General features: G+C 41.4%; 5 protein-coding genes across 17 annotated transcripts in view; 3 read left to right on the top strand and 2 right to left on the bottom strand.

The window, feature by feature from the left end:
• Window positions 1-8,202: 8,202 nt before the first annotated feature.
• Window positions 8,203-19,247, bottom strand: dnajc10 (DnaJ (Hsp40) homolog, subfamily C, member 10). Of its 2 annotated transcripts, none has more exons than XM_008437086.2 (25): window positions 19,170-19,247; window positions 16,869-17,111; window positions 16,614-16,776; window positions 16,446-16,496; window positions 16,231-16,313; window positions 14,968-15,099; window positions 14,005-14,098; window positions 13,589-13,666; window positions 13,412-13,455; window positions 12,670-12,735; window positions 12,522-12,587; window positions 12,335-12,424; window positions 12,147-12,254; window positions 11,964-12,078; window positions 11,737-11,864; window positions 10,877-10,993; window positions 10,699-10,800; window positions 10,532-10,592; window positions 10,261-10,355; window positions 9,937-10,070; window positions 9,797-9,850; window positions 9,067-9,214; window positions 8,743-8,865; window positions 8,539-8,646; window positions 8,203-8,451 (listed from the first exon to the last, which is right to left on the bottom strand). In XM_008437086.2, exons 1-25 carry the CDS (start codon window positions 19,176-19,178, stop codon window positions 8,440-8,442), a joined length of 2,424 nt encoding a protein of 807 aa, XP_008435308.1. In that variant the 5' UTR covers window positions 19,179-19,247; the 3' UTR covers window positions 8,203-8,439. The 2 variants fall into 2 exon arrangements, with proteins under 2 accessions (XP_008435308.1, XP_008435318.1); XM_008437096.2 differs by lacking the exon at window positions 19,170-19,247 and adding an exon at window positions 18,104-18,442.
• Window positions 19,248-19,390: 143 nt separating this feature from the next.
• nup35 (nucleoporin 35) lies at window positions 19,391-23,458 on the top strand. The gene is made up of 9 exons (XM_008437066.2): window positions 19,391-19,480; window positions 20,411-20,578; window positions 20,646-20,782; window positions 21,511-21,568; window positions 21,651-21,759; window positions 21,929-21,998; window positions 22,082-22,210; window positions 22,288-22,416; window positions 23,207-23,458. The coding sequence occupies exons 1-9, from the start codon at window positions 19,468-19,470 to the stop codon at window positions 23,282-23,284; spliced, it is 891 nt and encodes a 296-aa protein (XP_008435288.1). The 5' UTR covers window positions 19,391-19,467; the 3' UTR covers window positions 23,285-23,458.
• Window positions 23,459-28,184: 4,726 nt separating this feature from the next.
• Window positions 28,185-43,470, top strand: ddx3xa (DEAD-box helicase 3 X-linked a). Of its 11 annotated transcripts, none has more exons than XM_008437118.2 (21): window positions 28,185-28,518; window positions 30,197-30,245; window positions 31,189-31,236; window positions 31,864-31,920; window positions 32,746-32,838; window positions 32,955-33,026; window positions 34,610-34,783; window positions 35,118-35,253; window positions 35,968-36,075; window positions 36,154-36,253; window positions 36,327-36,462; window positions 36,617-36,714; window positions 36,792-36,890; window positions 36,981-37,141; window positions 37,243-37,387; window positions 37,479-37,623; window positions 38,583-38,764; window positions 38,928-39,045; window positions 39,129-39,282; window positions 39,676-39,803; window positions 40,390-43,470. In XM_008437118.2, exons 1-21 carry the CDS (start codon window positions 28,474-28,476, stop codon window positions 40,470-40,472), a joined length of 2,331 nt encoding a protein of 776 aa, XP_008435340.1. In that variant the 5' UTR covers window positions 28,185-28,473; the 3' UTR covers window positions 40,473-43,470. The 11 variants fall into 11 exon arrangements, with proteins under 11 accessions (XP_008435340.1, XP_008435358.1, XP_008435348.1 ...); XM_008437136.2 differs by having other exon boundaries at window positions 31,861-31,920; window positions 34,610-34,717; XM_008437126.2 differs by having other exon boundaries at window positions 31,861-31,920; window positions 39,679-39,803.
• A 2,221-nt stretch (window positions 43,471-45,691) lies between these two features.
• Window positions 45,692-52,175, top strand: nyx (nyctalopin). 2 transcript variants are annotated; one of them, XM_008437183.2, is made up of 5 exons: window positions 45,692-45,811; window positions 45,928-45,992; window positions 47,621-47,907; window positions 49,472-49,776; window positions 50,285-52,175. In XM_008437183.2, exons 2-5 carry the CDS (start codon window positions 45,971-45,973, stop codon window positions 51,111-51,113), a joined length of 1,443 nt encoding a protein of 480 aa, XP_008435405.1. In that variant the 5' UTR covers window positions 45,692-45,811; window positions 45,928-45,970; the 3' UTR covers window positions 51,114-52,175. The 2 variants fall into 2 exon arrangements, with proteins under 2 accessions (XP_008435405.1, XP_008435411.1); XM_008437189.2 differs by having other exon boundaries at window positions 45,901-45,992.
• Window positions 52,176-57,372: 5,197 nt separating this feature from the next.
• The window catches only part of caska (calcium/calmodulin-dependent serine protein kinase a), a 145,991-nt gene continuing 137,363 nt past the window's right edge, over window positions 57,373-66,000 (bottom strand). The window contains exons 23-28 of the mRNA XM_017309183.1: window positions 65,953-66,000; window positions 62,265-62,330; window positions 62,113-62,193; window positions 61,827-62,029; window positions 60,843-60,926; window positions 57,373-58,582 (exon numbers count right to left, since the gene is read on the bottom strand). The exon at window positions 65,953-66,000 is cut by the window's right edge and continues 68 nt beyond it. Of these exons, the coding sequence (XP_017164672.1) occupies window positions 58,406-58,582; window positions 60,843-60,926; window positions 61,827-62,029; window positions 62,113-62,193; window positions 62,265-62,330; window positions 65,953-66,000 (659 nt within the window). The 3' untranslated portion in view covers window positions 57,373-58,405. The remainder of the gene's footprint in view (window positions 58,583-60,842; window positions 60,927-61,826; window positions 62,030-62,112; window positions 62,194-62,264; window positions 62,331-65,952) is intronic.

The raw sequence follows: 66,000 nt of genomic DNA, 5'->3' as shown, positions 1-66,000 counted from the left end.
GTGTGTGTGTGTGTGTGTGTGTGTGTGTGTGTGTGTGTGTGTGTGTGTGTGTGTGTGTGTGTGTGTGTGTAGGCGAGCTTCCAGTGTTTTCTGCCTACTAATTCGCAGCAGTGTTTTCTCAGCTGCAGTTTCCATGAGAGAGAAGAGAAAATGTTTTCACAGATTTTCTGCTCTTACGCCTCCTCATCCTCCTCCAGCTGACTGGAAACACACCTGGCGCTGGGATAAGGTGAACTCTGTGTCTGGAGGCTGAGTGGGGCTATTCATGTTTCGGAGTGTTGACCACGGCGAGCCGGTCTCTCTGGCTGAGCACTTTCACACCGATCGGCCTCTCGGCGAGCCACTAGGGCTGCTTTAGATGACTTTCACCGATTCAGAGGCAAAAAGTCGACAAGAATGGTGGATGAGCTTACAGTGCTACCATTTGTAGCATTATTGAAGCCCAAAAATCTGGGCTTTATGACTTAGAAGGACATGAAGCCCAGAAGGACGGAAAGGTCTTAATCGTTACGTTACAAATCTGACAGTTGGCTCAKGAATAAGCCAATAGGACGTACAAAGGTTCTCTGGTCAGGGGAGTCCAGATGCTTTTACACCTGAGATTAATCTCTGAATTCTTCTGAGTTTCAAAAGTAGAACATTTTGTAATTTTGAAACTCAAATGTTTTAAAAATAAAATAGAAACATTTCTGAAATTAATCCAAAAAGTTTCTAGCAAATTTTCTACTTTTCAAGCTCAATCGTTTCTTTGTGTCCCCTTGAAAATTGTAGAAAATTCCTGAGAAATGTTTGAGCTCAATCTAAACATTTCTGAATTTCAAAAGTCAAATAAAAAATTTTGACATTTGAGATTCAGAAAAATTTCCTAAAGGCAAAGAATTTAAACTTTTGAAACTCATCCAAAAAAAAAAAGAAAAAAAAAACTAAGGGTGCATTCACAAACTTGAACATTTCTGAATTTCGGAAATCAAAAATTTTCTGCACTTTTGAATCTCAGAAATGTCCATGTTTTTCTACAAAGTTTCTGAGATTGATCTCCAAACGTCTACGTTTCTTCTTGCAAATTTTAGACTTTTTAAGCTCAGACATTTCCAAGTTGTTTTCTACAAAAGTTCTGAATTTAATCTCAAAATCTCTGAGTTTACTCCTGCAGGTTTTGGTCCAGAACCAAGCCAAGTCTACAGCGCCATCAGGTTAAACACCTTAACACCTCACATTACTACCCACAGTGATACCTGGAGGTGGAAGCATCATGCTGTGGGGATTCCTTTTTTCACCAGGGACAAGATCTAGGTTCAATCCAGAACAACCTCTAACATGTGTTGGGCTGTCTAGTGAAAAAGTTGATAAAACGAGAAAAAGTAAAGGGGTGTGAATATTTTCTTTATGGAAAAAGAACAATATTAGTCTAAATGTGACACATTAATGACATTGATTTTCTAGCAAAGAGAAATATACTTAAGACATAGTAATATATATATATAATTTTTTTTAATTTAATGTAGACAATTCATTAACCAGCCTCCACTTACAGATGATCACACAGAAATCGGTAAACGTTCAGTTTATTTTTATTGTAATGACCAACAGTTGACAGAAAACAGAGAAGAAAGTGTTCCTCCAGCAGCTGGAGCTGGCCGTCGCTCTCCCTCCCATCTGTGTGAAAACACCCAATCAGCTATAACTTAATAATTGACTTTATAACCTTTCTACCGGGTTCAACTTTTATTTATTTATGGATTTTTTTTTCCATTTGTTAAAGATTCTGCATACAAAACATTCCCCTCGCCGAGCTTGGACGTCAGCAGATGTCTGGGTTCTGTTTCGTGCATAAACAGCGTTTAAATGTAATGGCCGCATAATTAGGAGAAAGTGTGGTTTATTTTTGAAACGTTGCATTTTCTCTCCAAAAATAAGAGGCTGTCAAACTCACATTTGTGGATATTGAATCTCTGTGAAACCCAAAACATCTTACAACACAACTATGGACAAATGAAACCAATAGATCAGTGTTTTAAAGAAAACAGCACTCTGCGGTGTTTGTAGAAAACTGAACCCAGCAAATCAGTAAAAATACATCAAACCAACTGTAAGGCAGTGGTTCAAGGGGGACGAGGGGGGTGATTTGGGCTCGTTTTGGATTTATGGAAAATGGATCTGAATTGGTGTCAAAAGTCGCAAATTTCACCCACTGGTGGGCCACAACATTCTTTAAAGGGGCAGTGCGATGTGTTTTTCAGGCACATATAGAGCCATTTTATTGCACAATCAAATAACTATGTTACCTTCAATTGTTGTAAAAACACTGTGCACAGCTGAATGGTTGCCATGGGAGATTAAAGGATTTCTCAAACATGCATGAATCAAGGCAACACTGCAGGTATGTTTTTGATGAGCGAATAACATGATGGAAAACTACATTAAAAATGCAAAAATGTAAATATTGTAATTTTTTTTTTTACTTTATCTCCTCAACAATAAACAAAATTTTACTAAATCTGTAATTCATTAAATAGCTAAAACATAAAAAGGACTTTGTACTGCTGCTTTTTAAAAAGAACAACAGACATTTCCAAAATGTTGAGGTCAGTTGGTTTTTTTACCATTCTTAACTTGTGGTTAGAAGCCAAACAAAATCCTTGTGAGGGCCACAAATGGCCCCCGCGGCCACACTTTGCTCAGGACACTGTGATGAGAACAGTTGCTTCGCTCAAAGTTGGTCTTGCAACAACGAGGAAGTGTTGTGAAAAGGAACCTRGATGTAGATTTCCCTGAATGTCACTGCTGAACCATGCMAACAGATCATGCTAACAGGTCATGCTAACAGATCATGCTAACAGGTCATGCTAACAGATCATGCTAACAGGTCATGCTAACAGATCATGTTGCCTGTTTTCTGTTCTCAAAGTTTGGCTCATCTATGAATAATGACATGATAAAACTTGTTGGGTTTTTCCACACTTCCCTTCCTGTTGGGTTGTTATTGTAAATAAGAATTTGTTCCTAGTAACTCATCATTTTAAATAAAAGTCAAATAAAAGAATGGATTGAAATTATTTTTGAAGCAGATCTTTCTTATTATGTCCTGATACGGAAACTTCTGGATTCTTTCTTTTAACCAAAGTTTAGATGGGGACCTAAACTGGCAGACTAATAAAATGGACAAAAGGTGAATCTGAAATAAAAACACAACTTGAATTGTTACATTTTTGATAAAACATTAGAGATTCAATAGAATTTCCCTGAACAGTTTCTGCTTTGCCACACTGACACCCCCTGGCCAGTTGGAGTATTACAGCAACTTGTTGCTAAGACACCACAGGATAAACCTCGGTTTTATCGAGAAGTCACATTCAATAGATAATAATATGTCCTCCGACAAGGATTAAAAGCACAATTTGAAAATAATATTTAAGCAGGTATTAAACACGCTGCTCATTAAGCCCACATTTCTGCTTTTATAAATAGTTTCTGTTGCTCTGATGCATGTTTGCTTTCAATATATGCAGAAAATCATCATAATTAACAGAAATAAAAGCTTTTGATAAAGAATCTGAAGAGTAATTGAACTTTTCAATCAATAGTACTGAAATTTATGGAATGTATTCTGTATATTTGGTTATATCCATATCATGTCTTCTGTAATAAAATCCCATCAAGGAAAATGATTCTATTAAATATGTTTTTAATTTAAAAAAATTGTGTCTACATAAGTCCAGTTATTGAAGGTAATCTAGTCAGTGTGAATGTGATGTCATTGTAGGTTTATTAATTTTGTGGTAAATTTTGTTTTATTTGCTAATAATTTCCACACATCTTACATAAGGCCAGATAATATTTCAAACATGTCTACACAACAGTAATAAAAAAACCTTTATTTTATACTTTAACACCATTATAGAACATTGTCTATAAGAAAAGAAATAAAAAAAATACAAATAGAAATAGTTTATTGAGGGAATTCATTCCATCTGACATCTTACGCATTTATCATAAATAGATAGAGACGTTTCCTTCTGTTGTTTATAATTGCTTTACTTCTTTTTGCATTATCATTCCACCAGGAAAATAAGAATTGCATAGATTTATGAAAAACGTGACTATCAATGAGACCACAATGACCAGCTCGAAAGTTGTACTTCTAATAATCATAACAATCTATTCTTCCGATTGCTATCATTAACGTTCCACCTACATACTTACTTTCTAGAATGGGAGCACACAAAAATGGCTCGTTATTAACATTTTTCCTCATTCACTGCCATAAATTACGGCAATGAATGAGGAAAATCTTGTGTGTAGAAATATAGACAACGATTATGTTTCAGTTATGTAACCAAACAAACAAACAAAAAAGCTTATTCTCTCCCTGGAAAGACCAGCACTTACAATGTTCTCTTATTCTGCAATTAACTAAACAACCTAAGGTACTTTCCCACTTGGGAATTGTTTGACCAGGGCTTTTCCCTTTGCTTGGGAGGTCAGCATTGACGCAGCCCTGCTCCATAAACCACTGGAACCACTTACTGTGTGAGTCTTTCTATTGTTTCACGATGTGAAATGGAGCTGCAAGTTGGACCAGCGCTGTGGGAACCAACCTGTTAGTCCTGCAAATGTTTGGAGGATGATGTCAGGAAAGAAAAAATAAAATAAAATAAAGCACTTTTCATGTTGAACGGTTGGAGATTTGGCTCGTTGAATGCAAGTTGGAGAGGAGTGATTGTTCTGGCCGCACCTTTGGTGGTAACATTTACACTGCTGACATGAATAATAATGACATATAAAAAGCCTTTATTTCCAGAACTGAAGAATAACAAAAGAGGTGTTTTCTTGTCAACGTAGCAACTTACGGCAAACTGGTGGCAAGCGCTGTAACTTTAGGAGCTAGAATGCCAGGCTTGTACTGGCCAGCAATGGAGAAAACATAGTAAAACCAGAGTATAAGAACTAAACACTAAACCAGAGGCTAACAAAGGGTGGCTGGAGCTCAGCGGGAAGAGTTGTCCAGGGTTTCCCACAGTATAAGCCTGGTGGCCCGCCAGGCTTTATTTGCCTTCTCCCTGCTGGGTTGAGCCACCTTTGTTTATTTCTTCTACACAGCTTATTTATACACTAGCTGTGTTTCCATTAACCATAGAATTGAACAAATTTAAATTGCACAAAAAATAAAAATAAAAATACGGAAAATTAGAAAAAAAAAAGTTTAGTTTTTTTTATATTGTTGCGCTTGAGTGAGATAGTTCCTCGGTTGTAAATAAATACGCATGTATTTTGCAAAACTGCAATGGAAACACTTTTTTTTTTTTAACATYACACCAGCCATGTGACCAATAGCTGGAGGTTGTCACAGGCGCAAACCACAAAGAAGACAGGAAGAAGGTGGAAGGAGAATGGTGGTTTGGCCAACAGAGCTCTCACAGCATGGCACAGTCTTGTGTCATTCAAAAGTGTTGACTCCATAACTAATCTGTAAAATTTCCCCAAAACGCAGCATACATAGCCGCTTCCATGAGTCTTTTTGCTCTACAGCCTGAATACGACTCCCGCATCTCCTCTGATAGCTCTGATGAGCTGTTTACATCAGTCACTTCCGTGATTTTTAATGATTTATCGCGTGAACAAGCTTACTCGTGTGACGTTAATTTCATTTCTTATTCAATGGAAACATCGCAATTGCGCTATTGTGTGTTGCCTACATTACCAGAATATTGACAACAATTTGCGAACATATAATGGAAACACAGCTAGTGATAGCAAAGACTGGACAAGCTATGTTTATAGTTGATGCTTTGAGATGGGCACGAGGGCATGCGCCGCGTGCTCACTGATTGCCAGGGCTGGCCAGATTTCCTGAAACTCGGACTCAAACCGGACGTCGACTGGGAGTGGCTTCATACGAACCCTGCATGAGAGCTACTGCACCAAGGTACGGGTCAAGCATAAAAGCCTTTTGTCAATTAACAAAAACTATCAGCTCATAATTTTCGCCTCCTTGGGCTCTATTTTATCTTTTTAATTGCAGAAACAAAGGGACGTTCTAACTTAAAGCTCACACTTAAAAACGAGTCCGTTTGTATTTGTTAACCATAGAACTTTTGCAATAACTATGGCCGCTTTGCACCCGAATTTCTTCTCTGTGGGAAAATAGTCTGTTTCTATCTTATTGTTTTGTTTTGCTTGTTTATATATATAAAATCCCCTTCTCACCCTGTGGATGGTCTCTCTCTCTCTCTTTCTTTCATCCTCTGAGCTCGGKTCCTCTACCAGAGGCCTGGGAGCTTGAGGGTTCTGCGCAGTATCTTGGCTGTGCCTAGAACTGCACATTTCTGGACTGAGATGTCTGATGTTGTTCCTGGGATCTGTTTGAGCCACTGCTCCAGTTTGGGGGTGACTGCCCCCAGGGCCCCGATGACCACAGGCACCACTGTGGTCTTCACCTTCCAGGYCTTTTCCAGTTCCTCCCTGAGGCCCTGGTATTTCTCCAATTTCTCATGCTCCTTTTTCCTGATGTTGTAATCACTTGGTATTGCTACATCCACCACAACGGCTTTCCTCTGTTCTTTATCCACCACCACAATGTCCAGTTGGTTCGCCATTACCATCTTGTCTGTCYGGATCTRGAAGTCCCACAGGATCTTAGCTYGGTCATTCTCCACCACCTTTGGGGGTGTTCCCCACKTTGATCTCGGGGCTTCCAGTCCATATTCTGCACAGATGTTCCTGTACACTATGCCCGCCACTTGGTTATGTCGTTCCATGTACGCTTTCCCTGCCAGCATCTTGCACCCTGCTATTATGTGCTGGACTGTCTCAGGGGCCTCCTTGCACAACCGACACCTTGGGTCTTGTCTGGTGTGGTAAGATCTGAACCTCTATTGCTCTGATGTTTTTTATATATATATTCTTTCAACATTAATTTGCAGAAAACTCCAGTCTGCAAAGGCTGGATGTTCGTGGTAACGTCCACAAATGTCCCTGGTTGGCATCGTCAGTGGTCACTAATGTGGCAGATTTTAGGGTGACATATGTTTACACCATGCATCATCTCCAACTGCTTGAAATTACATTTGAAAAAATAACTCAATTTAAACATGTCTAATTTTATAAACCCATTTTATAAACCCATATTTATTAATCACAAGGTCCTCCACAATGCAAAGAGTGACACCTGCTGGCCAAATTGAGCATTGGCCAAAAAACAATAATTGAAAAGTATCTAAATCGTTTACTTTTTTTTCAAAGAAAAATCCACACATGGTCAATAATAACTGCAGTTATTAAACGGATAATTTCTACTGGTGTCTGCAGATATTATTCAGAGTTTTACAGACAGGAATTTAAAGTTATCTGATGAAAAATCAATGCTTGATGGCTTCAGCCCTAAACAAAAGCAGCTTTTTATTTTTTAACATCATGTTAAATGATAGTTATATGCATAATAAACCACAGCACTACAGGAAGTAATATGACAGTTTAAAACCATAGGTTTAATAAGACCCCTGGTGATTTTTGATACCAGCCAAATATGGGTGGTTTTTCCTAGGGTGGCATTAGAGCGTGGAGAGAGGAACCACACAATCATCAAATGAAAACGTTACATTTTTCTGTCAATTGCACCGTGAACAGGTTTCCTACTGCTGGAAGTTCAGTGAGTTGTGAGAAACTTCAAGACTCACTGAGGTTGAGGTTATAATGTTAAAAGTTTAAGCGGTGTACATACTTTTGCAAGTCAATGTAAAAAAGTAAATAAAAAACTAGACAATTTGTGTAACATTGAAAAAAGAATGTTTTATTTGTTTCAATTAGTATTATTTATATATATAAATGTATCATTATCATAAGTGTAATTGTCAATTTGTCTTTTTTTAACAAGTTGGCTTCCAGAACTTTTATTCCCTATCAAAACAACAGAGCCAGTAGAGTCAAGATCAAATAAAATGACACATAAAACAGCAACGGTTCACATTTAGGCCTGGCTTATCTATGCAAAAAAAAAAAAATATATATATATATATATATATATATATATATATATATATATATTTGTTTAAACCAAACAGAATAAACCACAGATAGAAACAAAATTTTTGCAGCTCTAACAAAGTTGTTTCTGAAAATGCTCCTTCAGGAACACTTAAGTACAGTAGTGTGTCCTCGTTTGGTTGTGTGTGCAGCTGTATCAGTAACATGTACAATATTCCATACTGTCTCACAGGTTTACTTCATAGAGTAAATACAAACATTGGAGACAAAATAAAAGCGAATAAAATTAAGGCTAGAGAGTTCAGATGATTGAAAGACAGGAGCATCAGTCGGTGACCTGACCGTCTCATCTGTTGTCTACTCCAGGAGTGCTGACTCACCGAACCAATCAAACCCAAATACATTCCTCTCTCTGACCAATCAGGTTGTTGGTCTTCTATGGCACCTCTTTGTCTGTCAGAGCTCGTCCTACAAAGCAAGCAGGGCCAGAAAAATAGTCTGATTCGACCTTAGGAGACACTTTAAACTCTGAGTTGTAACTGAAAAGATGGCTACCTTTGGTGTGTTGTGTAACCGTGGTGACAGCTTCTCCAGCCGATGTCTGATGATGTCAGCGATTGTGTTTGCGTCCCGGCTGTTAATGTGCTCCCCGCTGTGTTCATACTGTAGTAACATGCAGAGATTATTATTGTTTTAGTTGTTGTAAAGTAGAACGGTTGAAACACAGGCGCCCTCTGCTGGGTGTGTCTGTGTCCTCACCCTCCGTGTTCCCAGGTTTGGGTAAAATCGGACCGTTGGGTAGGCGGTGATTCCAGCTGACTGACACGTCTGGTGATGTGCCTGACAGTCCACCTTCCCAGCCCGGACCTCCCCTTTAACCATCTGAGAACACAGAGAACCTTTAAAATCTCAACAACATTTATGAGTCATGTCACCACACACATTTGTTTTATTTTACTGACATGTTTCTCCAGACTGAATGCAATATCTGGTTTCCTATCAGAAACAAACTACTCATTTTCAATATAAATCTTCTCGGGGTAAGAATAATTTTTGGATGAACTTTTGACAAATGTGTCTCACCCGAGCCAGGACCTCAAACTCTGGGGCGAAGTGTTGGCAAGGTCCACACCAGGGGGCGTAAAAATCCAGAACCCAGTGATCCCGACCCGAAAGAACCTGGGATCTGAACGTCTCTGGAGTCAGATCCACCGATACTCTGGGCAAAGAACTACACACAACACCTAACTCCATTAACCCGTTAGCAGACCAAACATTGACTGTGGATTACTCATGAAGACTCAAATGAGGCCGAGAAGAAGAAATGTATTTAAACTAGTAAGTTTGTTAGTAAGTATTTAAGTACATACATGATATGTACATACTTAAATACTTAAGAAAGTACGTGCGTATTTAAGTAAGTAAATATGTAAATAAGTATTAAACCCTTGTGTGGTCTTAGTGCAACGCTTGGGAGAAGAGCGGCAAATGTCACGGTCGGAAAAAAAAAAAAAACTTGGGAAAATGCACATGGATTCAGTCCAAATGACCCCATCTCTAAAGATTGTGGGAGGGTTAAGCATGTAAGTATTTAAGTAAGTTAGTAAATAATTAAGTAAGTATTTGAGAAAGAAAGAACTAAAAAAGAAAGTAGGAAAGAAGGAAAATAGGAAGGATAATATGAAAGATAAGCAGGAGGAGAAGAAAGTAGTAGAAGAAAATATGGGAATACAGGAATATGCCTAAAAGAGAACAGAAGGTGGGAAAAAAAGCATGTTGTTAAGAAGGAAGTCACGCCGGATAAAGATGCTACCTGAGAACCCATGCTCTGAGAGAATGTGCGTCTCTGTGCCAGCCGTTGTAACTCCTGCAGAGAGAAACCGATCACTGTTCTACTGTCTCTTCTCTTCAGAAGAAGAATCTGAGGCTGATTCTTCCACAGTGATCACTTACGTGAAGCGGTCTGGCTGCCTGGTGTTCCCAGAGTACAGGCGGACTTCAGGGTACGCCCTCACTCCCTGACTCTGGCAGAAGGTCTGGAAGCGCTGACAGTCCACTGAACCCACCAGGATCTGACCTGAGACCATCTGCAAGACAGAGACAGAGTGAGGAGAGAGAGACAGGTTTCACTGCACTTCCTCTCCTCTCTCATTCCTCTGATGGGAAACGCACATCCATCAGAGGCTGTTTTAACTAATCATTAAGCTCAAAGAAGCCAATTTTACTTAATACTGATCCCTTTAGCCTGCTTTTGAATTTGTGCATTTGCCGTCATACCCGAGCCATGCGTCTCCACTCAGGCATCATGGCCTGACAGGGACCACACCAAGGAGCGTAGAAGTCCACCGCCCAGGTCTGCCCTGCAGCTCTGCCTGCAACATCACCACCCAACCTGGTTAAAGCTTACACTGAACTGACACCAATGTATTTCTACCAGAGCATGCTGAAGGAGTTTTAAGAAGATCTGAAAATGTTAAAGACATATTATTTTTGCACCTCTTGTCCATATGATTGAACAACTTTCCTTACATTAATTTAAAGTTTGTACCTTTAACTTTCTCTGTGAAGCTGGAGGGATCAAGGACCAGCACAGATGGGCTGACCAGATCCTGGAGAAGCAAAAATAAAAGAAGAAAAGAAATCACCTTTCTGATTACTGGTTGCCTTCATAAAAGTAAAAAACTACACAGAACCCAGTGGAAAGTTAAATATGACCTGTATAAACTCCAGGATGCCGTCAGCTGAGTGATGTCCTTCGTATTCGTGCATGGAGGAGCCGTTAAAGATGACCGTGGTGGGATAAGCCTGGATGTTATACTGAAACACAAAGAGGGTGATGGATGACCAACACATTTATCCCTCAGCACAAAACACCCAGAGGGTCTGAGCCTACCGTGGAGCACAAGCCATGGTGGATGGTGCAGTCCAAGGTGCCAAACTTCATCTGTCCAGCCAACTGGATGGAAGCTTTTCTCAGTTCAGGAAGTAAGGCTCGACATGGAGGACACCACTGCAACCAAGATGAGAATTTGTAACCCAGCAAACTGTGTAGAAAGTGAGCTGTTTTTGGGTCAGATATAAGTTGGATTAATATAGTGATATTTCTTGACTGTTTATCAGCATTAACGTTACTAAAGAGTATAAATCACATATATATAACACAAATACTTGCACTTCCAGTTAACGAGTATTTGTGAGTGTTTGTGTTCTGGGTGTAGAACTCGAGCCCGTCCATCATGCAAACAAGAGTTTTGGTGGATCTTTACACAGAAAATTGCAAACTACCAAACATGCCAAGGGTTTGGTCATGTTTACAGCTAATGTCGTGGTTCTTTTCAGCCTTGTGACTTGGTTTCTTCCTGTGGATTTATAAAGCCACAGGAAATCTACAATCCTCCACGTCACTAGCTAACTAAAAATAGCAACAGCATCCATTATCAAACAGTTTTAAAAATCTACTAGGATATATCAAAATCTAGAAGTACATTATAACACAAATGATCAATCTGTTTTCCCAACCAGGTCTACTGAAAATAATAAATATTAATATTACACTTCCTTAGTATTTGGAAGAATTGCCCTTTAAATGTTAGACTTAGGTCTTACATTTAAGACCCAAGTTCTGGCCCATTCCTCTATCACCCCTTTAATTAACTTTAATAAACTCCCTAAAAGTATTCCCTATCTCATTATATTTTAGCATTTAACAAACAGGAATGATTTCAGTCTACACTTCCAGAAGCTTTTACAAACCGGAGCAAAGAAGTCAACGAGCCAGGGCTCCTTCCTGTTGGAGGGAAAGTTGTCTGGCCTTAGCGTTGTCACATGAGCGTGAACGCTATCCCTCGCAAAACCCACGATGTTGTACAACACATCTTTACCTGTGTACGGACACAGGACACCACGGACATTCAGACACTCTGAAACAATCTGACTGCATTTGCAGTACTAGGATTAAATAAAAGAGGTGCGGTACTGACCGTGGTGGATCTCAAAGTCGTGGATTCCCAGTCCTTTAAAAACGGCCAAGCAGGGTTTGTGGATGTACAGAGTCCGACACAGCTCAGAGTCTGTGACGCAGTCCACTCTGCCGACCTGGACAGACAAACAGCCGGTTGAGACTGTCAGGCTGAGACTTGAAGCGAAGCAGAAAGGCCGCTTACCTGTATGTGATCGTTTCGAAGAAACGCCTGAAGCTTCTTGTACTCGCTGGAGACCGATCGGCTGCCGAACATGAAACTGATCAACCAACGATGATGGGCCAGTTTCTTCTGCAAATGGTTAGATTTCAACATTTACTGTACGGTACATAAAATCTGACTAAGCAGCTGCTCTTGTGTTGTGTTTCTACCTTAAAACTGACACTCGTCAGAAGTTCCAGGTCAGGCAGATAATCGATGACCTGATTGTAGATCTCCCTGCTGTCCAAAGTCTTCAGCCACTAAAGTACATGAACATGAACCGAATCTTCACATGAACTTATTACTTGCTGTACTTCCAACAATATGTCAGTCAGATGCTAGCTTGTTCTATCATACCAGTACGCTGCCTTGCTTATCCAGAGAACTTCCAGGAGGGAACAAAGCAGTGGCTCCACTTGTCACCTAAAACAGAAGAATTTTAAAAAAATCAACTACACGTACCTTAAAAAAACAACATTTACTTCATGTCAGCGGTATGTCTTACTTGAAAACTGTCGCAGAGCTGTTGCTGTGTGGTGCAGTCCATCCATCCCACCTTAACAAGACTGTCCTAAACGCAAACAGTCACTCAGAACAGAGATCTCTGCAAAGATTTTCGTGGGGTACCACAAGGTTCAATCCTCGGACCGCTCCTATTTAATATCTAGATGCTCCTGCAAGCTCTGGTTATAGCAAGATGTGTGTTAACTTCCTCCAGCTGAACAGAAACAAAAATGAAGTTATTATCTTTGAACTTGAAGAAAATGATCTTGAGTCGGCACATGGCTTCAGTTATTAGTGGGTGATTAGTGTAGAAGGAATATAGAAAATATTCCAACACCACAAAAAATGATGAATTTGGTGGTGAAATTGGTGGGGAGGGAACTTTATAGAGCTGAAATATCATAGAACACCTCCTTAAATGAAACAACTTTATGCACACTTATTGGAATACTGTCAAATAATGCAAAAGGATACACATCTGTGGTTGTACTAGGAAGAGAGCTTGCTTGCTTGGTGAATTTAGATAAAACGACATTTTTTAAATCATTTCAAAAAGATGGTTTACGTCCGACTGATGCACACTGTTAGGACTGCTTATCAAGGTAACCTAATATTACTTGTCTACAGGTTTAAAACAATGACCAATCCAAGCATCTGGATAAACTCCAGACTGACTGTTCTGTTGTGTCTCATTTTTTTCAGCTGATGACGTTAAACTCCAGCAAATTCAGCTTTTTTCTCACCAACATTCCGGCCAGCTTCTGTCGTGTCCTCGGCTCCAAACAATCTGAGAAAGACAGACACGTGTCAGCATGTGGAGCAGAAATCTACAAAGTTATTAATTATATTTCTGATGACAGGAGTGTATATGTGTGTGTGTTATCAGCCCAATGTTTTGCGCTGACAGCTGTGTTTGTTACCTCCAGTATCAGAGCAGAAGGTGATAAGCCAGCCGAGTCCTGACGAGAACGCGTCCTCTATCTCAGTGAACACATTGCCTGGAGAGGAAGAGGAAATAAGAGGCTGAACAGAAAGAAACTCCTTCCAAGGTGTGTACAGAAGTGGTTTGAAATTAAAGAAACAAACTGAATTAAGAGAGACGGGTTAACGCTGACAACAGCCGGTCAAAACGTTTCAAAAGCCAGAGATTCAAAGCCACAAAATTCTGACCAGTTCATCTTAAAATAACAAAACAGAAAACCTGTGTGCAATTTACTAAACGAAAGCAGTGTAGATCTTACAATAAAGACGCACATTGTGTTATTAATAGATGGTTGACGGAAAAGTTGACAGATTTGAAAAGTTTGGTCTGAAAATGGATKAAGGATGAGCTCACCCTGCCACAGCTCAGTGACCTTTGTAGTGATGAACTGCATGGAGAAGCGAACCAGGTCGTCTCTGTTCCTCTCCCCTGTGAATTTCTCCGGCCTCTGCAGAAACACACAGATGGATCAGAGGCTGTTGCTCATAGGGTGAACTCTGCTTGTGCTGCAAGTCGTTGAGAAACAACTCTGATCTGGAGATTCACAAATCAGCAATGTGGCATCTTCCCACAGGCTGCCGGAAAGCTGGTGATTTTATTGAGACTATAACCAGCTGCTTTAAAACAATAAAAATGAACATTACTTGAACTATACTTGAATGGCATGTTCTGACTTTTTCTGTTTTGACTGAGAAGTGGTTAAAAGAAATGTGCCTCTATAGTCGCGCTTCCATTGACCATATAAATGAGCAACTAAATTAGTTCAATGGACACACGTGAATTTCGAAAAGAAAAAAAACTTTCATCGTTTGATAGCATTTTGAATTGAATTAATATGAGTTACAGTGACATTTAAATTCACTTTGAGATCAATAAAGTGTTTTTTTTTAATTGAACTTTGAACTGAATTGAAAAAGTTTTGGTTAAAAACAGATTTTTTTTTTTTTCGCAAAACTGATGGAAACAGTATTTTCGGATGTTACTACTAGCGGAAAAGACAAGAAAGCTGACCAGCTGAAGCATCATGGCACGACATGTTTTTTCACGTGAACAAAATCACGTGTGATTTTAACTGCGCTGGAAACACCACAAACGTGAAATTGTGTTTCTTCGACATTAATGGAATATTGACAAAGTTTTAATTTGCAATGGAAACGCAGCTTGTGTTGCATCGTATTCACACTCCTTGGAAAAAGGGAAGTGGTGGATGACTGATAGAGATTTACAAGACACTGACATCAACTTCAAAGGAGTTGATTAAAATAATTTACAATACTGAGTGTGGCAGCAGTATAAATAAGCATATATAGAGCAGACCTGTCCTGCTCTGTAGATGTACAGGCTGGGATAGCTGTTGATGCCTTTCCTCCTGCACAGATGGTTGTTGTCTCCACAGTTCACCGCTCCAATCCGGAAGACTCCATCCATCTCCTTGGCAAACTCCCTCCACTGCATACAGAAAACAAAGTTAGAGTTTGACAAAAGGAAGGTTTGCTTAATTATTAAGTTTACAAACACAACACATCTGCCTTGTGTTTCATTAGAGATCCAGCTGTAGCATACGAAGCCTGAACTTGAGTCAAGTCAGCCACCACCGATATTTGGAGATTCATCAAAGGCTTATTACATACACACTCACGGTGCATTCCCTGTTTAGTCTGCTTTAACAGAACTCTAGTCCATTTGACTAGAAAGTCCGGTTTGTTTGGGGAGGTGTGAGCGTGCAATCGAAGTCTGATGTGGACCAAAAAGCCGAACTCTGGCCCGTCTACAAACCTAGGTCTCGGTTCGGTTTACGTGAACTCTACTGCATTTTGAAAGCATATGTAAACACCGGAGACCGCTCTGAAGATATGCAGCAGGCTCTAGCGTAGGGCATTCTGGGTAAATACAACCAAAACAAACATAAGAGTTTAACACTAGCTGGAGAAACAACTTGTGGTCTTTGACTGAAGACAAAAGAGAAATCCTACAACCTCTAAAAAATACACTACTACATTTTTGTTTACATTTCATGAAGAAGGAAGTTGTGTAGTGTCTTCTTCTGATGTTTTTGCGTCATTTCCTTCAGTGGTTCTTGGTGTAGTGCCACCACAGGAGAGGAGGGGAACAGGTTTATAGGCTGTATGCTAAACTATGGAGACACTCCATCTGCTCTTGTGAAGGTACGCTCTCTGATTAATTCGGCTAATAATTGCTTCACCATATAGGGGCGGAGCTTTCATCCCCAGATTGTCTGTTGATGGATATGTACAGAAAATAAATAAAACAAGACTGTGATGTTAAAGCGAAGGTAACAATAAAAAAGATTATAATAAAGAAGTTATAATCTTCTTTATAACAATGTCAATTCTACTTTGGTAGAGGTGGTAAACTTGAAGCAGCATAAAAATGTGGCAAGTAAACAGATTTTCAATTTCAAAGTCAGCATTTTCTTGTTTGTTTGTTTGTTTCTTTTTTTTAACAAGAGTCAGCAGCTAGAAATTCAAGTGTGTTCAGAACCAGCAGGCAACACACCTGAATTTCCCCAAGACTCCAGAGGCGTGTTTAGTGTGTCTATTTATTTTGGTGTTTTATTACCGTCGGAGCCAGCTGGTGGCAGTGCGAGCATCGTGGGAAGTAGAAGTTGACAAACCAGATTTCTCCAGAGTTCACTGCTGCTTCTAGAACACAAACGCATAGAAGTTTACCCACTATTTTTAACCCACATGCTGGCAGTTCTCGTCACTTTACTTGCAACAGTTTACTTCTTCATTTGCTGCTTTTTGCTGTTGCTTTTTTTGTTTAAACCTTACCAAAGTCTCCACTGTCCAAAGTGATAATCTCCAGATCATCATCGTAGATACCTGTAACAGACAGATTGATACATTAGTCACAATGCGATACAAACATCATGATAGGAGGAGTTGGTGGTTTAGAACAAAAACTATATAAAGTGCTTGTAGAAGTAGATGGAGCCTTACCAAAGTCGTAGCGGTAGAAGTTCCAGCTCTCGTAGCGCCCTCCCTGCTGCTCATCCAATCCCTTTTCTCCATATTTATCATATTTCTTTCTCAAGTCTTCATCTTTCAGCACTTCATACGCCCGATTCACCTTCAGGAACTTCTCGTGAGCCGAGGAGTCACCCTAAGCAATCATTGGTCAGCATTAACGACTACAAGCATACTTTAATCTACCAAAATGTTGGAAATTTTTGGCTTTTCCTGTCGGTGACTCACAGGGTTTTTGTCAGGATGCATAGTGAGCGCCAGCTTCTTGAACGCCTGTCGGATCTCTCTTGTCGTTGCTTCCCTGCTGACCCCCAGCAGTTCGTAGTAGTCCGACTCCTTAGCACAAACCGTCGCCAGCAAGATGGCAAAGACGAAAACCAGCGACAGTGTGAGGGTAACAGGCCTTAGGAGCCTGTGAACGACCCTGGGCCCCATCACCGTTCCTTCTTCTGTAACCCCTAGAACCTGAAACTGAAGGAGAATATCCTCAAAATATCATCATTCTACCACCACTACATGACTATATGATATTCTTCTATAATGTATAAACCCTCCAAGCAGATCCACTTTTGTATCACTAGTCCAAAGAATACTTTTCAAAGTGTCTTGAAAATTATCAAGATATTTTTTGCCAAATGGATTTAACTGGTAGTGGATATCATTAAAACTGGTCTTCAACAAAGGACTGCCGCCACGGCCATGTTAATATTAATATCTGACTTGAGTTTTTGGCCGAACAACATGAGTGGCGAAAAAAAGATAAAAGTTGGTTTCTCGAGAATAATGTGAAATTAGACAAGATATATAATCTACCTCGCCTTCCGTGAGTTTGTGAGTGACATCACATATATTTAGTGTTTTCAGAAAATTTCATTTACTTTCTGCAACCATTCTTTACAGTAGTAGTTTGCGAACATGACTTTGTTGGCTACCAAGAGTATCTCTTGCGCACCGAGAAACTGTACGCCCCATTTTAAAGACAAACTTTACAACTTTCAGCTTCCTAAGTGAAGAAAGTACACCGAATTCTACATCACAAAAGGCAAGCAACGTTTCTTTTAATCATAAACATCACTCACAACTAAGCAGTCTCTACATGGAAACTATAAATCTCCACCTAATAAAATTACTTGCACAAGAGTAAAACATTCCAGTACATTCGTTACTTGACCATTAACAAGTTATAGAAATAAAATGCAGTTATAACGACAATTAATTTCTACCCAGGCTAAATTCAAACTTTTGTTAAGGACAATAAATGTATCAACATTCTGAAAAGCGTAATTTTCGCAGTATAAAAAGCCTTGTTTAATAGCCTAAGCTAAGCTAATTGGAACAAGAACTACTTATTAGCCTGTTAACCGCTACATACGGGTACAGACAGTGCGGAATTGTGGTTAAAGCGAATATTTCCTGTAATGTCTACAAACGCTTTTGCGTGAATAAAACCAGAGCTTTGTTACCTTCGAGGAGATTCAACACCTTTCAGCCTGCAGATGAAGATCCGCATCAGCATCCGGCTCATGCCGGTATCAAGTTGTACACAAAAACTGGGGCAACTTCCGTCTCTTTTCATTCAAAATAAAGTCTTGTGGATAACCGAAACGTTAAAACCAAAGTGGTGACTGCGTCGTTCAGTTCATGCTTCTATGTTTCCCATCTAAGAGCCAGTAAAAGAAAGTGCGGGAGCGTTTCCAAATACGCACGGCTGAATTTGAACTTTTATTTTGACACGAGAAGCTTTAAACTCACGGAACCTAGCTCCAATATTTATGGGACCTTGATGAAATTTGACGCTCCGCAACCACATGAAGATGACGTAAAGTATGGTGCGTTCGAAAATTGTGCCGTTTATAATTTCATATTTCGAAAACATTTTACCTTAAATTCTGATTTGTCTGATACCCAGTAAATCCATTAGATAAATAATTATTTGTCTAAATTAGAAATTAAAGACATACTTTTAAAAATGTACACACAATATCTGAAATTGTATATGTTGCATACATCATCATTAAGGTAACTGAAAAGGGAGAGAATTTTAAGTGTTAGTTTTGAATAGTTTTACAATAAATTATTTTTTTATTGTCTTTCAAACCAATGGCCAGAAAACGATTTATTTTGTTGTTCCAACATCTTGTCTAGTTTTACTCCAAACGAGGAAGATGAGAGGTAAGCGTTATTTGTCATGTTTGCCAGGTGGTCTAAATACCATGGGCAACTAACATACTCGCAACTTTTCAACCGCAAATGGACTTTAAAAGTCTTCAAGATTTATTTATGCTTTTAGCTTAAAAGCCAACATATTCAAACAGGTAGAAAACATATTATATGAGAGAGTACTTTGGTTTTTATTATTATTATTATTATTATTATTATTATTATTATTATTATTATTATTATTATTACATATGGTTAATTCGGAAAGAATTACGATATCTTAGTGTGCCCGGAAACACATTTTTAACATTTCTGAATATTTAAAATGTACGGGTACGTGTAAAAAAGCGACACACTTGAACATCTCACCGATGCCATCAGTTACATGCGCCGGAAGTTTCTGCAGGCGAAACATCAGCTCACTCCAGCAGTAATTTCAGCTCTCCGGGAACAAGCTGTGGTTCGCTCAAAAAGCGGGCATTAACCCGCTCAACTTCTCCACATTAGACCATTTAATAAAAAGAACCCATCGGAGGTTTGTGTGACAACAGGAAGTTACAGTTAGTGAAGAGCTAGCTCTGCCGGCTGAGTTTGTTAGCCACTGGCCTCTTTTCTCCCTTTCGTCACTTCCTACTTTTGAAACTCGCGGCTGTGGAAAAAGAAGAAAATGGAGTTACAAGGTACTGTAACTTTTATACAATCTTCATTTCGCTCTGCTAGTGTTAAAGGGATTTTTCACTTAATGTTGTGTGCTCAAGAACACCGAAAGCAGCTTTATATCTTGCTTTGAAACACGGTTAACCATTACTCATTCCGTTGGGATATTTTTGCTCTCTACAATAATTGTGATCATTCCGCGCAATACATTTAGCTTTAAAATAACTGGTACTGACTTCCTTAAGTGAGGTGAGTATATATTATCGTCCCCTTTACATCAGTACTTTACTCTGTGAAACCATCATTAGCTGAAGTCACAGCAGCTTCAAGTGTTTGGTTCTACCGTCTATCAGTGAGTCTGATTTGTTTCCTACATTTGCTTTCAAAACCACTCATGTCCAGACATGAGTCAAGTAGAGCAAGTGATGAAATTATCAATCATTTAATATTTAAAAATTACTTCATCAGAGAGACCAAAATATGAAGTTGAGTGGAAATTTTGGTATTTTAAGTACGAAGATGAAAATAATCCATACAAGTAACGAAGAAAAAATAAAATCAGGCAAGAGAAAATGTTTCCAAGTCAGTTTTTTTCATTAAGAACTTATACAACTTTAACAAAAATTGTGTGAATTTTTGTTTTTCATTCAGTTGGTAGAGAATGCAGAAATTTTACTCGAGTCAGAGTGGCGATACTCAAGTAAAAAGTACAGGGTAGTAAAAATACTCCTAAAAGTAGATTTATTTATTTGTTTTATTTTTTATTTTTTCAAAACAAAAAGTTACTGAATTACTAAACATAGAGTAAATGTAAATAGTTATTACCCATCTCTGTTTCCTACCAAGTTAAACCTCAACGCAATACATTGAAGTTTAAGATTGCATTATTACAAAACATGAAGGATTTCTGTAGAATATAACTTGATAATTGTCCTGCTGTCGCTGTCTTCCAGTGGGCTCTGAACCGATGACTCTAGGTTCTCCCACCTCGCCAAAGCCGACTTCCGGAGCTCAGTTTCTCCCCGGTTTCCTCATGGGTGACCTGCCGGCACCGGCCAGCCCACAGCCCCGTCCTTTCAGCCTGACCTCGCCCCTCGCAGAGAGCCTGAGTGCAAGTCGAGGTTAGCAGAACAAAGCTGGATGTTGTCGTTGTGGGCAGTGTGTGTGTTAATCTGGAGTTTGTTTCAGGAAGCGCCAGTAGCGGAGGAGGTTCGGCCCCGCAGCCCGTCGTCCCCACGCCAAAAGATAAGAGCGGAGCGCCACCTGTTCGCAGCATCTATGACGACCTGGTCACCATGGGAACGCCACTCAGAGCACTCAAGCAGGTTGGTAGGACGACGAGACAGCCAGGTGAACCGGAACAAAGCAGTTAGCAAAAAAAGGCTTTAATTTGGCTAATCTAAGATCAACTGCGTTTCCATTAACCATAGGAATGCACAAATTGAAATTTGCTTCATGGAAACACACTAATTTAGAAAAAACTTCAAGTTTTTCAATTTAAAACAAAGGATCTACATGAGGTGGTTTTTTGAAACAGAACTGCAATGGGGTTCTGCTGCGGTGGCGCAGAGGTTAAGCACAACCCACGTAAGGAGGCCTTATTCCGTCGCGGCTCGATTCTTGGCCTGGTGACCTTCGCCGCATGTCTTCTCCCTCTCTTTACCTACTTAGCACTTTCAAATAAAGGCCACTAAAGCCATAAAAAAAAGAAAAACTGCAATGGAAAGACTTTTTCTGCTTCACACCAGTCACATGATCAACAGTCGGATGTTACTACTGGTGAAAACCACAAAAAAGACAACAGAAAGTGGTTGTCTTTGTAGTTTTTTGTACAATGTTTACATACGTCGCTGCCATGAGTTTTAATGACTCATTGCATGAACAGGCGTCTTCAAGAGTGATTTTAATATCTTTTTTATTTTATTACAAAATTGTGTTTTTTCAACATTAGCAGAATATCAACAGAGATTTGCACAAATTCGTAATGCAAACATACCTGGTGTCTGATCTCTTGAGACATAAATGCCAACATGGGGTCTCTGTTTTGTTTCAGTCTTTTCCAGTAATGCAGTCTCCCCTCTCGGCACGCCAGGCCTCCACTCCAGGAGCAGGTGCGTACCGATAAACCCCTCACTGACTCAGTTATCATAAAGTGAACCCCGGCTTGACCCCGTCTTCCTGTGTGGCGTCCAGTGTTCCAGCAGGGGTGCCTTTCTCCGGCGCAGGTGGATCCTTTCTACAGTCAGGGGGAGTCTCTGTCATCAGATGACCAGCTGGACCAGACCTGGGTCACCGTCTTTGGGTATTCATACTCGACCACGCTCTAGCCTGTTAGCTTTACAGTCGTTTGCAGAAATCACTGGAAAATATTTAAATATATTTAGTTTTTGGTCATGTTACGATCATAAAGAAAAACGGTATGAAAGCTCTTTGGCTGCAGCAGTATGGTAAGTCACTGATGTGTGTTTCAGTTTTCCTCCAGCCTCGGCGTCCTACATCCTGCTGCAGTTCGCTCAGTATGGAAACATTCTCAAACACACGGTGAGAGCAGCTAATTACTGATTTTAGTGCTTTATCTCACTTACAATCTGACTGACACACACACACTGGTGATGTGTTGGCAGATGGCATCTCCTGGGAACTGGATGCACCTCCAGTACCAGTCCAGACTGCAGGCCAGGAAAGCCCTGTCCAAAGACGGGAAGGTGTTTGGAGACTCCATCATGGTGGGAGTGAAGCCCTGCATAGACAAGGTGCGTTCCTGCTGTTACCCAGCATGCCGTCTGTTTCTGTTTCACTTCTAGTTTTGACCCTTCATCGTTTCTCCCAGAGTGTGATGGGGAGCAGTGAAGCCGTCTCTCCGCCCCTCTCCGTCTCCTCCTCTGCTCTCCCCTCCACCCCTCGGTCCGCCTTACGGCCCCTCAGCGCCTCCTACAGGAGCTCTGGCAGCGACTACCAGGTGACTTCACATCTCCATCTCACTCTATCTGCGTTTCCATTCACCTTAAAATTGCGCCAGTTGGAATTACAAAAATGAATTTACTTAGTGAAAATGTTTTTGGTGGCTTTTCTACGTCGGTGTATTAGGGTCATTGTACATAGAAAAAAAAGGATGAGTACATTTAAGCCAAAAACATCTCAGAAATTTTCTACAAAAAACAAAAAAAATCTCTGAATTTGAAAAGTTGAAAATTTGCTAGAAACAACTCATAAATGTATAGATTAATCTCAGAAATTTTCTAGAAAAAAAAACTTGGACATTTCTGAGTTTGAAAACATTTTCTAGACAAAAAATAAGAAACGTAGTTTTCTTTCTAGAATACTCAAAATCTCTCAACATTTCTGAATATATTTTTGGAAATGTACTACAATCTGCATCTATTTATGTATTTATTTTTGTCTACTACGGCGTCATATTTTTGCGCCATATCAAAATTATTGTATTTTCCAAAGCTGCAATGGAAACACTTTTGTCACATCACACGAGTCATATGATCAACACTTGGATCAGCAAAGGATGATGGTCCAGTTTTAACGATCTGTTGCGTGAACAAACATATTCACGTGTGATTTTAATTTCATTTCTTATTTAACGGAAACACCGCGACTGCGAAACTGTGTTTTTCGACATTAGCAAAACATCAAAGTTTTCCGCACATTTGTAGTGGAAACGCAGCTTCTGTCTCTGCATGCAGACTCGCTCTCAGTCGCTTCAGCTTGAACATCTGTGTACATCTGTCCATGCTCAGGTGGTGACAGACAGACAGACGCCCAGGAAGGATGACAGCTTTGTTTCCAAAGCAATGGAGTACATGTTTGGCTGGTGATGAGAGAGGAATATATTATATGCAGATAGAGAAAATGATTCACTACAGTGTGTGTTTGTGCGTGTGTGTGTGTGTGAGTGAGAGAGAGAGACGGTTGGAGAATCTCTCTGTCTGCTTAATTTTATCATGAATTTTTTATGTCTTTTTCTCAATAAAGTTTGTCTTTTTCCTTAATCTAGTTGAGTCATTTCATTTTAATTGGGCACCAGGTGGGAATGCAGTCAAAGTTACCGCTGGAGACAGACACCAGCCCCCACATGACCAAACGAAGGGATGGACAGACAGATGGATACATGGATGTAAATAAGATGGAAAGATTAGAGTTTAAAAACAAAAAAAATCAGTCTTTTGTGGTGATGATGATGATGCAGGGTTTTATCAGGTAAGGAGAGATTCTAACTGCTGAGGAAAACCATGTCTGTTGCCGGGAGTAACCAGGCACGTGTCGGGACAGGGTGTCCACACATATTTCAGAATAACTCAGGTTAACTGACATATTTTTGCCTACTTTAGGTAGCGCACAAGCCACTTTTTGTAATTAAACAACATAAAACGTCTATATTTAGACAATTTCATTTTGTGTGCTAAGTAATGATTAGCTTCAGGAATGGGGTTTCACTGAACATGAAATGTTTCGTGTTGACATATGGCTCTTTGACCAAAACAACCAATCAGATCTAAGAGGCGGGTCTTAGCGCTACCAATCAATCTCACATGCTCAATGTTTAGAAACAACTTACCATTACAGGAAAACTTTATTCACCACCATTGGTGGGACTGCTAACTCGCGTTAGCATTCACGGTCGGCTCCTCCTGGCTCTGATTGGTTGTTTCTGACTGAGCTGTATATTTTTGCAGTTTGCACTGGGGGAAGGCAAAAACTACCTTTCACATATTATACGACACATTTTATCTACATTCTTTTTTATTATTTTAACTACATTCTTTTCTAATTCAGTTAGTCAATTATTTCCTTCTCGTTTTTTACTCGTTTTTAATCGATTTGTAATCTCTTACTCTTGATTTTTCTGTAAAGCACATTGAATAGTCTTGTACACCAAATGTGTTACACAAATAAATTTCCCTTGCTTATACTGTCACGACATAATCACACTTATGTATTTTATTTATTTTAATTAGTTACAAACCTGCTACTTATCCTCTAGATGTTTGAGGATAATTTTGTCAACTCAGCCTCAGAGTTTGGGACCTAAAAATTCTAGATATTGGTACATAAAGAACTAAAGTGGTGCTGCAGTGATTATGTGTTTTTAGCCAGAGGTGCAATTCAACACAGGAGAACAATAAATCGCTCAGAACATCTCTGAAAAAAAGTCCCTGCAAAGAAAAGCGGGTGTAGCAGATTCTCCTTTTAATTAGAAAGAGTGATGTGTCCAGTAGATGGAGCTATAAACTTTATGACACATCCTCCAGGCAGTTTAGAAAACCAGAGAGCTACATATAAGAAGACATCATCGGAGACGAACTTAGGAAAATATTTTCACACGGGATAAATGAGGTTCTTGGAAAAATAGCTGAAAATAAATATTTAAATTTAAGAAAAAAAACCTAAAGATTATAATGCAAACGAGCTGGCATCACACCCTCTGTTGGCCTTCATAGCGAGTTGAGCAACATTTTTCTCACAGGGAGGTGCTCCTTTGTGCTCCAGCTGTTTATACAGACGCATATTGTGTTAGGTTGAATGATTAACAGAAGGTGAGTCGCAGCTCACTGATGAATCTGCTCACAGCGTGGAAGTGGTTTAATCTCGTGTCTTTACGTCTTAAAACGTTACGTGTGAGTAATGGATCTCTACAGCTCCTCCAGAGTTGCCACAAGACTCTTGTCCTCTTCTCTGATTAATGATGTCCTCATCAGGCATGTCTGTTTGAGCGGATGGATATATTTTTTGATCGTTTTGCGGTTGTGACGCCTTTTCGGAGCCGTAACCACAGCGGGCTAAAACGAAGCATTGAACTCAACGCAGTTTTTCAAGGTAAACCAGTGTCTAAAGCAGGAACATTACAATCCAAGTAATAGAAAGAAACCAAACCAAATAATTTCAGAAATGAAGTTACGTGTAATAATGTGAAATGACACAAGGAAAGAGTATTGAACACTCGCAAAAAAAAAAAGAAAAAAAGAAAGGGGAGTCAGCTAAGACACCAGTTGAGATCTATTGGTGATTAGAAAACCATCCAGATGATTCGGTCCAAACGGATAGATGGATGGGTACTTTGACTAGGAGCTGCAGCTTTGTGCTCAGCCATCTGGAATGTTTCGAGATCAGTCCACAACCTCAGGTTTCACCGTATCTATTACGGCTCATTCGAAAATAAACTGGAGCAGAGGTATGAAGGTCGATGAGTCTGAAGTTCCTGTCGTAGCGTAGAGACGACAAAGGTGGGTTCCAGGATGGATAGTAAAGCTTTGGATTCAATACAGGCTTCTTGTCTTTGTATACACACACACACACACACACACACGCACGCGCGCACACTCCACACTAAGATCATCAGATGCTAATGTCTGACAAAGTGAATACAAAAAGCAGTTTTCAAATTACAGTTTTATGTATGACGGAATAAAAGCTGCCCAAACCAACCTGGCCCTGTGTGAAAAGGTGATGACTCTTTGCAGACTGGGTGTCTGGGTGGCAGCACTGACTGAACCCCAATGATAACCTGCAATGAGCCTTTCACATCTCTGCGGAGAAACGTTGACCGACCAAGCCTCCATTTTGTTCAAGACGGTGGTAAATATTCTGTCACTCCGAGGTAACGAAGCCCAGTGTTTTCTGGGAAATGTGAGATGGGTCTTTGGCTGTTTTTTTTTTTTTTTTTTTGGTCAGCACATGTTTTGGCCTCAGAACATTGCCTCTCTGCCCAGCCTGTCTTTCTTCTTCCCCACTGTTTCATGTTATATCCTTTAGTAGGCAGCGGTTCACACTTTGGTCCACAGGAATCCCGTAGCTTTAGATAGGACTTTGTAAAAATTTTCAAACTGACGGATTTTAGAGACTTTGTTTCTTGTCTTGGATTTTTTTTAAAGCTGCAGTATGTAAATGTTTTACCAAAAACATTTTGTTTTTTTTACATAGTTTTTAAAATTGTCACCATGTTGCGACAATATGGTATGAGACAGATAATCTGTAAAAAGATAAATCTCCTCCAGCTTCTCCCTGAGCTACTACTGCTATCTAAAGAAATGCACCGCTCCCGACCAAAAGCAACCAATCAGAGCCAGGAGGAGGGGCTCAGCGCTGTCAATAATCCTCATGTACTTGCTGCTAAATGTGCTAATGGTGGTGAAAGAACTCATTCTTTCTGGAAAACTGTTTATGCCCCATCATCAGTGGCCATGCTAACTAGCTTTAGCACTCTTTGCTAGATGCAGGATAGCAGACAGTGGTCAGTAGCGCCACACGGAGGTTGATTGACACCACTAAGACCCTCCTCCTGGCTTGGATTGGTTGTTTCTAGATAGCAAGGCAGAGGAGCTCGATTATTTTTTTCACAGATTATCTGTCTCATACCGTACTGTCACAACACAGTGACAGTTTCAACAAATATGTAAAAAAAATATTTTTTTAATAAAAGTTACATATATTACATTTCTACGTCGGTGTATTACATTTCCACATAGGATGAGGTTGGTTTGGAAAGCTTGTATCTAAATGTTACCATCTTATGGCCAGTATATTTCTTGAACGTATCTTTGACTCATATTAAACATTTTGACAATGAGCTGAAGAAACACAACAGGAAAGGGAGGAAAAAAATCTGGAAGCGGGCAAAGACAATATTAAAGGTGGTACATATCTTCAACATCACACCCTGTCTGAATGTGTCACCCGGCCGACCTGCAGCCCTGAAACTAATTACAGATGGTGTGTCTTATCCCAAACAACATATGGCCTCCTTTTGGTCTCTGCGGCAACGAGTGTGGGTCAAACGATTAGAGCAGGCCGCTCAACCTGTAACTGCTCTGGACTCGGAGCAGAGAGGAAGCTGGCACAGAAACAACAGACGGGGGCGGGGGGTTGTTGGACCTCGCCTCGCCTGACAAAAACAGGCAGACGACAGGGAAACCAACCTGAATGGCCTACTTTCAACCCAACCAGAGCAGGTTGAGTTGAAAGTAGGTCCTATATGTTAAAGTACACTTACTCTGCGAGTCAAGCTTCTGTTTAACTAAATCTAGGTAAAACACAACCAAGGACAATCCAGAATGCTAAACACTTATCTAGAAACAATTTGGTTTTCTCAGAACAAACCACATGGCATGCTGCAGGTGCACACGTTTTGATGCATAGGTCAGTACACAAGAGTTTTATTTAAAAAAAAAAAAAAAAAAAAAACTGACTGAAAATTAACACTGTGGATTGTTCATAATGAAATCAGAACATTTTAGTCTGGCCAGATCCTCTTCATGACTGATATTGGCAAGTTTTCCTGCAATCTAAGCGTTGTCATGTCATCACATGCAGCCTTCAGTGTTTTTGCTGGATAACGAATAAAAGTGAAAGAAAAATTTCCAGGAATATTGATACAAAATTAGCTAACAAACAGAAAAACCTAGCATAATATGGTCTTCTCTTAATTGACAAACTATATCTGAAGTGAGTTTTATTCATTCTACCGAAAGGTCTGGTCAATAGATTGATATTAAATAAAATTGTGGCATATTAAAAATCATAGAATATGTGTACTGGATCTAAAGTTTTAAAACTCCGCTGTCTATGTATCATAAACTATATCAGATGTGTCGGTCAAAGCCACGAAAAACCTGTTTTATGTTTTGCCTCTTTTTTTCTCCTGGACATGCAGAAAGCATCGCGATATTTAGTCATCAGACCACAGGCCTGAGGTTACAGAGGTGATATCTCGCGCTACCTGAACAGTCGGAGTCTCATTCCGCCACGGTCCAGCCTGCCGGGAGGGGGTTTCTGCTGAACAGCTCTACATTAGTCTTTTCATTTGGAAATAGAACTGAAAGTTTATATTTGTAACGATCAACTTTTTTTATTTATTTAAAGTAAATCAACAGGTCTACGTTATTTTACATTTATTCGTCGTAATTTGTAGAGGAAAAAAACAGCTAATTTTGCCGTTTGAGATCAGCCGGTAGTGCTAACAAAGAAATTGTTTCTCTTCAGTAATAATCCCCCACTATTCTCTTTAGTTATGAGTCATGTGGTCGTTGATAATCCACACGGTCTAGATCAGCAGGTGAGTAATTTCAACTTGTTCTTATTTCTTTCGGGAAGTTTGAGAATTTTTGTCCTGTTAACCTTAGTTTCGACTGAGAAAAGAGGGGAGCTAGTCAAGCTAAGCTAACGCAGCCTGCTAAAATGGAGGCTGTAGTCACAGTGGAGAGGATTGTGATGGCGGAACATGATGTTCCGATGTGCTAGCGAACTGGCCGACAGAAGTCTTCCTTGAAATTATGTGACGACGCTTTTTTAAAATGTAATTTCTTCAACTTTAATATATAAACGTATTCGAATGCCGTTTTGTTTGACCGACTACTGCTTTAAAAACCAATGAAAGCCAGTGGAAAAGTACTAGGTTAGCTGACATTTTAGACCCGGCCGGCATTCTTCTACTACACAGAGCGGCGCAGCTAATGAGGCCTGCTCAGCCTGAAACGTGGCGCAGGAAAAAATGTTGGCGTCGGGGTTTAAACATCCACGAACGACCTATTTCTTCTCCATGACGTGTATTTACACATTTTCCCCAAATAAATATGGTTACACCCATTTGGTAAAGTTATTATTTGTGTAACATTTTATTTAAATATTTTCGACATTTTTATCCGATTATTTAACACCGCAAATCGCACTTTGACGCTCAATGGGCGCTTTGTAGCGCTCGTTCCCTTGACCTAAATGCGTATATCTTGTTGAGTTCCTTTTAACGGTGAAGTTACAGCGACAAAACTACTAATTTCCTAAAAACGAAGTGTTGACTGACAGAAGTAGTAAACACGGCAAACGGAAGCCGTTTTGGTTACTAAACTCATAAACGGGTGTCTAACATCTCTTGAAAGATTTGTTTCTTCATCTCGAGGGAGACCAAAAAAAATGCGTAGTCAGCTCCAAAGTTCAAAAGCTCAGCTCGGCTACATTTCTGTTTTGATGCCGACTTATTTTAACTGGGTCAGTTTGAATTTGTTTAGTAAAACTAAGTTGCACAACATGTAATGTTTGGATTATTTTATTGTGGGCTTTAGTGCTTAGTTCTTACCTTTCTTAAAATGAAAGCCAGTATGCCAGTCAGCTTCATCATCATACACACTGTTGACAGCCTGAGATTTAAAATATTCCACTATAATATGCTCTGCTTCCTTAGTGAGGCCATATTAGTAAGAGGTTGCCATTTTGGTTTCCATCAAAGATGATGATCTTTCCAGTTAGTTTGCCATCCTTCTTTTTCATCTCATTACAGTAAAAGGAAATGTGACTTGCTAAACATTTAGAATACAAAAATGAGTTTGATTTGAGCGTTTTCATAACCATACTCGGATGTTTTCACCACCAACACGCTGATAATCTGCCACTATTTTAACTTTTCCATTATTTTTGTTACTGTTACAGTATTTTAATTGTTACACAAGAGTTTTCCTAGCAGTCAGTATTTCCATGAATTTTATGGTTGGTCATAAAAATGTTTATATTGTGCATGTGATTTCATTTACTTGAAAACTTTGAACTGTACTCGGTTAATGTGAAACATGGCATTAAAAGGAACCAAACTCATAATTCAGGTCAATGGATTTTTAAATTTGTTTGTTTTATAGTGACAAAGCACATTAATGACAGGGATTAAATGTTGTATTATCAACGGCTTCCTCCTGTACTTATGAGAAACAATCACATTCTTAATTGGTTTTATTTTTCACTTGTAGCTTGCTGCCCTAGACTTGAACCCTGACGGTCAAGGCGGAGGAACTGGCAGTAAGTAACAACTTCAACTGTTTATTTTTTATGAATATCACTTTTTACGAAGTACTTTTTTCAGCTTTTAAATTGAAGGAAAAATGTTTGCAAAACGAGTACCGATGCATTTTCTGCTATGGGATGTTCATAGTAGAAAATGATGCAAACATAGCAGTTTCCAACACAAGGACAAGAAAAAAGTACCAATTGCTGATACTTTTAGTATCCGTCTTTAGTGGAAATTCAATGTAGAGAAATTAAACTCCTAAAAAACTGCAATTGTTGCACCTATATTTAAAAGAAAAGAAAAATTTGTTCAGCCTGTTTTTAACTCCAGGAAGCCACAGGTTGCAGTGGCCTGGACCAGAGCAACACATCTGAATCAGATGAACGGCTCAACACTGAGGAAATGTATTAAATTAATTCGAGTGTGCTGAAGCAGGACGAACAAAGGGTCCAGTGTGGTAGCTCAGGAGGACTGAATGTAGGGTTAATAATCTAATTTTTAAAATCTTTTTCACACTTCCGTAGATCCCCATGTATTCACTAATTTTTCTGTGGAACATAACCTGAAATTCTTCATTGAAAAGTCTGATTTTTTTCAGAGCATATCTGAAATATTTTAATGAAAATGCAGCTTGGGAAGCTGATTTTCCCTCAGTGCAGTGCTAGTTGACATGCTATTGGCTGGTGTTTCGCAAAGCAGCCAATCCAGGAGCACTTTTTAATTCCCCTTGGTGTAGATTGGCTGATAAGGAAGGCTGTAGGTGTTGGCTTCTGCAGTAGCTCCAAGACGGCGTGCACTGTGCGCATTACTGCATTTAAAGGCATAGTTGGTGTTTGAAGTATTAAAATAGGCAGAGGTTTCAAAATATATCAAATGGGATTCTTTTTAAAACAAAAGTAGGGATTTTGTTTTTTAAAGTGTCCCAGTGCTCACCAGTGTGTTCTCTCTACCCAGGACGCTACATTCCACCTCACTTGAGGAACAAAGATGCTGCAAAAAACGGTGAGTTTGTCGAACGTTGTGCCCGGCCCCCGAGAAAAATCGTAACAAGTTTGATGTGTAAGTTCTGTTAATAAGAAAAGCCCATCAGAGCATGGTAAAAGCAAGCACAATTGAGAACAGATCAGAGGCGTTCAGCAGTACGTTTTAGTAACGTATTGATCTTTACCTGTCAAGCCAAAGACACCAGTTGTCTTTTGTCAGGTTTAAAATGTACTGAGGAACCTTTCCATCGCACAGAACGAACAGAGGACGCTGTGCGGAGTGCGTTTTCTTTCTGTGCTGGACGGGTTTTCGGTGCTCACAAAGTAGGTCAAGTGGTATCGTATGTCAGCCTGAGCCTTCAGGTTTCACCCCAGACTGCTCCTACACGTGAGGATGGGGCCAATTCACTTTCATTTAGCTCAGCTATTGAACAGAAACATTTTGTCCCTCGAACTTCAAGCTCTGGCTCATTCAGTCTCATGTGAAAGACGGTGCTAGCTGCAGGCAGCTCTGATAAAGGCTGAAATTGGGACTGTCATATTTTGAGATTAAAGCAAGCTAAAAGTCATGGTACTGTGTGGTTGCACACTTGACCCTTTTCCCCCTTTTTTTTGTTTTGTTTTTTACTCTCTTATTCCACAGCAGGAAATTCTTATTCCGCTGGTAAACAGTGCGGTTATTCAGTGGCACCAGTAAATTTCTGTAAGTCCCTTCTGTCTGCTTTTGCTGAGGGCAAATGGCATTTAGAGATGCATGAAATAACAATTTCACACACCAATAAAGTGAGTTTGATGGGAGGAAGGTTTAAAAACTATTAATTTATTATTAGAGATGCACCAATCCAGTACTGATATCAATCCTGATGAGGAAGAAAAAAAATTATCTATGACGATGCGCCTTTTCCGTAAGGGCAGATCTACTCAGCCTAACTCTATGCTTTGTGCTCTGAGTGGCATCACGCTTCATGTATTCAACACTATATTAAGAATTCCTCTGTTGAACCATTTGAAAGGTTTGTTGCACTTGATCACATGTATGACCAAGGTAGTCAGTTTCTTTACTATTTTCCATTTTCTGTTCTCTTAATTGCAGTGAGTGAACAAATTAAAAGTTTTTTTTCACTCGCTTGTTTGACCAAGCAAGTTGGTGTGTTCAAGTGTTGCTGTACTGGTGTAGTTATTTAAAAAAAAGTAATTTGGTACATTTAAGTAAAATAAATAAATAAAATTGCTTTAAGTCGGCACTTTTTTCTGTACCAGCCAATACTAATCCTCAAATATCGATATAAAAAGGGGGAAAAAACAGTGGATCGGTGCATCCCTTTAACTTGACTTAATTGTTGTGCTTCTCTTTGCTGAAATGCTTGCAGTTGAAGCTATTTCTAAGGCAAGATATTTGTCATTTAATTATTGGCTACCTTTTCCTTAGTCCTGGTTTTTTTTCCCTTATGGACAATATGGATTCCCCTCCCCCTCTTCATGCATATAAATATTGATGTCGTTTATCTCACCTTCAATGGTCTTCAAGATGCCCCTAAGCAGTGCCCCCAACCATGGCAGGCTGACTGCCAGCCAGCACAGGGAGCTAGCTGTCCTACAGGATGGGATGACTGTACCATGGGTAACTACTGTGCAAAGTCAAAGCCAACACTTAAAAACCTGCATGAGCCAGTACTCCCTGAGGGTGGGGGCGGGGAGTGGCAGATCTTAAAGCCTGCTTCCCTACTTTTTACTCAGGTTACCCAAGACTGGCCTCTCAAGAGCTTGCCTTTTACCATGCCTACAGTGGCGGCTGGCGAAACCGATGCGGTACACTTTGACCTCCGCTTGCATGCTGTCCCATCTACCCGTTGGCACACTTTGACAGTGTGTGCAGCTAGCATAGTTAGCATAGTTGCTAATGAGCGTGATGATGCTGCATGTCAGCGATGCATTGGGTTACCCCACATCACCTGACAGTTTACTGACAGTTTACTCTGTAGGCAGTGAAAGGGATGCAGAGCTGGTTTTAGTAGAATCTGGTTGAATCTGCTGCCATCAACCTGTGGAGTTGGACCCATTTTATTTAGCAAAACTACACCAGAATCCTGGATTCAGCTCTGCTTCGACACATCCGGGTTAAACGGATGGTTCAGGATTTTGTATAACTTTTCAACAGGAGGCAATCAAGTTGTTTGTTGGAGCAGGAAAGCATCCAGAAGTTACTATACAGAGGGAGCAGACCGGAGAGGCAGACCCCTGCTCCAGTAATGCATCCCCACCACCTTCTTCAAACTCAACAAAAAATGGTGTTCAGTTAATTTGAACACCAATTTCTGCTGGTTTACGCAGCAAGAACTTTTCATTTGTGCCGCTCTCATATTAATGTTCCATTTTTCCAGTGGTCATCAAGGGTCAGCAAGATGCTACAAAATCAAATAAAATGTGTCTCTCAACTATGCTAATGTGTGCAGCAAAATTATTTGTTTGTGCCATTATAATTTGTAAGCTTAAAAAAGAAAAAAAAAAGTTTGCAGAGATCAACCTTGTGATGGTTTGTGCAGCAAAATTATTCTGTAGCACAGCTGGTTGGTCACAGATTGGCTTGATTTTGTGAATGTTGACCTGTAACCTCTGGAAACATTCATTAATATCCTTCCAATTATTATTTTTTTAAATCCACTTCAAAAATCTGAACTTGAAAAATATCCAATAACAAATCCTAGGTGGCTAATTTATTTTGACACATTTTAGTTACTGATTGTTTCTGATTATTCCCATGAACTCTTAAAACTTTAAATCAACATGATCGCTAATAGCTGCCTAATGTTTCAAACATTTTATTAATTTCTCAACCTGAACTTTCAGTCAGCTTTGCCTTGAACACAGACTTCTTTGGCTCATCAGTGTCTGACCGGGCATTGTGATCGCTTGTGTTGGCCATCTCTGTTGTGGGCTTACTAAAAGGCTTGTCGTGTGCTTACTAATGGTTTCCACAATGGAGGATTTTGTTGACTCCCGGGTCTAAAAGTCTTTTATCTTCAACAAAAGACCTTGGAAGTCTGCCAAGATCCGTGTGGCTATTCTGCTTTTGATATTTGGGCTGAGGACGTTTCGGCAGAACGCTCAGACTAACGGTCGTCGTTCCTCATTTACCTGCTTCAGACCTGAAGTGTGGCCACCAGCGGGAGCAATGGCTGCTGAAATTGGTGCTGCACAGTAATATTTACTCTGTTGTTAAACAATAGTGTCAAAGGGGCCTGTTTCTACCTGCCTGCTTTGGTATGTTGTCTGCAGTTCAGTTGTGATGGACCTAATTAAACCTACTGTGTGTATTTGAAGTGTTAGCAACTGGATATAAAACCATTTCTAAACCTAGTTTTTTTTTTTTTTTTTTTCCTTTTAATGTGAAGATTCACCTGGATGGGACGGAGGACGCACCAACGGATTTGTGAATGGTTTCCATGACAACCGTACAAATGGGGGTTTCGGAGGGCGCGGACCCCCTCGCAATGACAGAGGTGGGCGTGGCGCTTACCGTGGTAACAGGGGCGGAGGCTCGTTTAATCAACCATTGCAAAATGCAGGTGGGGAATTCCTGTTCTCTTAAATATCTAACTGTAGCCGAAGGTGTAGCGTAGCGTTAGCCGTAAGCCCTCCCCCCACCCTTTTTTTTTTTAAAGTGTCTGTTTACATTCTCTTGATAGTAAGCATGCATTTTTAAACTTGCATCCCAGTCTATTAGCTGTGAGGATAGGTCAGGAGTGACATAAATTGACGGTTTAACAGGACTTTTGCTTTAAGGAAAACACACAGCTCCAGCCTTGGTAAGCAGCAGACATCACTGGATGTCTGACAGCTGATTGTGCCAGAACAGTTTCAGAGTTCGTCAGTGACGGCGTTTCGTTTCCCTCGTCGCAGGGTTTGGAGGCTACGAAAACAAAGACGGAGGCTGGGGAGGAGCCCCTAGAGACGCCGCCTACAACAGCTTTGGAGGACGCAACGATCGGTCCAAGTCTGCGTTCTTCAACGACCGTGGGTCTGGCTCCAGAGGAAGGTGTGTGTGAGACACTTCTGAAAGTCTTACAGCAACCCTGAAATACGTGAAGCATTCAGACCATCAGAGATTTTATCTTCAGTTTTACATCTAGGTGTCATTTGTGCAGAAAAACCGTTCCAAACAAGTCACTGATGCTAAATTTCATTATAGCTTGGGGCTGAAACAAGTAATCAAGATGAATCAATTATTGAAATGTAGTAATTGCTAGCTGGCGTGTACGGACTCTCAAATACAGCATTCGTTGAAAGAACAGGGCAGTAATTAAGCCGACACTGAACAAAAATTTATATATTTTGGATTTAAGATGGAAAAACCTTGTCTGTAAATATGACCTTCAGGTGACAGTTTTAGCTTCATTTGGTTAAAATTCTGCCATTAAACGAAACTTAAGAACCTTTTCCATCCCATTATTAACTGGTTAATCAATCAATCAGGATTATCTGCATCTACTTCTCTGCCTTAGCTGCAGATGCTTTTACAATTGATCAAGCATATGCTAAAGGAAAAGTTGACACATTTTAGGCACTAAACTTTTTTTAAAAGTAATTTTACAACTTTTATGTATTTTTACAGTTTTAAATTTAAGTGGTTAAATGGTTTGTTTTAGCCGATTGTCAGTATAATCTATAAAATACTCACTTTCTAAAACAATAGTTTGCTGCAGCAGCATTATATTGCCACATTTAAACGGAACATTTGCATCTGTTCCAGATACGAGCGTGGGGGGTTCGGTGGCGGTGGGAACAGCCGCTGGGTGGAGGACTCCAGAGGAGAAGATGACTGGTCCAAGCCTACTGCACCCAATGAGCGTCTGGAAAAGTAAGCGACATTAAGCTCATGGTTGGGAATAATCTGTATGTTACAATCAGACTAATCCTGACTGTATCCTGTTTGCAGCGAGCTTTTCTCTGGAAGCAACACAGGGATAAACTTTGAGAAATATGACGATATTCCCGTGGAGGCGACTGGAACCAGCTGCCCACCACACATCGAGAGTGTAAGTGTCCCTCATCGTCTCTGTTCCTGTTTTTAGACAGAGCCTGGTGACTAATGACTGTTTCATTGTGCAGTTTCATGATGTGGACATGGGGGAGATCATCATGGGGAACATCACCCTGACCCGCTACACCCGGCCCACTCCGGTCCAGAAGCACGCCATCCCCATCATTAAGATTAAGAGAGACCTGATGGCCTGCGCCCAGACGGGTTAGTGTCCCTGATCCCGAACGGGTTAGCGTTTAGTGTGACTGGTTAGCGTCTCTGGTGTTCCTTACAGACAGTTGAAGTAAAAGTTTGTCGTCTTAAGATGGTTGGTGGTTTTTGTTTGATCTTTATTTAATGGAGCCCATGTGTGTTTCAGGTTCTGGTAAAACTGCTGCTTTCCTGTTGCCGGTTCTGAGTCAGATCTACACAGAAGGGCCAGGAGATGCTCTGCAAGCCTCAAAGAACAGTGGACAGGTAAAAACAATAATCCATGAAGTTGTAATCATTCCACACGGTGTTGGGTTGGTCCTGAGTTTTCCTCCAACCTCCAGGAGAATGGACGGTACGGCCGTCGTAAGCAGTATCCCATCTCCCTCGTTCTGGCTCCAACCAGAGAACTGGCTCTGCAGATCTACGATGAGGCCAGGAAGGTGAGTTTGGAGCTAACAAATCGTTCTTCAGTTCTTATTTTTCACTGCCATGTGAAATCACAAGACCTCCTGTTGGTTCCTGGTGTCCAGTTCGCCTACCGCTCCCACGTGCGTCCCTGTGTGGTGTACGGCGGCGCCGACATCGGGCAACAGATCCGGGACCTGGAAAGAGGCTGCCATCTACTGGTGGCCACACCAGGACGTCTGGTGGACATGATGGAGAGAGGCAAGATCGGTCTGGATCATTGCAAGTTAGTATCCAACTCGCTGGGATGTCGAAAGATCAAACGTTTGAATTCAAAGGTTTGACCCCGGGATCTATCGGTGACTAAATGTTGAATCGTGTCTGCAGCTACCTGGTTCTGGACGAGGCTGACCGCATGTTGGACATGGGCTTTGAGCCGCAGATCAGACGCATTGTGGAGCAGGACACGATGCCGCCCAAGGGCATCCGCCAGACCATGATGTTCAGCGCCACCTTCCCCAAAGAGATTCAGGTGTGTTTTCATGACAGCAGCATTACAGTGTCGCTTTGGCGGTGCGTTCAATGAGTCTGGTCATCTCATTGTTGGCTGCTGTTGATCTCAGATCCTTGCTCGTGACTTCCTGGAGGACTACATCTTCCTGGCAGTGGGGCGCGTCGGTTCCACATCAGAGAACATCACGCAGAAGGTTGTCTGGGTAGAAGAGAACGACAAGAGGTCTTTCCTTCTGGATCTGCTCAATGCCACAGGTAAAAAAAAAAAGTTTTCTTCAGTCATCAAATGAAAACGGTTGCATCTCATTCTGTTCAAGTCTGCAATGCTAAGCTAATGTCGGACTCTGGCTGCAAGGTCTAAAGATATTTCCGCCAGAAAGCTAAGCCTGGTGGTTGGGGCGCTAAGTCGGTCTCATTAAGTTCCTGTCATGTTTTTGAGTTAAAAAATGTTTAAAGTCAACAGGAAATTTGAAAATATCACTTGATAATTATGTATTATTGAAAGATTAGTGCTTGAATATCGGCTATAAAGTCTTACAAAATGCAAACAAAACCTAAAATAAATAGCGGTGCTTAGACTGGTGGGTGCCCGAGTAAAGCCTGGTGGCCCGCCAGGCTTATAATACATTGGGGGAAACCCTGCAGGAACATGACCAGCCTACAGAAAGCTTTGCCTCATACCAGAGGCATGTAGCTTTATTCATATTCCTAGGAATTTGATTCAGTGTTTGGTCTTATGCGTAGAAATACAATCTAAACTGAATTGAACTGGGTTTATCTTGTAGCTCTGATACTAATGAACTTATTTAGCACCTCCAGATGTTGTTTAAGGCCTGCATGCCTGGCTATGGGGGAGGAGGAAGGTTGGCTCTGGAGTGAATGCTAAGATGACTATTTTTCAGTTCTTTTTACTGGCTTGCATAATTAAATATCTGAATTTTAATCCAATAATCAGACGCATAGCAGACATTATGAAACCATTTAAGTAATCTTGGGGATTTTTGATGATCAGTAAAATTTAAAACTCCAATACCTGTTTCAGTAAAGAGGAATTTATCACCAGGGCTTTAATAATCTTCCTGTTGCGTCCTCAATGATGTCTTCAGTTCCTGCTTCTGTAAGACTCGTCCAGGTTATATTTCCGTACTTGCTGCATGCGTGTGGATTCCTAGTATTTCAAAGCCCACTCATGTGGCTTCCTCATGGCTCCCCAGGTAAAGACTCCCTGACTCTGGTGTTTGTGGAAACAAAGAAAGGAGCCGATGCTCTGGAAGACTTCCTGTACCGCGAGGGCTACGCCTGCACCAGCATCCATGGAGACAGATCTCAGAGGGACAGAGAGGAAGCTCTGCACCAGTTCCGCTCTGGACGCTGCCCAATCCTGGTGGCTACAGCTGTAGGTTACCCATAGTTGCGTTGTATTTCTCTAAATGTAATCATTCCTGAGTTGTTTTGCCAAAAAACTGTTGCAGTTGCATATACTTCCTGCTTGACTTTGAGCTTGTAAGGACACAGAGCCAACTGAGGAACACCAAATAAATGTCCTTCCTTCTGTCCAGGTGGCTGCTCGAGGTCTGGACATCAGCAACGTGAAGCACGTGATTAACTTCGATCTGCCCAGCGACATTGAGGAGTACGTTCACCGTATCGGCCGTACGGGACGTGTGGGCAACCTCGGTACGATCCCGCTCTCAGTAGCTTAAAATGATCTCTGCTTTAAAGGACGGCGGTGTAACATAAACTTGTGGACTCTTGCTCAGGTTTGGCCACGTCGTTCTTTAACGACAAAAACAGCAACATAACCAAAGATTTGCTGGACATCCTGGTTGAGGCCAAGCAGGAGGTTCCTTCCTGGCTGGAGAGCCTGGCCTACGAGCACCAGCACAAGAGCACCAACCGCGGACGTTCCAAGAGGTAACACCCCAATATCTGGTCCCAGGTCAATTCTGCCAGTAAGAGGTCAAAATGAAAATAATTCATAGAAAATCAGACAAAAGAAATTTTTTTCCAAATCTGTTTGATTCGGTGTATAAAACTGAAACTGTGAAACTTAAGCAAAACTGCAGGTGTGTCTGTATTTTTGGTTCAAACAAGCTTGTTCTTCATTCAGTCCATGAAGTACCCAGAGGTTTTACTAAAGAGTAGTGCAACTTCAAAATAAAATTGCTCAAAAGTAATAAGTACCATGTAGTAAAAACACGTTTCCTAGAAGCTGCTAAACTAGTTGCCTCTGTTCTCATGTTCAGACTGACTAAATCTGATGTCTGTCTGGTTCCTGTGTGCAAACGTTTATTGGTTTCTCTCCAGCAGGTTCTCTGGTGGTTTCGGAGCCAGAGACTACCGCCAGGCATCCGGTGGCTCCGGAGGCTTCAACAGCAACCGCCCAGGACGCAACGCTGGCGGTCACGGAGGAAACCGTGGCTTTGGTGGTGGAGGTACGCAAGCTAATGTGGCTCGGCTTTAAAGGGGCAGCATCATGTAAAATCTAAAAAAAAAAAAAAAAAAAAAAAAAAAAATTCTATGTTCCCTCAAAAACATGGCTAGTGTTGCCATGGTTCTTTCATTCTTTTGCCCTTTAATCACTCATGGCAACCATTCAGCTGTTCAAAATGCCTGGGTGGACATTGCTAATTGTTTCTGGCTAGTCTGAAGGAGCTAACACCTGGTGGAACCGTCCATCCACTGAACTTATCCCAGCTGCTACTCAGAACAACGCCGGTAAAAACGTTAAAGGGTTAATAGAGGAGCAAAGTTGTGATGACTTCGTGAGGACGGAGTTTCACAGAGACCCAATTTTGAGGCGTTAAGTTATATTTACTTGATATTTATATCAAATAAATATAGTTGACATAAATAGCATTTTTATAACATCTAAAGTTACTTGACTGTTATAAAATGCCTCTGTGCCTGGAAAATGCATAAAGCTGCCCCTTTAAGGTGTTTTTGTGCTGCCTTGACTTTCACCTTTCCGTTTCCCAGACTAGTCGGTTCCTCTGACCTGTCCTGACTTTCTCCTCCCAGGTGGCTTCGGCGGCAACTTCTACAGCGACGGCTACGGTGGAAATTACAACCACTCTGGTAGTGTAGATTGGTGGGGGAACTAAACACCATAGGAACAGGTTGTCATGCCAACCTGCTGGAAACCACATGTTAACCTAAGCCAGACCATAACAAACCCTCCCCGTGTAGCTCCACTGACAGACAGTACATTACAACCCCAGTTCTCTGCCACCGGCTTCTTTCCCCCCGAAAGGAAGCGCAGCACGACGCAAAGAAAATCACCAGCACGTGCCGACCGCCAGGGGGCGCCGCAGAGATTTTGCACACCTCAGAGCGAGCATGGATGCTTACATGCACTGTCCGACCGCAACCTCGGACTTTTCATCGTTCAAAAAAAGTATTTTTGTTCTCACTGCGGGGCCCGCCACCCCGCAAACCGGGTAACCTGAGGATTATTTGTATGTTGATGTACTGTGCCTTTTTGAATTTAACCAGGAAATATATGTTGTCATTTCACCAGATGAACATGGCCAAGAGCTCAAAATTTGTTTTAAAGATTTAGTTTGGAAAAAAAATGGTTGTAAAAAAAAAAAAAGAAAAAAAAAAAAGAAACTAGAAAAGTTGAAATAAGCTTGGACTTAAACCTTGGCAAACTCTTGGGTGTTGTGGCTCTTGGAGTCATGATTCCATTTGAACCTCAAATTTCTAACATCATGTAGCCTTTTTCTATTGTCAAACAGCTAATGGAGCCATGAGTTTCTCTAAAACTGGGCCACTGTGTGAAGCTGCCGTTTTAATCCGAAAGGGGACAAAGTTCCATTAGTGTTTTCTTTTTTCTTTTCTTTTTTCTGCTCACTCTATCCTGGACAGGCTCTGTTTAGGGACATGGTCATCTTTTTCTTTTCTTTTTTTTTTGATTTAGCCATTCCTGACGTAATCTTAAGAAACACAGCAGTCGTTAAGCTCAGTGCCAACAATCGCTGAGGTAGAAAAACCAAGAAACCAATGCTGGAACTCCACGCTTTCTGATAGACTTGACAGTGTTACGGCAGCTAGTCTGTTACCAAGCGCTAGCTACTTAAAAAAAAAAGAAAACAGTGAACGGTGTTTTTTGTTGCTTTTTACTTGAGACGTTCTCGGAGCAGGCGTATGCAAATTACTTTTGGAAAAACCCCAGTCAGGTTTTTGTGAATCGTTTCTCTACAAAAAAAAGGTGTATCGAAGCAATGCCTGCCATCTTGAAAGTGAAGTTCAAAATGGCTGCACAAAAGGACCACAACATTGGGTATTTTACGCTTGCAAGTGTTTTTGTTTTTTGGTCAAGGGAGAAAGGACACGTGATCTTGAGTCGCAGGCTTAACTTAATTACTAACATTTTTCTCTTTTTCAAGCTGCGTTGGAGGCGTGGTTCATCGTTAGGAGACGGGACATTGGAGTAATCACTGAGGTTTTCAAATAACCAGCAGGAAAAATGGGTGGGTGGGGGTGGTCTACGTTGGGGAGCAGCACTCCAACCACACGGGACGGGGGCGGGGTGGGTGGGTGAGGGCGCGGGGCGAGACTTTTTTCAGTGCACCGCCGTTTGGTTTACACACAAAACTGAAGGTGGCCAAAGATCGGAAGGTGTCCTACCTTCTGTACGGAACATTTAGGTAGTATCAGGAAAAAAAAAAAAAATTTCGGAGCAGCTTTTCCTCTGGAAGAGGAGCAGGAGTCAGATACGGAATGCTCCCCAGTCCTCATCAGGTGTGATGTGCCTTGAAACCTTTAATTTTTTTCTTTTCTTTCAATCTGAAAAGCGGATGCACTGACAGTATTGAGAGATTGAATGGTGCTACTTGATATGTGTGTAGGCCCTCGTACATCGAGCCCATCGAGTTTTACTAAAGTTGTTTTATTGCACATCTAGAGTTTTATATAGATGTCTCTGATATGTGTCCTTAAGCTTCCAAATATTGTGTGAGGAGTTTGTGGAGAGAGAGGGGGGGGGAGGAGACCCACAAAAAAAAAAACGCAGCTTGTTTACAAAGGGGGAAGGGTTCTCAACGTTGAAATCCAGGATTTATTTGGGACCAGGGGGATTTAGCAGTCTGGGGGGGGAATTTAGCCATTTGCACAGATTTCTAGATTCTACTTTTGCTGCTAGTTTTGTGTAATTTATTAAGCATTTTTGACAAATATTTATTTTTGTAAGCCTCTAAGTGATTCTTTGAAAGTTTCAGAAACTTGACCAAAAGACAGTACAAAAAACACTGGCACTTGAATGTTGAATGTCACCTGTATGCGTGAAATTTATATATTTCGGGGTAGTGTGAGCTTTTTAAATGTATACAATCCATTGGACTCAGTTTCTAATATCCACAGCTGTTTCAGAGGCCTCCACATGGCCAGCCATCTATTAGAATTTCCCAATTGGTCATCAAAATTCAAAGTGGATTTGAGCAAACATGCCAAGGTTTGGAGTAAAGCTTTCAAAAGAGCAAATAAATTTCCTAAGCATATCAGTGCAGAAGTGTTCAGATTCTCCAACTGTGTGCATTAATCCTTTAGTCTAATTTGACCTGATTGTTTTGTTTTTATTTTTTTTCTAGTCAATGTCTGGCACATGGCAATCCTTAAAGAAACAAACATGTGGTTTATTCTCCTTGTTGTATTTTTGCATATATGATGCCTCTCGAGTTCTCCGTGGCTGTGGAACAGGTCTTCAGCTCTGAATCTCAACCAGAACCCGAGACTTGTTGCTCAATCTTTAGAGAAACCCCAGAGCTGTTTAGATGTAGACTTTGCTTTTCTGTGTTAGCCTTTAGGCTGCTGCACTGCATGGAGGTGGAGGAGAAGGGGGGAGTACTCGGCTGTGCAACAAAAAAAATGTAAGATTTTACCAAAATAAAATGTTTGAATGCAAAAAGTTTGTTGAAAAATCAAGCATGTTTTCTGAGAAGTTGTTTACTGTAGATGATGCTGAGAAGACTTGTAGCAAGCAGCCTGCTGCTTTGTGTGGCACCAGGCAGACGGGCGGCGAAAATCAGTTTGTGATGGATTGGATGAGCTTCATTTGTTTTGATGAGGAAAAATGCATAAAGATTTCATTTGTACTTTCAACTGTGTCATTTTTGTATTTTTTCCTCAAGGTGATCGGCTTCATTTTTGCACAGTACCATGTAGCTGAGCACATACGCGGTCCGCATCGCAAATGTGTCCAAATCTTCAATATTCCGCTGAAGTTGAAACACAATTTTGCAATTGCGTCTCCATTAAATAAGGATTAAATTAAAACCACGTGACCGATTTTTAAACTCCATAAGTCATGGCAGGTTTACTCATTTCAATTGGATGTATTTGCATTTCAGCATTTGTGATGTTGGCGTCAGTGGAGGCTTCGTTCGAAGGCAATATTGATGATCTGACCATTTTCAAGTAGTATAATGCTAATGGTGAAATACTGCAAGAGCACATTTTCAAAGAAACTAAATTCTAATTGACATTTAACCCTGAATTGGAAAACATTTTATATATTCAAAATAAAGTAAACTGGTCCTTCAAAAACGGGGCCAAGCACCAGACTGAAAACCTTTCATTCAGTTTTTGGTAAAAACAGAAAAAAATGTAAATTGAGCTCGTTTTAATCATGCAATTTATCGCTTATTGCCACAGGCCCACATGTAGAACCTGAAACTCTAAACTGAACAAATGAAAAGTTTGCTTTTGGAAAGTAAAGTTTACAACGATCAAGCGATTCTGCAAACAGGACGTCCCGATTCAACTAGAACCCTGTTCCCTCGACTCTTAACATCAAACCCAACTCTGAGTTCAGACTTCCGAGGTAACCAGAACGCATCGTAAGACTTCAAGGTGGGTGTGCTGTGGTGGCGCAGGGGTTAAGCACAACCCACATATGGAGGCCCTAGTCCTCGACGTGGCTGTCGCAGGTTCGATTCCCAACCTGGCGACCTTTGCTGCATGTCTTCCTCTTCTCTCATTTCCCACTTTCCTGTCAATCAACCATCAAATAAAGGCCACTAGAGCCAATAAAACCTTTAAAAAAATTAATAAAAAAATCTGCCTGTGGAAGCAGAAAATTAAAAAAAAAAAAAAAAAAGACTTCAAGGTCAGAGGCTAAGCTACACCTGCGTGTGTGTGTCCCATCACACACACACAGTGAGCCGTGTTTCATGTAGAGCATCAAGACATCCAAATGTGTCCCAGCAACAGTTGTTGGTCACGTTGCCACCAGTGTGGAGTTGAGGCTACAACTTCTGGATGGCAACATTTAGTCTGAAGGGTCAGCAAAGAAGCTGAGGAAAACCTAAAGGAAGTGGTATTCTGCAGGAAGTACAAATATGGAAGCTTATCCCCTCCCCTACTGTCAGAGAGCTGAATCTCTAATTTAACCTTTTTATATGGCGTTTGTCATTCCAGGTGTGCAGTTGAAATAAATACATTTGAAATGAGACTAAACAAACTTACAAGTAATTTCTCAGCAAGATTTTTGATTGTCAAAAGTTGAATATAGATCTAAAGTTCTAGTTCCACTGGCAGATTTTTTTCATATAACATGTTTTAAGTGAAAAAATCAGTCATGGATGAAATCAGTGCTTTTTATCTATATTAAACTTCTATAATCATTTCAAACCTGCTCCTGCATATTGCAGAAAAGTTCAGTCTGCTCCGGACTCTTGTTGGTGCATCTGGAGCAGGAAAAATGCAAACTAGTGGATTAATATTCCAGTTGAGTGAAAAGCATGTTTTAGCCCACTTTTTGGACGGGCTTTTTTTTTTTTTTTTTTTGCTCACTCTGTGGAGGTCACACTGGCTTTTGTCTGCTGAGCAGGTTTCATAACGGCTGTTTGTGACGCCCACTTCGTATAATTTGTGTGTCATGTTGTGAAAAGCAGGTTATGGAGCCATTAAAGTTGGGTGAAGTCAGAGAGCTCCAACCGCTAATCTGTTTAATAAATTGTATTGATCACCTATTTGATCAGATCACTGTGATCACTAAATTAGAAGCAGCTCGAAGTTTCACGTCTAACTTCATGATGTGTGTGTGTGTGTGTGCGTTAAGTTACATCTGTGATTCTGTGCTTCCATATAAGAGCTCTTTACTTGTGTAATCCCACCAACCGGCCGTCTCCAACCCCATCCCTCCTTCTATCACTCCATCCAGGGGATTTGACGGCCATTAAGCGATAGCTTTTTGGTGTGTTTGCGTGTCCCAACACACACACACACACACACACACACACACACACACACACACACACACACACACACACACACACACACACACAGAGTGAGCAGTGTTTGATGTAAAGGCTCTGCTCCACTTGCCTGGTCGTGCTGCAGAGAGTGGACTGACACGGGACGGACAGGATGGACACACGCATGCGGATCTGGATAGGGAGCTGTGACACACATGGATGCAGCTCTCCAGAAAGGGCTACAGGTATTTCTTTCCTCCCTCACTCCCATCTTCTCCGGTTGCGTCTCTCCCCGCTGATGCTTTCATGAGATATTTGTACGACTCGTTAACAGCTGCTGCTGGTGTTTGTGCGTTTCCAGACCTCCATTAATCCTGGCATGTTCTGGATGAGAGGCGGCAGGAATGACTTCCTTCACTTTCACCGGTCAGTTCCAGCTTCACATCTGATGGCGTCGCTTCTCTGTGTGACGGCTTCGTTCTGTCGGATGACAACAGACTCAAGCAGACGTCAACGTGTGAAACGCTTTAATATGAATTTGTTTTTTATAGCGTCAGCATAATCTCAGTACAAAAGACAAAAATTAACCAAGAGCTAATTGTTTTTAAGAAATGGGCCATTAAGCGGTAGCTTTTGGTTAAATCTGTCCAAGTAAAGTTTATTAACATAGAACATTTCAGACATCCAATGTGCTTTACATGATGAAAATATAATACACTAACCCTTTATGAAAGAAGCAATAAACATTACATTTTGTCAAATGCCTTCATCAAAAAATCATGAGCCAAAAGTACATCTAATATATTAAAAACTCTAAGCAGGTGAGGTTTTAGCCTTGATTTAAAGGAGCTCAGTGTTTCAGCTGTTTTACAGTTTTCTGGAAGTTTGTTCCAGATTTGTGGTGCATAGAAGCTGAATGCTGCCTCTCGTTTGGTTCTGGTTCTGGATGCAGAGCAGACCAGAACCAGAAGACCTGAGAGGTCTGGAAGTTTGATGTACTGTGGTCACAGATGTTCAGTGATTTATTAACTAACAACAATATTTTAAAGTCTATTCTCTGAGTCAGATTTTTAAGTCAGACCTGTGAAGATCCTGTTGCAGTCATCAATGTGACTAAAGGTAAACACATGACTGAGTTTCTCTAGGTCTTGCTGAGACATTTATCCTCTATTCAGGTGATAGAAGGCCAAGTTTGTAACTGTCTTTATGTGTTTCTGAAGGTTCAGGTCAGAGTCCATTACTACCCCAGATGTTTGGCCTGATCTCTTGCTTCTAGCTTTGTGCCCACATGACTCTACATAGACCCTCTTTAGGTCCAAAGTTAATAACTTTACTTTTGTTTCTGTTCAACTGAAGAAAGTTGATCCACACATTGATCTGTTCTAAGAATCTGTTGAGAAGAATCTCATCTAGAGCAGATCCCCAGTTGGAGATCATCCTGATGGACTCCAGCAGGTCTGGTTTTCAACAGGCTCCGGATCTGGGATTGGGGCGGCCATAGAGGAACTTTGAGTTGTGTTTTTCTGCATCCTTATATCATAGAAAAACTAGCTCTAGATAGAATCAAATTCTTATTTACTATCTGGTATTTAAGGGAGCCATGCAGTCTAACAAGGTTAGCCTTTGGAAGTCTCCTCACTCTTCCATGTTTTCTTCATTTATGTTTTTAATCTGTTCTTGAATTTCCTCCGTTAGGGTGTGATGCGTTGTTTGGTAGACCTTGGAGCCTGCTTCATGCTGTCAGGTCCTGATTCGAATGCAACAAAGTGAACTTTTCAGTAAATATATGAGGACAGACATGGCTCTACTTACTATAAAAATAAATGGAACATTTAGCATTGTGAGAAAATTATGTCAGTAAAAAATCTCACCAATGGCCTTCGGACGACACCTCAGATTTACACTGAATTTTGGCTATCAGAGTAAAGGGGCTTGAATACATTTGGATGCTACACTTTGTAGATTTTATCTAGCTGTGCCGGACAGCCAGCTGCCCTGACGGAGCGTCTGCAGGGATTCGGCCTCACTGCCCTGTCTCACCCGTTGCCTTCCAGTCTCCGTGCTGTGCCTGCTGCCTCAGTCGGCGTTGGCGCGGTGGGCGTGCGTCCGGGCCTGCCCGCCGTCCTGCTCCTGCACGCAGGAGAAGAGCTGCAGCGTGCTGTGCGACCGCGCTGGCCTGGCCGAGCTGCCCAGAGAGTTCCCCTGTGAGGCGTCCGCCATCAACCTGGAGAAGAACCGGCTCAAGTTCCTGTCGGAGCGGGCCTTCGGGACCCTGCCCTCGCTCAAGTCTCTGTCTCTGGACCACAACAACATCTCCTTCATCACCCCGGGAGCTTTCAAGGTTTCCTTTTCAGTCGTATTTTAACCACATCTCAATGAGCAACCTGTTTCCAGCCACACGGCTGGGTTTTAAATGTAATTCAATGCAATGAGAATTTGATAGAAAAAGTAGCAGAGGTCGCTGATTGTTGCCCCTTAACCTCGATTGTTGCTCTACAAGTTTACAGGTACAAAGTCTTCACTTAGAATCTATGAAGAATCTAAAACCTCAATTTTTTTGTGTAATTTCTATCAAGAAGTTGTGTAAAATTCCCCATGTCTCATTTCTGCAGCTGTTTCATCCTGGAGTCCAGGTTCCTCCAGGCCGTTCCAGACAACAAATGAACATGGTCATTTATATCTTTTGGGTTTCCTTCCAGAAGCTTCTCCCAGTATTTTCCTGGAGTTCTGGTCCATTCCTCCTGTCAGAACTGGTGGAACTGAGTCCATTCTGTAGCCCGCCTCACTAAGGCGCCTTTTCAGATCTGATAACAACTTGGACTGAGGTCAGGACTTTGTGATGATGGAACCAACACAGTGGCTGCATGACTAGTTTGAATGTTTAGGGTCATTGTCCATTTGGAAGACCAATCTGTGCCCAAGCTTTTACTTCCTGGCTGATGTCTATAGATGTTGCTTTAATGTTTCCATTTAATTTTCTTTCCTATTTTATGAAGCAAACCAGTTCCTCCTGCAGCAAAACATACACTGCCAGCTGGGACGGTACAAGAATGTAACAACGGTCCTTATACCCAAACAGTTTCACTTTGGTTTCATCAGAGTACAGTCCATCCCTCCAGAAATGAAGATCTTTGTCACTGCAGTGTTCATCTGCAAACTATAATCTGGCTTTTTATGTTTCTCATAGAGTAAAGGCTTCCTCCTTGCTGAGCGGCTTTTCAACTAATGCAGTACAAGACAGTTTAACTGTGGATACTATCATTGCCTTACCAGCTTCAGCCAACATCTTCATGAGGTCTTTGGCTTTTGTTTTGGGCTCAATCTGCACATTTCAGAACAGAACCCGTTCGTCTCTGGCACCCAGAACCCGTCACCGTCCTGAGCTTCACGATGGCTGGACGCTCCCATCGTGTTCATACTTGGTAAAAATGTTTGAACAGATGAGCGCGGCCCCTTCAAGCAACAGTAAATTATTCCCAAGGATGAGCCAATCAGGTGCGGTGATTCTGTGATTCTGTTCCTGATATCTTGGCTGCTTTCTGCTGAGTGAGTCCAATTAACTCAAATGGGACAGTTCACCTCTCAGGAGTTTGTGGAAGGAAGCCCAAAAGTCATACATCTTAAGACAGTTATCCCTGATACTGACCAAATATACGTAACCTTTGGAATTAGAGGAAAAATACAAAAAAAAAAGTCTAAAAAAAATTCTCACCAATTTTCTAGCATTTAACAAATATAAGTAATTTTGGTAATTCTAACTCAACTAAATCAAGAAAAGTTTGGTCTGACTTAACTTCAGACTGAGAGAAAAATGTGTTTGTGTCCTTTTACTCAGTGGTTTCTGCTGTAGCTAAGAAACTATTGAATCTAAACAACAACAACACTTAAAAACCTGCATCTTCCAGGGCCTCTCGAACCTGCTGGAGCTGAAAATGGCCCACAACGAGTACATCAGCTACCTTCACACCCGGACGTTCACGGGGCTGAAGAAGCTGCTGCGGCTGGACCTGTCCGACTGCAACCTCTTCAGCATCCCCGACCGCATCTTCATCGAGCAGACCGCCATGACAGAGCTGCTGTGCTTCCAGAACAACTTCCGCAGGATCCCAGGGGCCATCCGGGGCATGGAGAACCTGACGCACATCTACCTGGAGAGGAACAAGATCGAGGCGGTGGCCTACAACTCGCTGCTGGGCCTGGGGAGCCTCAGGTGAGCAACGCCTGCAGGCTTCCTTTACCTTCCTACGAGCGTCTGAATGAAACGGGCGACATGTTTCATTCAGGTAGAATGCAGTTTGTAAAAGAAAAGGAATCCATGTTTCATGTTCCAACCAATTCAACGTCGTACGCTGCTTTATATTGATCTGTCACATGAAATCCACCAAAAACCACCCTGAAGGTTATGATGTGAAAGTAGGTTGGGTGAGGATGTTACCTTAGCAACCCTATTTTGCCACATCACCTTGAACGCCAGAGTATTGTGAGTAAATGAAATGCAGCTGTGAAACACTTGGAAGCAACTAAAACATTTCATAAGAAATTAGAGACTTTGTTTCATGTTCCAGTAAGAAGTGAGGCTTAAACCCCCAAATATGCAGATTATTGAACCACGAATGGACGGAGGGTCTCCGCATTTAGGATTGTTAAACTTTGTAGTCGGAAGATTATTGATCCACAGACGCCAACATGTCCACTGTTTTCCTTCCTCTTTGTCTCAGGTACCTGAACCTCCAGGAGAACCGCATCAATGTGATCCATGACAACGCCTTCCAGGACCTGGTGCGGCTGGAGAACTTCTACCTCAACGACAACCTGCTGTCCGACCTGCCCCGGCTCGCCTTCAAGGGGCTCAGCCGCCTCAAGATGCTCAACCTCGGGGGCAACCAGCTGACCAACGTGTCCAAGACGTGGTTCGGTGACTTGGCGGAGCTGGAGGTCCTGTACCTGGACCGGAACCAGCTGCTGAACATCGAGGAGGGCACCTTCGAGAACCTGACCAGCCTGATCACGCTCCACCTGAACAGCAACAACCTGACCACGCTGCCCCTCAGCGTTTTCCAGCCCATCTACTTCCTAGGTCACCTGTACCTCTTCAAAAACCCCTGGGAGTGCGACTGCGCCCTGGACTGGCTCAAGCAGTGGATGGAGAGCTACAAGCTGGTGCGGGACATCCCGTGCGCCTCGCCGTCCTCCGTGGCAGGCCTGGACCTCAGCCAGGTGGTGTTCCCCACGGCGAACGGCACATGCGTCGACCCCGCCGAGCTCAACCTGACCACAGCGTCGTCAGAGGTGCAGCCCACCACAGAGAACCGCTTCAACAGCCTCATCTCCAAGCTGCTGCAGCAGGAGCTCAGAGAGGAGATGGGGAACGGGACCGAGAGCGCGCGCAACGCGACGCTACCGGAGCCGGAGGAGGGCCAGCTGTCGGCGGGCGTCGGAGGCCGGAGGACGCAGGCCGTTCAGTCGCTGCTCTGCTTCACGGTGACGTGGCTCTTCTGGGGTTTATTCCACGTGTCACATGCTAGACTCTGTCTTTGCTGTACATGAAGAAGAGGACTCTAGCGCCGAGAGTTTTCATATCGCTTCTGAGTTAGAATGTGCTTTTATTTCTCCCAGGAGGTCTGAAGGCTTGTTGCCCTTTGTAAGAGCCTCTGAGTTGGCTTTTGGACGTTCCTCCAGCCGTAGAACGTGTAGCATGTGGAATATGACCTGGCAAGCACTGTTTCTATGGGAACTGAAATCCTTGTGCTCAATATATCCTGAACTTAATGTTTTATGGGGTAGTTTCAAAAAAGTTTTTACCCTCTTATAGAGTTCTTCTCTTTTTGCGTACCTGTCCCGTGAAGCCCTCCCTGATGCCCGACGCTCAGGAAAAGCCAGGCGGTCGTCACGGTGGAGACTATGGTGTTCCGTCAGACCGTCAGTTCCAGAAATCACGAAAAAAAAAAAAAACAATTGTAAAAACGGACACAGGGTCCATTACCACCTCTTTTAGGACAGCAGGAGGATTAAATGTTGGAGATAAAAGTTAAACTGAGTAAAACAAAATGTTTTAATAAAAGAGAAAAAATGTCTTCAGGCTTCATGTGAATAAGTAATTGCCCCATAAGCAATAATGGGGGCATTTAGTAATGATAGCAATGCCATCAAGTGTTTGCAATATCTGGCAAAATTGTTGTAATTCAGCCAAATTCTAGAGTTTTCAACCAATAATGGCTTATTTAAAGGGGCAGTACCATGTTATTTCCAGTCATATAGTGCTATTTTATAAAACAATGAAGTAACTATGTTACCTTTAGTCATTATTTTATCACATATAACTTAAAAGGAATATTTCCTCCTAATTTAAAGACTTGAAATTGGGCCTCTGTCACTTGAAAAACTCCTCCTCTTCCTGAAACTCTGCCTTCAGGAAATCATCACAACATGGCTCCTCTATTAACCCTTTATTATTATTCATTAACATTTTTACCAGTAATACACTGAGTATTACTGGTAATACTCAGCTGAAATGAGCTGAGCAGATAAGCAGGTCCACCAGGTGTTTGCTAATTGCTGCTGGCTAGTCTGAAGGAGCTGAGTGAGGGAGTCACTGGGTCGGGTCGCTCTGTGAGGCAGAAGCTCGGAAACTTAGAAACTGCAGCTCAGAAGAGGAGCTTTGTCCTCGAAGGCGGAGCTAGGTCCACTCAGGAGTTTTGCACAGCTAAATAGTTGCCACGGAGATTAAAGGATTCCTCACACATGCCTGGAAAGAATCAAAGCAACACTCCATGTGTGTTTTGGATGAGGCAATAATTTAACATGATGAAAAAAAGTTGATTTTACATAGTAAAGCCACTTTAAGGTCCTGCCAACAGGATATAGGTCCAAACTTTGACTAGGGCCCTGCAAAATTTCCCTGCTGCACAACCCAAGTGTGTTTGAACTTAAGGTCAGACAGTGTCCTCCAGGATCTTCCAGCCACGGACCATCACACCACCTCCCCTGTGTTTGACTATGCATGATGTTCTCTTTCTGAAATGCTGTGTTAGGAGCAGGACACACCACCAAATACATTTCCCAGAAGTCTCTGGGACAATGGAGGAGTTCATAATTTAAGAAATTGTTTTAAAAGTGACTTAAAAAAAAACAACTCAAACATTACAATTTAAATGTGAATCGTTTAAATATATAAGGGGAGAAATACTTCTACACAGCACTGTCCATAGACATTTTTTGCAGATGGATACAACCAAACCTGCCTGTTAACAGGCTCTTCTCTCTTGCATAAGGCTCAGTTCGAATTAAAGTGATGCAATAGTCTATAATGAGTGCTTTCTGTTTTTCTTTTTTTTAGTATCTTCATTCACATCTGTGTGTAACATTAAAGGAGATAAGCGCTCCTGTCGTTATCTCCTGGACAGATGTCCTTTTTGCTCATTTCTCTGCGCTCTGCCGCCGCAGCCTCTCCATAAACGCATTAATCTTCTTACTTCTACTGTACGCTACGGCGGGCAGGAGGGACATTCTTACTGCTTCTGCCTCCTGGGATGAACTCTTTCCCAGTCTGCTGGGTTCAACTCACAATTGTCGGAATGCGGAGTCGGGTGTTCTTGTTATGAATCTTTTCCAGCATAATTGTTTGTTGTCATTGTTTAACATGAGCCACTGCTTTTCTCTCTTTTTCTTTTATTATTATTATTTTTTACCCCGCTGAACAGGTAGTTTGGGTTCCGGTTCTATTGTCTTTCGGGACCAAAGTTCTGCTACGTGATATGTTTTATACTAATAAAACGAAAAAGAAGAAAAAAAAACGACTGCCACTGAACTCACCACATGCTAACTCAGCGGCTCCTTTCAGCCCCGCTCGAGGAGCTGACCTGTTTTAGAGGTGAACTCCAGTTAATCTGCCGGCCTGTTGGCCTGTTAATGTAGGATTAGGTCGGGACTTAGACAACCGGGAGAGGCTGGAGGCTCCACCTCATCCCCCTGGTTCTCCCTGGATCTCATGCAGCTGTGTTTCTTCTTCTTTTATCCGGTAATGATGCTGAGGTGTCGCAGAGAGCAGTTATGTGAGTCGCAGAGGTCTGTGGCAGCTTTGAGAGTTAGCGGCTCCGTAAGAAGCAGAGCTTTAGGTCCTTGTAGGTTTTAAACACACACACACACACACACACACACACACACACACACACACACACACACACACACACACACACACTAGCTGCGTTTTCATTACAAAAGTACGTAAAACTTCGTCGGTATTCCGCTAATGGCGAAAAACCAATTGCGGTGCTTCCTTTAAATAAGAAACGCAATTAAAATCACGTGAATACGTTTGTTCACGCGATAAGCCCTTCCAGAACATCCTCCTCCTACCACTTCCTGTCATCTTCATCGTCGTTCCCGCCAGTAGCAACGTCTGATCGTTCACAAATTGAGTGATGTGAAAAACCTGTTTCCACTGCAGTTTTGTGTTAGCATCAAAACCTTTTAGCTAAAATAAGCAAATTTATTTTTGGTGATTCCAATTTGCGCAGTTAGTTGGTCATTGGAAACGCAGCTATAGTATACTTGACAAAAAAAAATGAGTATGAGTAAATGAGTAAAAAGTATGAGAAGAGTCAAACACACTTTGTCAAAAGATTTAAATGATCAAAGGGAGCCTTGAAGTGGCAGCAAAGAGGAAAGTCTCCAACTCAATGAGGAGCCAATATCACAAAGATTTATATCTTGATTTACCCAGAGAAGAGGAGCAAGTCTGGAAAAAAAAGTCTGGAAAAAATGTATGAGAACGAGGTGCTTGAACACCTAAAAAATGTTTTCCTTTCCCTGACACTCTGTAGCAACCTCCTTATAGATTGCCTCTAATTTGACATATCTTGACAAAATTTCCTTTAAGCTCAAGTTTTAGAGCAGAACTTATATTTCCCTGATCAGTTTGCTACCCTGATGACCTCGGACAACAGTCTTTCCATTTCTACAAACATTAATACCAGTAAAATTTACAATAGCAAGCTCTGCATTGGTTGCGTAACAGAGGCAGGAGGCTTCTCTTTTCTACCCACAGTGTGTGTGTTGCTCTTGAGGACTTAACAGCGACGCAACAGCTGCCAGTACATTATTTGCGAGGCCACTTAAGGTTTTCTCACAATGCATGTCATCTGGCCCTGAAACGTTCTTTCTAGCTAATGGTACACTAGAGAGCAAGTTAAAACAGGCTACTGATACATTGGAGAAGGACAAGGCTGGCTGCAGCTCCAATGCTATTAATTCATTTGGCTCAGACACTGGGAAAACACTAGAGTAAAAACATTCAGAGATAAATCATACGGCTTTACTTAAAAACACAATCCGAAGAGAGAAGAAATAAATCCGTTTCACTTTCATGAACGTTCTCTACTTTTAAAGCAAAGGGAACTCTTTGGGAAAAGGCAAAGTGCTCATTTCATTCTTTATTGTGTTGCTAATAATCAGCCAAAAGTCACTTTGGCATGCTTCTGTTAAAACTGTTTTTGTTTCTCAACAAAGCAATCTGGCTTGTGAAGCTTTCCTGAAAAACTAAAGTATATACTGAAATATATAGTAGTGATTGCTGGTGGTCCTTGAGGAGGCTGGTTCATATATTTTAGCTAACTATTCCGAAAATGGTTCGCAAAAATAGAAGACAATATTTATGTATTATGCCAATTTTATTCAGTTGTAAAATCGGGATGTCTGCTGAAGGAGTAACATCAATCTCTGTCTTTAGGACTGTTTAGAAACATGTTTACTGCAAACAGCCAGCTTGTCCTTGAAGTAAACAGCTTACTACACATTTTGTAACTGGAAGCTAACATGGTTCATGAACTAGCTAACAGCCACCGTACTTCCTTATGGTGACTGTGGGTTTAAAATGCAAGAATGTAGTTTTAACTACAATGACGTTACCAAAATCGCAATGAAATGAAGTGATTCTCCAAATGTCGAAACTGTATCACGTGACTGTTTTACAATATAATGATGTCATTGCCCCATTTCCTGTTTCTTCCATGTCTGAGAAGTCATAGCTACATCCTGCCGTCCATTTTGGAGATTTGATGGTCATCTTTGACAGAGGCAAACAGAACACTGTCAACACTGCCTCTGGTTTTTTCCCCGATATTAATAGTGTGGGATTATGGAGCATGAGTAAAACACAGTGTTCGGGATCTGGTTCACCCTAATCACTCACTTGCATTAACTGAAATAACACAAAAAAAAAGAAAAAAAAAAAAAGAAAAAGCCAGCCAGACAGAGAGGTGAGCAGAGTGTGCATTCACCTGAAATACCTAAGCCACAGGGAATGGGTCACAGGCTGGACTGGGCTGATCAGCATGCATGAGGTGGTTCCATTAAGGAACTTGACCTAGATTTGTGCATAAACTGTGCTGAGTAATGGTTTATATTTATTATGCTTTCTCTCTCATACTTTGAAATATATATGAATTTAATATAAATAGGTTTTTCATCTGCACTGCATGTATATACATCACAGCTCTATGATAAAACAATTTTTGCTCCATTCAGTGCATAAGATAAAAAAAATATCACAAAATATTTAATCGAAGATCATATTAAAAAATAAATAAGAGTTATGTCAAAGTTCAATTTAGAGAGAAATCTGTGTCAGATCAATTCATTTACTGTATGAAAAAACTAACAAGAAGCGTTTCTGTGATCAGTTGTTTCTATTAAGGCCACGTTCCACTGATGGAAAAAAAATGTGTTACACCGCTCCAGACTTAAACAGGATCTCTGTAAGATTTTAAAACAAAGAAACTGAAAACAAGACTGGACAATTTCAACAGTTTTAGCCTCTTCCATTGGTATAAAGCACAAATGAGGTTAGCAGTACTGACTGAAAACAGCCATTTCTGAGACCCTCCGCTTATCAGAGAGATTTGTGGATCTTTGCTGGTCCATCATGAGGAAAACTGGATGCGTTTGTTACCTTTTGCTTTGTTGTTCTCCATCAGGGTCACAGCATTTCAAGATCCCTCCATCAGTTTGCAGCAGGCTGAAAACAAGAAATGTTTCCTTATGCTGTTTAGCCTCCCTGCTAGCTTTCACAAGTCTGGCTCTCTCTCGCCTTCTCGCAGCCTGAGAAACCTACAAACGCATTTGAACAACGAAAGTACAGAATCCTGTTTAATAATTTGATACTTTCTCTCTACTAACTAGCTAACTTTGACACCTCATGCCACAACAATGACAGTCCACACTGAAGAGTGTTGTCCAGGTAGCCTGGTAGCTATGAAGCACACATTACTGGACAAAGGTTGAATTTTTGAGTTTCTGTGAGGTCTGAACTAATAAAAGTAAAAATTATCAGATTCTGGTCACCAGCAGATTTCTTGGTGTATTTCTAGAAAAATATTAATATTCCAATGTAACACAGTCCAAATATAAATTTTACTGACACAAATCTTTGTCCTCTTAGTTTTCATGTAAATCTGTTGCCTGAGAACATCGCTGGATTTTAAGATGATGTTGACGTTCTACTTCTGGGAAGAGAAAATAAAATGCCCCATTACACCGTTTGCTTCCCCCCCAACACATGAAAGAAAATGTATTTAAAAAAAGAAACACTTGACACTGAAGAACACGCAGGGCAGGTGTTCATCAGTCCATCATGTTCACATGTGGAGCTTCCTCTGCTTTTCTCTTCCTTCAAAAAGTTGAGTGTACACTCAGGTACTCTCAGGTTCAGAGTTCGGGGCCTCGTCTGTCCGCCGTCGGACTCGACGTCACATCTTGGTCGAAGGAGCAAACTCTTCCCGTTTGTGTGCGACAAATCAAAAAAATAGAGAAACAAATCAAGACTTTTATTAGATTTTCTTTTCTTACAAACACGGCTCACGTACATGGTTGATCTCTTTATAAATCTGTGGTTTAGAAATGTCGCCTGAAACTCCAAGGATGTGCTTAGGCGTCGAATCAACGTCCAGCTCTGTTTTTTTGTCTCGCTCCATCTTCATGTGGAATTCAGTCTGTCCAACAGCAGGAATGTTGGGGTGATTTTTATTGTTTTAAGTCATCTTTTGTTTGATGGAGGTTCATGGAGGGACATGAGGAACACTGACTGACTGACAGCATGGAAGCTCAAAAATGTTCACATGCATGACAACCTCATCCTAATGTCTGAAACACTTGTGGATTCATTTAGAAGAGACAGTACCAGGCAGGCGGATGGATGGATGGATGGATGGATGGATGGATGGATGGATGGATGGATGGATGGACGGATGGGTGGATGGGTGGGTGGATGGATGGATGGATGGGTGTGGAACAGCGCCGGGCGCCTAGTTTAAAGGCTGTCGAAAGGGAAACGGCTCGGACCGAAACTGGATGAGTGATGCTGAGCTGCTGATCTACGGATGAGAAGACGTAGACGTAGAAGATGGAGAAGACGTAGTTAAAAGCTTTGTGTGCTTTTAACTTCGGTGTCTTGATAAGGTAGCCACTGCCAGTGTCTCACTAGAGGTGGTTCACAACAGGACCACAGCGAGACGGGAGGTCCGGAGAGCAAGCAACGCACCGACATGGGAGGAACGGGAACACAGTACTGTCTCTTTAAAACAAAACATCTACAAAGATCTAGCCTCCTAGCTAGTACAGACATGACAATATTCACGTATTGGTTTTCTCTGATTTTATACAAGACCGTGATCGATTCAGGTGAGTGCTGTTGATGCTTTCACAGTACCCTGAAGGGAGTCTTAGGTCAAAAGTAGCAAGAGCTCAACCCTTTTCTATTTTTTTTTTGTTTGTTTTTAACTCCTAGATTCTGTTTGCTGAAGATCGGACATGGCGGGAGCGACCGGAGGGGCAGGCGATGCGGGTCAGTAGACCCAGGACACCGGAACCCATTGGCTGGAGGTGCACACCAGGTCCATGGACTCCTCCAGGTGCCGGATGGTCTCGTCAATCTCATTGTTGATGATGGTCATGTCGAAGTAGTGGGCGTAGGTCTTCTGCAGGATCTCCGACTCTTTCTGCAGCCGCTGGAGCGACTCGTCCTGGAGGAGGAGGAGAGAAACGGGAAGGTTTCACCGTCACGCAGGCGGAGAGCGAGACGGGCATGAAGACAGGAAGATTAACACACCTTTACCTTTTCTGTGTTTTGTCACATTACCACAGATATGTGCGTGTTAGAACAACAAAAGTAGTGCATAATTGTGATGTGAAAGTAAATAGTTGCGTTTCTATTTACCTTAAAATGACAGTTTGACATTTCGAAAATAAATTTGCTTGATGCACACACGCCAAATTCAACAAAAACGTAGTTTTTTGATATAAAGTTTTGACTGTAGGATAAGGTGTTGTTTTTGGTAGTATCGAAATTAGGTTATTTTTGCAAAACTGACGGAAACACTTTTTTATATAACACGAGTCACATGACCAACAACCAGATGTTACTGCTGCTGGAAATGACAAAGAAGACGACAGGAAGTGGTAGGAGGATAATGGTGCAGCATGGTTTTTAATGACTTATCGCGTGAACAATTATTGATTTGATTTTAATTGTTTCTTATTTAATGGAAATGCCGCAAGTGCAAAATTATGTTGTTTGGACAAGGTTTTGTGAACATTTGTAATGGAAATGCAGCTACTGTCAATGTCAATTTGTTAATGTGGCAAATAAAAACAACAGATGTTGACCAAAGTGTTGCATAACTCAATGAAATAAACTAAAACAACAACAATAAGAACAAGTAAAAAAAAAACACATAAAAGGTTAAGACAGAATACAAATGTACTCGGCCATCGTCTTCCATTCCTCAGGTGGTCAGCCTAAACTCTCTGATGTTACAAAGTCACCACAATGTGACTCTCCCATGTGACGCTGCGCTGAACCTTCTGGGACACGACGGTTTGAGATTTGCCAATAGATTGTAAACGGATCCCCCATCTGGGAAAATGTCTAGGCCACTAAATACATGCTGTGATTCCTGTAAATAAAGGAGAAGTTTTGCATTTTGAAGTGTGGTTTCTTCCTCTGCAGAGATCGTTTACTATAAACAGTCAAGGACACTAAGGCAGCTAATGTGAGATGAGCAATCTGGTTTTTGGAGCCAGAGGTTATCAGGAAGTCAGCTTGGGGCTGAATTGACCACTTTTAAAAATTATTTTTAGTATTACACATTCACAATTATGCACATACTCTCTGGTTGGTTGATCACATTTTATGTGATGTTCCGATAAAAGTCACCATAGTTTGTAGTTGTAGTTCGAGGGGTATGAAAACTTTTTACTGCCTCTCTTCTTTTGTCACAGTTCAGAGAAGCTTGTCAAGTTGTTGAGCTCAGTGTGCAGAGACCTTTACTAACTGGAGAGGATGGAGGTTTAACACACAAAGAGGCACTTTCTATTACAGCTTATAGCAGACACACGCGCGCACACACACACACACGCACACACACACACACACACACGGCTTAGAAATAGCACCTAGCAGTTTCGGTCCTTCCAGACTTTACTTACTGGCAGAGTTCGACACCACCTGGGCGGCTGAGGCGAGAGCCAAGCAAACAAGCAAACACATGCAGCATGCAGAAATAAACGACAACAGGAAGGAGTGAGAAGGGAACAGAAGAGGAAGCAGCTTTACACACACAGGAGGCGGGGCTAAAACCACCGAGCTGCCGGTGGATTTCCACATTTGATACATTTCTAATTAACCTTTGGACCGTAGCTCATTCCTTTGGACCAGAAAACATGACTTTTATCACAACTACCCAGTATTTGTGTTGAAATTTTGTCCTTATTGTACATATGTTGTGCTTATATGTTGCATATTCCTATCTCTGTGTGAATCTATTTTTTTGACTGCCTGTTGCACAAAAACTTCCCCTATTGTGGGACAACAAAGGATATTTATACTCTATTTTATTCTACATTAAATGTTTAACATTACTTTTAGATTTTCTTCATTCCTATATGATCATTTTTCAGGAATTTATTAGCAAACGGTTTGAGTGACGAATCAATATTTACAGTGTTTGACTGATTGTCATAGCTTCTATAATTCTCTCTGACGTGACGGGTATCAGCCTCTGGACCAAATCCAGACTACAGACTTGTTCTCATCTCCTTGCTGTTCTGCGTTGTTGGTTTCCATTTGTCCTCCTGCTTTTTGACAGATGACCAAGGCTTCTCAGGAGAGTGACGGCCTGCTTCGCTTCTTGGCCTCTGGGTTTTTTTTGCGTCTTTGAGCTGCACCATGCGAATGAGCTAGATGGAGCTAAAGGATGTCGGTGTGTTTGCTGTGTTTTTTACCTCATTAATGCCCGGTGTGATGGTTGGAGCTGCTATGAAGATGACGTACGGGGCAAACTCCGCCGTCCGCAGGACCTTCAGCGCCTGAAATGAGCCACGTGTCAGCGGTCAACCAGAGCTGGGATACAGCATACAGATTTGTTTGTTTTTTATCCTTAAGACATGATGTCTACTTCAAATTATTTGTGTATAGACATGTTGAAACGTGACATCACACGCACAAGATCCCCTCTGCTCCCTGCTGGAAGGCAAAAACCTGCTAACCGACGATGACCACCCTCGGTTTTACCTGTTAAGTTATCAACAAAACGCGCTTAATCTTAGAAAAGAAAAAGGGAAGAAGTACTAATTACTAATTATCAACACAATGACAACTAGATAAGGTCCAAGGGTATCACATTTCACAGTAAAAAGATTTAATAAAAAAATAATAAAGTAGGTCAGCTATTCTAGCTCGACTTTGACAAACTTAACATGTAGATGTGCTGTGGAATTTGGCGTGTTTTGGTTCAATAAAAAAAAAAAAAGGGCCACCTCCACACCTGACAGGTCATTGGTAGAGCAGAGGCTAATCTGTGTTCAGACAGTTATTAATAAGTGTTAGTAATCACAAAACAAACATCAAATCTTAAAACAAATAATACGACTGGTTTTTAGTTGTGTTTTTAGTTGTGTTTTTTTTCCATTTTTCTACATTATTTTTCTTTTGCTGTGTCGCACCACACTGAATTAATAATACCTACATCTCCAGGTTTCACATTGTTACCAAATTGTTCCACCATGGCAGCACAGCTATGGATGGCAAGTAAAAGAATCAGCTTTTTGCCTTCCGGTGCTGGGCGAGTCCACAAAATATCAGAATGTAAACAATATTCCAACCATTTATGTCCTAAAACTAACCCTACCCCTAAACTAAACTAAACTCGTGGGAAGGTGTGTTAAGGGGCAGCATGAGACTTATACAAGGTGGCAAAGCGCACACACCTGAGGTTCCACATCTAATATAGCCACAAGTCCCTGCTGGTGGATCTTGCGGATGGTCTCGAGCCGCGTCCCGTACATGGCGTCCTCGTGGCTGCCGTACTCCAGGTACTCGTTGTTGCTGATGTCCTGCATCATCTGGTCGTGAGAGGAGAAGTAGTAGTTCTTCCCGTTCTCCTCGTCCTTCTTTGGAGGTCTGGTTGTGTCTGGAGCCCCAGAGACAGGAAGTGAGGTATTCGCACTTGGACATGAGCGATGGGCATGTACAGTAGATGTGGTGAGGTCTTACGTGGGATGGGGTAGGCAAATCTGTCGGGGTGTTTGGTTATGAGCGTGTTCTTGATGTGTCTCCTGCCCACTCCGTGAGCGCCTGAGGGGTAAACATGGAGGTAAACGGGACGTTTCTCTGACCCCCCGACTCTAATGCCAGGCTTCACTTACCCAACAAAACTAGTGTTTTCCTCTTGAAGGCAGGGAGCTTCACCACCTCCTCATACGTGACCAGGTCTAGTTGATCAAACACTGGAGGTGACAGAGGGAGAGCGGAGTGAGCAGAGAGGAAAACCACCTGGATGGACCTGCTAACTATGTGGTGAAAGACAGGTGGACCTAAACAGTGACGGCTGATGACCGGGTTTGGGTTCTGATCGGAGGCGGATAGTAACTAGCTACATTTACTTGAGTAACTTGGGGAAAAAATACCACCGTTACTACTCTGTACTTTTGACTTTTTCTCAAGTAACATTATGATGAAGTGTCGCTTCTCTTACTTGAGTAAAGTTTCTGGATTCTCTACCCACTGAATGAATAACAAGCACATTTCAACCAAGAATGCATCAAATACACACCATCACTTTATGCTAGCATGTTGGTTTGCTGCAGTTTCTACAAACGTTTTGTTGTTCTACTGTCATTTTCTAATTGTGGCATTTAGAGATCAAGTGAATACACACTGCATAACACGCATCATATATGCTCAGTGGAAGAACGAATATACAACATATGCTGTATATTCTGAAATTGTGCTGAAATGATTGAAGTTCAATACATCAATAAACACCAAAACACAATGACAAAATGATGCTACTGAGGAGTGAACGTACGTTTCTGAACAGAACTGTTCATTTTTATGAACAGATCATTTTACAAACGGCAGTAAGTCCGACAGAGTCTGAGAGATAATACCATTTTTTTTAGGAAGTTGGGACTTATAAGCTTTTGTTTGGAGCTGGAATTCCATAATTTTGCTGTTTCTTTCAATCATAATCGAGACCGGCTCATGAACAGTTCACACATGTCCTGCAGTAGCAGCTGCAGGTGTTCTGTATCTGTCAGAAGAATCTATCATGAGGTTTTTACCATGAAGGAGTCTGCAAATATTTTCATGAACAAACCCCCACCCCCAGACATCTCAGCTTTGGCTTTAAATGACAAAAATAACCCATAATAGTAAAGGTGAGATCTCTCTGTATGTAAACAGAGCCCAGAATAAATGAGGGGGGGTTGCAGACTGTCTGTGCTGCTGATCACTGTACAGTGTGTTCCCAGTATCCGAAACATAAAACTCTGTGAATCTGAGGCTGCTGACAAGTGAAATACAACCCCCACAAGTCACTGGGTTCTTCGCTGCAGCTGCCGCCGATCAGACTGCCGCGCTGATGTCAGAGGGCGCAGCAAACGTCACACACGGAGGGAGAAACCCGTGTTGGGCTGGAGATGGTCTGACGGAGTCTGACAAACGCTACAGGAAGCTGCCTGGTTTCAGTTTTGGTCTCAGATCTTCTAGTTGTTTGCGGAAAAACAACAGGAACAAAAGTGAAACGCCGGCAGCGAACGGAGAAGAGAGGGAGGAAGAGGAGGAGGAGGAAGAGCTGGAGCCGGTGGTTACTTACATGCAGAGAGGCCGGTCAGAGGCAGACAGCAAGAGAGAGCAACACAAGGGTCAAAACATGGCCACTTACAAAATGTTACAGAAACAGAGCAGACACTGAGCCGGTCACACAAACTGGCTACAAGCGGATTCACCCTTTATTGTGGCGCAATAATCTCACACTCAAACACTGAAGAAAAGAGTACGAGCTTTACTTTATGTTTATACAGACAAAAAATGTTACAAATTACTGATACCCTCAAACATTCCCTATAAAAAGCATCTAAATTAAGCTTTTATTTTTTTAAAAACAACCTTTTTGTACTTTCCTTTTACTCTCAGAGGGCAACAGGCTTCCAAGTCTCCATAGCAACGGTTAAAATCAGGTTTTACCATAGACATACAATAGCTGCACATTTAAAATGTACACCTCATTGCAAAGCTCCAATAATAAAATAAATAAATAAAATAAAATGTAAGACTTTTTAAGACTTGTTTCTCTTCCAGTAGCCCAGGAACCTTTTCAGAAGCATTAGAATCTGCTAGATGGCGCCGCTGAGAGCTGAACGCGGGTCGGTTTGAGCTCTGGAGCCGGGTTCTGCAACCGCTTCGACTCTGCTACAAAATAACATTCGTCTGGTGCTGCGATGTTTTTATTCAGAACAAAACTAATTATCCAATTATATAAATGAAAAAAACAAAACATTATTTGTACAAAAAGACCAGCAGAGTGAGCTCTTTATGTCTATATGGAGAATATAGATGAAGTCCACGTAAAAATATAAAGCACATAGTCTGAAGTTAAAAAGCATTAAATTACTTTATTATAAGTTTAAAACTCCTTGTACCATTGGTGTCCCTTCTATTGCAGATAACCAATGGTTCTGTATTGGTTAAAAACACAGAGCTGCTAAAATAACCTTTTTTATTGCCTTTATATTGAAATTGTTTTTATTTTATTTTATTTTATAATGCGATTTCTTCCCCTAACTTATAAAAGGTTCCATCTATTCTGTTTTCAGTGTGAGATCAAGCCACCGCAGTAAAATATGACCAACAGAGGAGCCGATACGTTTCCCCGTCAGAATCACAGGAACACAGAGCGACTCTTGTTGCTCCATGGAGTTTGATTGGGATCTGAGGAACCAATCAGAACACGGGATCCCAACCACATGGCCGACGGCTGAAAGCCTCCAGAGCCCCGCGGTGGAGGCAGTCGTGTTCGCAGACAACATGACCGGACGCAGTGGAGACCATATTCATCTGCTTTCCCTGACGCTTCCTGTAACGTCTGAGAGGCTCTTCATCACTTTCAGGCTCCATGACGTTCACACCCTCCTGCTGCCGGTTGATTACTCTGACTTGTTAGATGATGATGATGATGATGATCATCATCATCTTTTACTCTTAGATTTCTATAAAGCGTTTGGAGCATCAGTTCATTTTGCAATCCTTACATAAATTTGACTTCCAGGTGGAACTTCCTCCAGATTTAATCTTTGTAGAGGGAAAAGACCAGGCTGCCTGCTGACAGAGGCTCAACTCATGGCCTATCATCTTCAAAACAGAGCTGCAGAAGGCATCTCCCTTTTTGGTAATAAGCTTATATTGACACAACTTTCAGATGACACAACCACATTTCTGTATCAATCAATGTAATTCAGGAGGCATCTGGATTATCCCTTAATATTAAGAAATGTGAATTTATGGCTATTAAAAACTGAAATCTGCAACATTCCTATAATAGATGAAGTTTGTTACCTTGGTGTTTTAGTAACCAAAGACCAAAACAAAAGGCGCACCTCTAATTTTAACCCAATCATAAGCAAAAGCTGCAGCAACTTCAACTTTTTTGTGAGACCATTTAACGGCAGAATTTGCAACTTTGAGCGCAAGGTCTGCAGTTTTAGGCCGCGACGATCACAAACAAAAATAAAAACTACATGGCAACATCCTGGAGGGAGTGAACCGTATTTAACGGTGTGTGGGCTGATGAGCAGGCTGGAAGCTCATCAGTACGCCCGAGCTGCTCATGTTTCCCTGAGTCGCCGCCGCACTCTTCTAAGGCATGTCTGACATCTCTTCCTCTCATTCCTGGCTGTGGCTCTGCTACTGGAGCTATGAGGTCTGCTTACCCTCAACTCACACACACGCACGCATGCACGCACGCACGCACGCACACACACACACACACACACACACACTGATCTCCCTGTTAGCCAGCCACACTGTGTGTTCCTGTGGGTGTGATCGCAGTACCTGCGTTATGCTTTGCCAGATACTTGTCTTTGTACTGCTTCTTCTTCT

The sequence above is a fragment of the Poecilia reticulata genome, linkage group LG2, assembly GCF_000633615.1.
Source record: "Poecilia reticulata strain Guanapo linkage group LG2, Guppy_female_1.0+MT, whole genome shotgun sequence".
In the NCBI taxonomy this organism is placed as follows: domain Eukaryota; kingdom Metazoa; phylum Chordata; class Actinopteri; order Cyprinodontiformes; family Poeciliidae; genus Poecilia; species Poecilia reticulata.
The sequence above is the reverse complement of the archived record's forward strand: the minus strand, read 5'-3'. Positions and strand labels throughout refer to the sequence as shown.

Bases quoted from the DNA above. Each gene is read 5' to 3' on its own strand.
- dnajc10 (XM_008437086.2), bottom strand. The intron at 16,497-16,613 runs GTAAGGCTCCAT...TGTCTGTTACAG, and splicing joins CTTCTACCGCTACGACTTTG to GTATCTACGATGATGATCTG. The intron at 9,215-9,796 runs GTAGCATCTTTA...TGTTGTGTGTAG, and splicing joins CTCAGAGCATGGGTTCTCAG to TTCTTTGCCCAGAGTATCGG.
- nup35 (XM_008437066.2), top strand. The intron at 20,783-21,510 runs GTTGGTAGGACG...GTTTTGTTTCAG, and splicing joins CACTCAGAGCACTCAAGCAG to TCTTTTCCAGTAATGCAGTC. The intron at 21,999-22,081 runs GTGAGAGCAGCT...ATGTGTTGGCAG, and splicing joins GAAACATTCTCAAACACACG to ATGGCATCTCCTGGGAACTG.
- ddx3xa (XM_008437108.2), top strand. From the start codon at position 28,474: ATGAGTCATGTGGTCGTTGATAATCCACACGGTCTAGATCAGCAG. The intron at 31,237-31,860 runs GTGAGTTTGTCG...CTTATTCCACAG, and splicing joins CAAAGATGCTGCAAAAAACG to CAGGAAATTCTTATTCCGCT. The intron at 34,784-35,117 runs GTGGGGAATTCC...CCCTCGTCGCAG, and splicing joins TCAACCATTGCAAAATGCAG to GGTTTGGAGGCTACGAAAAC.
- nyx (XM_008437183.2), top strand. From the start codon at position 45,971: ATGACTTCCTTCACTTTCACCG. The intron at 45,993-47,620 runs GTCAGTTCCAGC...GTTGCCTTCCAG, and splicing joins GACTTCCTTCACTTTCACCG to TCTCCGTGCTGTGCCTGCTG. The intron at 47,908-49,471 runs GTTTCCTTTTCA...TGCATCTTCCAG, and splicing joins TCACCCCGGGAGCTTTCAAG to GGCCTCTCGAACCTGCTGGA.